Here is a 67,542-nt window from a genome sequence, read left to right as displayed (position 1 = left end):
TTTACTTTCAGAAATTATTAAAAAATGTGTGTGCAAAAAATCTCTAATGTAATCTTATTTGGGTTTCCTGTAGTTTCCAACAAGAAATATTTTGTTTTAGTCTTCATATAAAATATGTATGTAAGGTATTCATTAAATTAACCAAATGAGACTGTAAAATTACAAAAGAACGTCCAATTACCATGTTGAATACTTCTTAATTTTTTAATTATTAATTTGCTTTCTACCTATTTTTAGTTTCTAAAATAATACAAACTTTTTATGTAATAATAAACTTAAATAATTAATTTTTTATATAAGAAGTTAACTATTATGTGCTATTTATCTAAGTTGGCCTAAATATATATAAAAAATCAGAAAACAAATAATCAAGTTTGTAAAGAACCAAGGCTTGAGTGGTAAAAGAACTGTAGTCCATGTTGCAAAACTGTTGCGTGCATTTCTTACTCAATTCTTCAGGTGGTGAGTCCACAGTAACTCCAGTAACCAATAAATAAAGGTTTAGTATCAAAAAAATGTTGGCAAAGCTGAATTGGTTCAGTTTATAGACCCTTGTTAACGATGTATTTTCTCAAAAGTCTCCATTTGTTCCTCTTGTGCCTTGAATAGAATAGAATAGAATAATTTATTGGCCACAAGATTATTTCACAACAAATACATAGGCAGGTCAGTATAATTTATAATTGTACTTCACTAGTTAAAGAAGTCATTGTCAGTCCATTGACTCAATAAAAACTCACTTATTGAATAAAATGCATTATTTAACAAGAAATTATATAATTTTGATTTAAAAGAACAGTCTTTTAATTTTTTCATTTCCATAGGCAATTTTATTCATGAATTTAGATGCAATGTGCAGAGGGTTTTTTTCACTTTTGCTAAGTCTATGTGGAGGTAAATTTATTAAATGGCTATTTCTTGTATTGTAACGAGTGGATTTCATTTCTGAGCATAATTCTGTCTTCATTTTTTCTAAGATACAACAAGCATTGCATTATATACAGACAAGGTAGAGTGGAGAATCCTGAGCCGTACAAAAATTATCCCCTACAGTGATCAAGCCTACCAGCTCCAGCAAATGATACGGATAGCCTTTTTTCTGTAGTATAAAATACTTCTTCGGCATGGGAGGCTCCACCCCATACAACAAGACCATAGGTAATATGTGATTGGAAAATACCAAAATAGGCAGTGCGGATCCCGTTCTGGTCCAATTCACTACATAAGCGTTTTAAGGCATAAATGCTTCTGCTAAGTTTAATTTTGAGACCAATTATGTGTTGATGCCAAACATAATGTTGGAATCAAGGGTTAAGCCCAAAAAAGTTGGATTTTCTGTGTGTTGTTCTGGTTTTTTCTTTAAGGCCAAAAAAGGTTGTCACTGTTTTATTTGTATTTAATACCAATTCATTAGCAGTCAACCAATTTTGAATGAGATTTTGATTTGATTTAGCATGTGCCAATGCTAGACTGCTACTAGGTTGTTTATTTATGATTGTAGTGTCATCAGCATAGAGGACGACATCCGCAGGTACACATTCACTTAAATCATTGATCATAATAATGAAAAGTATGGGGCCAAGCACTGACCCTTGCGGGACACCACAATTTACATCTAGGCTGCTTGATTCCTTGCTGTTGCTTACTACATATGTTTGCGATTTTTCAGGTAACTTTGGAAAATTTTTAAGGCAGAGCCTTCAATTTTATAGTGCTGAAGTTTATTTACTAAAAGCTCGTGAGACACAACAGTCAAAGGCCTTGCTGAGGTTCACAAAAGGTGACCGCAGCAAGTTCCTTTTCTTCAAAGCAGCCTAGAATTTGTTCCACCAATTTTATTAAGGCATTGGCTGTAGAAAGACCTTTTCTAAAACCAAATTGCGAACTACAGATTAAACTCCATGTAATGCATAAGCTGTTTGCTGATTATAATTTCTATTACCTTAGATAAGACAGGAACAATTGCAATAGGTCTAAAGTTGTTAAGTTGATCTTTTTTACCCTTTTTAAAAACAGGAATCACCTTAGTAACCTTTAAAATGTTAGGAAATTCACCTTGAGACAGACACTTATTGATTAGAGCAGTAAGAGGAGTGATGTAACAGCAGATGGTATCTTTTACCAGTCTGTTTAAGAAACCAAAATGATCTTTGCTTGACTTATTGGACAACTGTTTAACTACATTTAATACATCATTTTCAGAGACATCATTAAAACTAAAACAAGTTACAGTCTCAGGAACATCTCTACGAACTAAAAAATCTAAAGCACAATGAGTTGTATTTTGACTAGTCAGGGTCTGTTTGATTTCTTTTGAAACATTTACAAAATAATTATTAAATTCATCTGGAGTAAAAACATTATTATCAAACCTATGAGTTCCACTTGAACCCTTCTTAGACTTATTTACAATATTCCACAATGATTTAGTTTGGTTTTCTGAACACTTTATTTTTAACATATTTGCCTCCTTTTTGGCTTCTCTTATTTTGTTCCTATAACATGCTTTAAGCCTATTATAACTGGTTCTAAAGAGATTGCAATTTTGCTGTTCACTCCCATTTTTAGCTAGTGAGTAGAGAAAGTCTAGCCTATTCTTTATTTCTCCAAGCTCAGGAGTGTACCAATGTGTACCTCCTGTAGGCCTATTGGGTTTCTTAGTGTTTCCAGGGTTTATTCTAATATGTTTAGTAAAGCTTATGTCATAATAATATTTAAAACTATTTACAAAGTTGTTAAAATTCTCATTAATACTTTCGTCAATAAAAAACATCAGACCAGCTTTCCTTACTTAACAGATACTTAAACAGATTGATGGTTTTATCATTAATATTTGGCACATTTTTATAGACTAGACAAGGGTTGCTATTAAAATTTGAAACTAACTCTACATTTTTTAACACAAAAAGTTGACCTAAGTGATCACTAACATGGAAGTTTCTTAAGCTAACATTTAACTGATCCCCAAAGGAAGTGAAAACATTGTCCAAACAAGTGTTATGTCGAGTGGGGTCAGTTATTGTGATTTTAAGTCCATACATGGAGCAAAGGTTAACAAAGTTTCCGGCATTCTTGTCCTGGCCTTGAGGCGAAAAGTGAAGGTTGAAGTCTCCGCACACAATTTGCGTTTCCCACTTTTTTGATTAATATGGCTTAACACTTTTTCCATTATATCCATAAAATTGTCATAGTGTCCATTTGGACTTCTGTATACATTAATTAAAACTAAGTTTAGATCTACAAGTTCAATACAGGCTAGTTCGCAATCCAGTTCAGTGGATAGGCTATTTATTTTTTCAATTACCTTATATTGAGTGGGTGAGAACCTAGAATATATGGCTACTCCACCGTGTATCCTTGAGGAGCGGCAGTAACCATAGGCTAATGAAAGGTTACCAATGTTAGAATATTCATTGAGTTCCTCAGAGGAAAGCCAATGTTCCGATAAACATAGTATATCTAGGTTCAAGTTAATGGCCACTTTTTCAATCAGCGAATGTTTGTTAGAAAGACACTGCACATTTTGATGATAGAAATTAAATAATGAGAGACACTCTGTACTTACCGAGTTCATCATTGGTTTTTCCAGGGGCGTGGCACTTACTAAGTTTAAATTTTGCCCATGGTTGGAAGTAGGCAAAGTTACTGTGTCGGCAGATGGTTTTCTGTTTATGAATTTTGATACATACAGGTTGTATGGCCAAAACTCAGGAGAATAAATTTCGTTGAAATATTGGGATGGGATACCTACTTTAAACGAAGAGTACAAGTCTGGTCGCTTTGAGTTGAGCTTATCAACAACATATTTTCCATCTTTCTTATTTGTTAAGTACTGTTCAATGTCCTCACTTTTTGTTTCTGGACTAAAACGAGAAGTAAAAAGGAAAATTGTCTTCTCAATTGTGTTGAGGTTATGTTGGGCAGTGGAATTGCCTGTTATGAACCTCGTTCTTTTTTTGCTTGAGCTTCCATTATTTGTAAGGTTATTTTGGAGTCTTCTTTTCCTATTAGTTGCAATTTCTCTCTTCGAGTTTTCACTACTTTGAAACGGAGGTTCCATTTCCAAGGCTGACGGTGATGCTGAGCGAGAACGAGAACGGGAACGGGAACGAGAACTCCGATCCGCTGATCGAGATCCAGATCTATTATTTGAAAAGCTGACGCAATTCATTGTTTGTCCCAGTTCACTTTGAATCGTAGTGGAGTAGTTCTTCTTTATTAAGTGCTGGTTAGCTTTCGGATGACGTAACCTAGGATGGGTACCATTTGTCCTTTGAGGAGGATTTTGGTATTCAGAATGTTCCTGAGCTGGTAAAAAATGTCCATTATTATTTCCTGCTGAGCACGTAACTCCCCCAAGTTTCATCACACCTGAACCTCCCACCCCTTTAAAGATTGAAAGTGTTTACCAAATCACTTGTAATTTCGTTATTTTTTGTTGTATTGGGTCAACCGTTTTTCAATATACTCTGTATGAAATGGTGTAACTTATAATGTACTCATAATGCCATTACAACTTTTTCTACGTTTAAAGCAGATAAAAATCACCAATCCTAAAATTTATAAATGTTTTTTTATTTCCAAAATAATGCACCTGTTTTGCAGAATGAACTGTAATTCTGCGTGCTATAGTACGTGAATATTATATGCGTTCTATAGTATGTGGATTATGTGGTGGGGTTCTTCACTTCCAAATGTGCCCAGTAACAGTACACTCCAAGCAGTAGGAATGGTAGGGTATGTCTTTGGACAAAGTCTGTTTGTTGATTGTGTCACTATGTGTTGGAGCGCTTGCTGGAACAGATACGCTATCAATTTTTGTGTGCGGGAAGAATGCAACAGAAAATTATAAAATGCTTCAAGAGGACGAATTGATTTCGAGATCACAATACGGAGAGTGGTACAAGGTCTTCAAATAGCTAGGAGGAGGTCACCGATAAGCCTTGTTCTGGACACCCAACAGTCCGAACCAAAGAAAACGTCCAGTGCTCGAAGTTTTGAGTTCAGACTGTCTCTTAATTATCGCTGACACAACCTTGAATTTGTCAACATTTGTGGTACATGGGATAGTGACAGAAGATATGCAAATGCTATAGGTCTCTATGAAGCTTGTGGCGAAGGTATTAACGGAGGCAAAGAAAGAAGTTTGAGTTTCACGCAGTGAAGAAATGTTGGAATTGATTAGAAATTATTTAGGTTTTTAAACTCTATTCTAGCCAGGGACGAATCTTGGATGTTCAAGTACAATCCAGAATCTATAAAGCAGAGCTCCAAGTGGCACACACAATCTTCTCCGAAACCCCAAAAAAATGTGTTTGAGCAAATCTTGCATCAAAGCAATGCTGAATGGCTTTCTTTGACATCCGAGGAATAGTCTATTTTGACTTTGTACCGCAAGGACAAACTGTCAATGCAGTCTTTTACCTGGATGTGCTCAAGAGACTAAAATGCTGGGTTGTGCGCATCAGGCCTGAAATCAAAGACGTCTTCAAGCTCCGCCACGACAATACCCCCAGCCACACGACCTTTATCAGTACCAACTATCTGACCCATAACAACCCTGACTTAGATCTGTGTTACTTTTTTTTTGTTCCTTCGACTGAAGAGAGAGCTGAGCGAAAAGCACTGGGAGTTGGTGGACGACATCCAAGCTCACGTTACAAGGTTCCTAAAAGATATAATCAAATCGAGGAATTGTAGAGTGTTTGTATCTGTGGCAGAATCGTCTCCGCAGGTGTATTGTGGCAGGAGGAGACGATTTTGAAGAATTTTAACCATTGAATATCCACACATTGAATGAATAAATCTATTTTTTCTTAGAAGATGTGCATTACTTTGATAATACGTCCTGTGTTTAAGAGAATGGTTAAAGCCATAACAAAAAAACAAAATGCAATCCTACTAAATCACATACAGGGAATATATTTAAGAAGTTTCTTTGTTATAGCTCTAACCGTTCTCTTAATATACATTTAGAACACCTTAGCTAAATCAACCTGTATATTCTGTAAATATTTTATTGGCTCCTGTGGTCATAAATGGTTGTTGTAATATCCAGGTAAATGTTCAGTGTTATGAGCAAAATTATAGGGACAAAACACCTCCACAATGGTAATGAACAATATGAGATCCGTCCAGAAAGTAACAGACATTTTTATATAAAAAATGTGCAAAATGAAAGAAAAATTTTTCATTATATATAGCTATATTCTTTAGTTATTTTGTAACTTAATCCTTGTTTAAACTAAGACATTTGTCTAAGCATGACACAAGAACTCCAAATTTGAAGAAATCCACTGCCTGACATCTTAACCACTGGTTAACGCTGGCGTCACTATTAAAGCATTGTATTGTGAGCCAGGTCTTCCATCACAGGTAAGAGCCTGTCTCTGACGCTAGATCTGATCTGTATGGAGGATGATTGAACATTTCTCATCCAAAATCATCTAAAAAACTGTCTGGTGCAATTGGCTGTGTGTAAATGTGTACTGTTGTGAATAAACAACATTTTTTACCTCAGTTTTCTCCAACACCTCTTTTATATTGCCTGCTGTAGTTTCTGCAGTGTTTCACAATACCTTCAACATTGTTGTTGAGCTTCATATGATAAAATAAATTAGAATCACACCCTTATTGTCATATAATTAAACAGTTCTCATATTCTTTCTGGCTGATAGAGTTTGGAAACAATATTTTTCGTTTTTTTAGAATTTGTGTGTCCCCGTTCCATGGATTACCTTTTTGTCTCACAATTAACCCTTTACACGCTGTAGCATGAACTCGATATATTCGATTGATAGACTTTGACCAAAACGCCAAACACAATTATATCCGAAATTATACATTGTGTCTCTTGAAAGGTTTTTTTATTCACATAAAACTCCAGAATGGCAGGCGCACACTTCGTGCTTATCGAGGTTGACTAGGAAGTATTTTAGATGACCTACATTCCCTTTGTCTAGCACCGTCCACCTGCTCCTCCTACAGAGCCATAACCAAATATATCCTTTGTTTGCTCTAATAATAAGATAAGATTACAGGACTTATTTTATTAAAACCCTAATATAAATAAGTTTAATATATTTTATTGTATATATATTTAATTTGAACTAAAATTGCCTGTTTTGTATTTTTTGTGTTTACCTTTTATAGCATATTTAAAATAAAACATAGATTTTAATTTAAAGAAAAATATATTTCATAGTTGTCAGCGTTAAAGGTAAATTATGGAATTCATTAGTGGCTTGGGAAGGGGTAACATGCTTCACTCATGTTTCATCATCAATAATTATGATATAATTGGAAAGTTCGTTACTATTTTGCCATAGTAATCAAGGAAATTCAGCAATGCAGCATGCTATTCTTTTTCTATCTTCTGTGCGGAATTTCAGAATCCTGGCACAAAATTTGTGATGCCAAGCCTCTCCGCAACAATTACATGAACTTGGTCAAATTTAGAGAAAGTGTTCTAAAAGTTCAGTGATTGTGAAATGAAGATTTTCATTAAAGTGTTCTTTGAATTTTTATGAGCTTCAATAACCAAGCTTGGCTAACCACTGTGATCCTTGTATTTATTGGTGCAGCCATTTTAAAAATAAATATATTCCTGCTTCACCCTGCTGCACTTATTAATTTATCCCCATCAAATCTAATAAAGTTGGTAAGGGATTTCAATTGGTTTGTATTTTTTTACAACAAAAACATTACTGAATGACTTCACAAGAAGTGGGATTTTCAATTGCAGCGCACATCTTAACTAGTCTCAGTGAGAAAAGTAGAAGAGATACAGACTGTCCTTTACCTTAGCTCGAGGCTTATTAAGCATAGGAATCATTTTACCTCAAGATGCCCTCCCCACTGCCGAGCTAGTCCCAAATGTCTGTTACTTTCTGGACAATCACACAAAGCCGTAGGACAATTGAGGACCCAATATCAGAGAAAATAAAGACCCTAAGTTTAAACCTTTTAGTGTGTCTTTTCATAGCCATAGTTTGTAATAGTCATAAACAACATTCCTCTGATTTATTTAGGACCATTAGAGGAAATTACAAACGTGAGTAAACTGAATAGACTTCACTAATATCCAGTAGCAGTATGTCCACAGTCTTAAGAATCAAATTTAATATTTTCATTCCTGACATGTACTAACCCCAGCATTGTTGTTGCCCTTGCTGTTATCTTAACTATGAATGAGTCTCATTGTTTCCAGATGATTTCGTTGTTCAAAGAGCTGACAGTAAATACTGTGCTAAATGCATTATTATTATAGTGATGTTGGGTGAGGTAAGGGGGCACTCACTATTTAATACATACAAAGGTGAACATTTTAACTTATTGTTTTGTACAGTTGGTGGATAGTAACCCTGCATGACTTATGTTATGAATGTACTACTTTTTTCAGACAACAACTGGCCAAGCTACTGTGGCGTTTTTCAAAGCCATGGTGAACCGTTTGTGTGGAAACACTTCTCGCCTCCAGTACCTACCTGTCCAACCTGTCAGTTCCAGCACTGAGTGAGTGTGATTTGTCATCAGTATTTTTAGAGTATATTATAGTATTAATTTTAATATAAAGTACTCTATTTTTTGTGGCAAGAAGGTGATAGAACAATTATACATAACATAATACTCATGTATTTTAGGACCTTCAATATGTCAAGAACCTTTCACACTGTCCATTGAAATTTTTTTACTAAAAATCTGTCTTTCGTTTGTATAATACATAAAAATTTTAAAATACAACTAAGAGGTTCTTTGCATTTCAATGTCTATATTCTTAAATGTGTTTTATTCTTTGGAATATGACTGGTATATACTAGGCTGATATAATTTTACATTCACAAATTTTATACTTGCTAGTTTTAAATTTTGTTAATGTTATTAAGTGCCTTTTTTAAATGTCTTGTGACAATCAAGTGATGTGATAAAAACATTAGTTGTGTTTCTTTTTGACCAGTTTAGACAATGATGGCCCCAACAGTGTTCCTTGATGTTCAGTACCAGTTTTACTAGAATTTAGTTAATAATTCTCATTTACTTTATGATACATTATGGTTCATGCATTCATTTAAAATTATTACAATCTTTCCTTACTGTTATATTATACTTTAAAATCATCCACAAAGGGTGGTTATAGTTAAATTTGAAAATTTGAACTAAGTCCTTTCTTATATAAATTGTAACATAATGCAAAATGAAAGAATTTAAGATTTAGTTGTGAAATTATAGGTAATTGTTCTAAAAGGAGATGCCAGTCCAATTTTTAGCCTTATTTTGCTTGTCCTCGTGATACTCTAGGAGAGTCGGTACAGTGGTATAGTACAAGATCAACAGTACTGATAACAATTAATATGGTTACAGGCAGGATTTCATCTTCCACAGGATTTAAACTGGTTTTTTCTCAAATCCAGATCTAAATTTTGATATAATAGACCTATGTTTTTGTCTTCGTCTAATATTTTTTATCCGCTGTGACAATTGGTATTGGCTAGTGCCCTCTGGTCAGTCGTAGGTGGTTGGTAGACGAATGCAGACGTATTGTGACCTGTATTCTGTAGTTCGGTTTTAATGATTAGTGTTGTGTATAGTTTTTTGTTAAGTGCATGTTTTAGAGTAAGTGAAGTTGACAAACAAGATGGTGGTTGTGATTCCTGACTTAGGCATGCCACAACGCTTTGGTATGATTTGTTTATTTTAACCTAGTTTGTAATTATGTATTAGGTTAGTTATTTACCTGAAGAAGAGATCAGATTGCAGATCTCGAAACATAGTGTTACTGATTTCTTGTTTCACTAAACAATGGCAAATGTCCGGAAAAATCCGGACAAGAAAAAGAAAATCTCCAAACTTCAAAAAATAAGGCCCAAACAATGTGATTTGCCTAAAGATGGCAAGGTGAATACGGATGCAAATAATAAAAATGTAATCAACCTGTCTTCAAAAATCCTCAATGAAGCGGAAATATCAATTTTATCCAAGGGCTTAAACTTTTCTGTGGCATGAAAATTGGTAAAGGCACTGGATTTCGTAACTGGAATTGAATCGGCTGTTTCACAGTTATCTGAGGAACAGGGTGACCGGTTTTGTTGTGAGACCAGTCTTTTACTCAGGAAAATTCCTCCCACAAAACCCAATTTGACAATAGAGGAGAAAAAGGCCATGTCGATCCTTGGGAAAGACAACACGTCAAAATCTTACTGGCCGATAAAGGCAACGCTACTGTTGTACCAGTAGCGTATAAAGAAAAAATTGTGGAAACTTTAAATACTGGCAAATATACAGTTTTAAATAAAGACCCGACTGATTCATTTGAACGAAAAAGCAGCAAACACCTTAAGAAAACACAAAAAAATTTTTTCAGATAAATTTAGATCTAAATTAACTCCTCACCATTCCAAAATCTCCCATATGTATGGCCTTCCCAAAATCCACAAACCTACCATCCCTCTCCGTCCCATCATTAGTTCTCGTGATTCATCTTGCAGGGAATTGTCTAAAGTCCTCTTGGACATCTTAACGCCATTGGTAGGAAAAACTTACTCTTTTATCAAAAAAATCCCTGAAGTTGACTGAAACTGACAAACTAGTAAGTTTTGACGTTGAAAGTCTATTTACAAATGTACCAGTTCCAGAAACTCTTGGAATTATTAAATCACATCTCAAAGAAGACCAAACATTAAAGGATAGAACTAAACTTCCCGTACCAGTAATTATTGAACTGTTAGAACTATGCACTCAATGCAATTATTTTGAGTTAGAGGGTAAAATTTACTGTCAAGATGAGGGGATGGCAATGGGTTCTCCACTGTCTCCTATTTTCGCCAATATCTTTATGGAGGAATTTGAGCAAAAAGCTTTGGCTTCAGCTCAGTTCAAACCGAAGATTTGACGGAGGTATGTGGATGATACCTTTGTTATTTTTTCTCATGGAGACATTTAATTAAATAAGTTTTTGAATCACATTAATAGTATTTCTCCTTCCATCTACCTCACAATGGAAGTGGAAGTCCAAAACAAGCTTCCTTTTTTGGATGTGTGTGTATTAAGAGATAGGGATGTCCTTAAGACAACTGTTTTTTTTTTTTAAATAAAACACACAGTAAAATATTTAAATTATCAATCCAACCATAAAAAATCTGTCAAAGAAGGAGTAGCCTACTCGTTGTTTTCACCCATAAGAGCTTGTGCTCTTATGGGTGAAAAATTACTGTCTGAGTTTTTCCAGTGTTGAGTAAAAGACTATTTACTTTGAACCAATTATTGATTTCTAATAAATTCTGAGAAATAAGCCTGTTCAGTGAGATTTTTGTCATGATTACAAATGAGAGCAGTAGTATCATCAGCATACATAGTTATATTATAGTTTTTTATATTCGCTGGCAAATCATTGGTGTAAATCAGAAACAACATTGGTCCCAAGATAGAGCCCTGGGGCACCCCTAAACTAATTTTCATATTTCTTAGTGAGATATGAGTCTAGCCATCCCAATGCATCATCTTTGACACCGTAAAAATTCAATTTTTTTTACAATATTCTATGTTGGACACAATCAAACGCCTTCGAAAGATCACAGCAGCAGTAAACTGTGAACAATCAAAAGCACTCGCCACTCTTGAGGCAATTTAATTAATAGCATTAAGGTTCCTCTTCTCTTTTGAAACCCAAATTGCGAAGGATAAAAACATTCATTCTCTTCAAGATGACTAGAGAGTTGGTTGAGAACTACAGCTTCCAATACTTTAGATACTGGAGGAAGGAGAGCAATTGGGTGATAGTTATCAAGTTAATAGTTATCAGGTTGGGTTGTGTCATATTTTTTAAAAATTGGTTTTTACATTACTGTATAAGAGCATCAGGAAAACACCAGTTTTAAGAGAGGAATTAATCAAATAAGCCAAAGGCTTCTTTAGGAAGCTGGCACATTCTCTGAGAAGAAACACAGGTATTTCATCCCAGCCCGAAGATTTTATATGTTTTAGCTGCATTAGTGTCTCAAAAAAATTTAGGTCAGTCACAGATCCAAAAGATGTTAGAAGATTACTAGTTTATTCTGTTTATGAAGAAAAAAAGAAGATTATTTATAATTAGGAGACAGCCTAAGTTTACTGTATACATTCAAGAAACGTTAGTTAAATGCGTGAGCAATTTCAGTTTGATTAATGTGTAGTTTATTATTTATTTGTATTTCAGTAATAGGAGTGTGTTTTTTTTTAAAGACTCTGTTTCTTGTTTTACAATATTCCAAGCCGTTCTACTTTGAAAATAAGACCGCTAGTCTTTACATTGCATGTGGAGTTCCCTCTTCCCGGCCGCTGACATTCACAAACCAGCTTTGACCCATCCTTTGTCAACTGATGGCTCAAATTTCTTTTTGGCGGAAAAGTTGAAAGCATGATCAAAATGATGTTTAAAAATTTGCAAGATTATCTAACATTTCTTGTTGGGAGTCATCATTTTGAATATCATAGACGGTGTGACAGTCATCATTTGAAAGATGTGATTTAAATGATATAATATTTTCTTTGGAATAATTCCTTTTCTTGGACATAAAGTTATATGTTGTGTTGCATGTTAGGATTGTCTTATAATTTATAAGAACAAGAAGCAGGGCAGAGTGATCAGAAAAACTTATATCAAGTGTGAATGCATTACATGGATCGAAGCTGGTTAGAATATTGTCAATACAGGTACTAGAATCTTTTGTTATTGTAGTTGGTTAATTAAAATGTAAAAATACATGACATGAATTTAGTGTGTTAAACCATCAGCTTTACAGTTACTTTGTTCGAGCGTGTTAAAATTAAAGTAACCTGCAACAAGAAATTTGGCTTTAGGATCCTTTTTTCTACAAAATTCTATTAAAATACAAAACTGATTAAAAAAAAACTTAATGCCATTCTTGTTATTGAAATGTCTATTTAACAGCCTATAAATACATAAAACAATTGTTTTCACTTTAGAAATTAGTTCCACACCACATAATTAACAAATATAACTCTCTACTGAACTTGGCTGTATCAGATCTTGACAAGGGGAACACGCCGCGGTGAGGCCTCCAATGCTATTTAAATGGGAAAAACATGTTACTATTTAGGTACAAGTTTCTCATAACCTATAAAAACTAGGGTGATGACATTTTTTTTGCTTATTGTGTTCATGTTGGTTAATGAAGTACTCCATTATGAAGTATTTAGCTACAACAATTATTAAGGAAAAAGATTTTTCTTTTTTTATACTATAAAAATACCTTTAATTTTAAAGTTTTTTTTTTAGACTACTTAAAACTTAATATAATTTCATAATAATAGAGTAAATTACTCACTAAGTAGTGTAAATTATGTGTATAAATTTTGAAGTCTGTAGGCCTAATAGTTCGGGAAGTGGTACCTAAACACTGAAAAAAGTAACTTTTGGGAAAATCCATTTAAAGTCTAAACTAGCAAACACACACTAAAAACCTCCTGGAACATAATTCTGACAGTCAGTATCTTCTTTTTTTCTCTTGAGCAACCTTCTCCTAACCCTTTTTTTCTTATTTTCCTCTTGAACCTCTTTATTTGCTTTTTTATTCTATTTTCATCAATTTTCTTCAGTTCTTCAATCATAAACTTCCCAGGTGTTATTCCCAATCTTTGAAACACATTAGCTTTACCAATGGCACCCTTATTGAAGCTTATAACGGAGTCATTTACTCCAATTTGAAGAGTTTTAAGCCCTACAAATGTAGTTTTTGGAACCCTACTCCGAATCACACTATTAAAGCTCTCATTCGGATTTTGAGTCTTTCCATGCAAACAACGTTTTAACAATTTTGGATCTGACAAATCTTTGTAAACTGGCTTTATTACATTCATTACTTCTTCTGGTAGAGAGTTTTTTGTGTTTATATTCTATATTAAGTTCTTGTGCCTTTTTATACTTACACCAAGACTCATTTCCAGAAGGACAAAGCTCGTGTTGTGGTTTTTCATCACTTGAAAGTTTGTGGTAAATTGTTGCCCATATTGCTTTTCGCATATCGACACTGTCAAGTTATTCCTTATTGCTTGGCCATAGTATCGCTGCAGCTGATCTATTTCTTCATCACTCAAGCGGCCTTTTCCTCCTAATCCTTTCCCATCGATTAATTTCTTTCCTTTCATATCTTTCTTCAGTCGTCTCAATCTAGAACCAACGCGTTTTTTGTATATGGCCAATGCATTCTAGTTTGGATATTTGCACATTGTCACCATAGGGTTTACTCTCTAGAACAGAAGTGAAGCCTTTGGAGTCTCCATCTCCAAGGTATTTTACATATCTTAGGCCTAACTTATTTATAGACCTGTTGCAAAGAGCTCTGGCGCCTACAACCTCCATGCCACCACTGGTACCTGTGTAATTACCTGAACATTTGTTTGTTTGCTTATGTTGCTCCAATTTTACAGGATCTGATATGTATGGTTCCCTCACACAAACATTACAGTACTTTGATAGGCATTCAAAATCCATCACTTTTCCAGTATCAAATGATGTTACTGTTACTGTAATCACACCATTTAGAGAGGTGTAACCGCGCTTCTGCCATGTTCCGTTGAAAGCAGCTGCAACATCGGCACAACCATCATTTTCAATTATAGCTTCATTAGCAGCTTGCAAAAGAGAAGCTTCACAAACTTCTTTTGTAGCATTCAAAAATTTATTGTGATATACATCCATGCGGCATCTTGGCTGTGTAATATTCATTACCGCTGAGAACATTTTCCCTGATTCTAAGCCCTTGCTAATTGACCATAAGGCATAGACATACCTAATGTTGATATTGTAAGGCCTACTGTACTATTGAATCTTCAACTCATTGCTGATTAAGATTTCCCACAAACAATACATACAATTATCATGCGATGGACCAATCCTTTTTTGAAATCATCTTCTAATCTAATCTCAACACATTCAGAACTATTACATTCTTTGCAGGAAGAAAATGACTTTACTAAATTGGATATAAGCTCCAAGTCAACAATAAAGTTCAAACCTTGTGGTAACACCTGGTGCTGATATCTGTCGAGTGTACAATCAAGCTGCAAAATCTCATGAACACCCTCTTATATTGTTAGCAGGTACAAATGATATGATTAAAAGATCTCCTAGATTTATATATGAAGAAATGGAAAATAAACTCCGAACTTTAAGTATGTCAAGATCCATATTTATTACCACTATTCCTCCTCGCTTTGATGTACCTCAGAACAACTCAATACATGATGACATAGCAATGGTTAATAACTACATACGAGAGATCGTGGTAAGGATGGATCGAGTTCATCTCATTGATTTGGATGCTTTTAGAAGAATTCATTTTACACGTCAAGGATTACATCTTAATTACAAAGGCAAAAAGAAACTTAGTTATATGATAATTGATTCTTTAGGTGAAATGTATCACACGAAGAACACCAATATATACAACAAGAATACAATGACAGGTCTTCCTGTAACTTTAACACTGTCGGATGTGTCTTTGGCGGGTGAGCTGGATTTACCAATTAAGATCGTTGAAGAGAATATTAACAAAGTGTTTCAGGAGTATCAATGTGATGAAAGTGTGGGTTTCTCTCATTGTATCTCAGCAGATTTAAATGATAAGAGAAATATGAGTGCTGGAATTGCAAGAATGTTTAAAGAGAAATTTTGGAATGCCCTCAGTCAATGATTGTATTAATAGCCATCTGACCTGTCAAAAAACTGCAAAGGGTACAACAATTTTTGGTTTGATTACCAAATCAAAATATTTCTACAAACCCAAACTAGATGACTACAATTTAGCTTTCAATGAGTTGATACAAGAATTTAAGAAGAGGGGTTTAAAAAAAACTCATTTGTTCACCCATGGGTTGTGTGAGGGATGAAATTCCACCTGAACACTTTGTCATCAAGATTATTGAGTTTCATAAAATAACAGGAGCCTCAGTTGACATCATAACGTATGATGAACATGCCTCTCGGAGGTTAAGAGGTGGCCTGTCTTATTCTAACTTTGTGAAGAAACTGAGAGACTCTCTTTCTAACACCTACCAGCGGGGAGAGAGAACTGATACAGACCCACTGTCTGATGCTCTGGATATGGCTACAACAACTGGAGTCCAGGCTGATGTTGAAATAATCTCTGCTGATGACCTTCTTCTGACAACTCCTATGCCATCACCCTTGCAGCTGTACAGAAACCCGGATGAAGTGCAGTGTGTGAAATCAAAGGCATTTAATGAAGTGCCACTTCTTTCTCCAGTGTCTCATATATGTGCTGACAAAGAGGAATGTAATATAATTATGGATAGTCTAAGTTCTGTAAATAAGCAATTAGATCAGACACCAGCCAAAAGTGAGTCACCTTTAAGTAGTCCTTTTTTGGGATGGGGTTCACCAGAAATAGCTTTAGATAAATCTTTTTTAATGAAAGAAATACAGGCAAATCTTTAAAGATGATTGCATTCAACAATTATAAGAGATCATTATCAATTAATACAAATAAAAATATTAACCTGGTTACCAAAGTGTCTTGTAATAAAAAAAACAGTAACAATGAGTTTCGATTACAAAATTCTAAACTAACAATATTGCATCAGAATATTCAGCACCTTCCATCACGTCTAGATATACTTCAGTGCAATTTAGATGAAATTAACCCTGATATCATAGCACTTACGGAACATAATATGTCAGATGCTGAATTAATACTTTTAAATATACCAAACTACTTTAAATCCTCTCATTTTGCAAGATGCTTAAGCACTGGAGGTGGTGTTGTCATTCTAGTACACAGAAATTTGACTTCAAAAAGTGTCAATTTACCGGCAATCCAGTCATTACTAATTGAAAAAGAATTTGAATGTTGTGTTTCGGAGATTAAAATAGATAATTATTCATTCACACTTGCTTGTGTTTACAGGAGCCCTAAACATTGTTATGAGGACTCCTTTTTGGCTAAGTTTGAGTTATTATTGGAGATATTAAATAACAAGTATGAAAATGTAATTATAATTGGTGATCTAAATATAAATGTTCTAAATGTGGATAGTTCCATATATAAACAGTTTGTTAATATTCTTAGGGTTTATAATATGATTTACACTGTAGATTTTCCAACAAGAACTTCAAATAAGTCACAAACAGCAATAGATAACTTCATAACTAATATAAAAAAAGAGTATTTAAATACATATGGAATTATAACTCAATTGTCTGATCATGATGCACAGTTGCTGGAAATTTTTGGAATAACAAATCAAAAGAATCTGGTTTTAAGAAAATTAACTAGAAAATTCACAGCTAATAATTATAATGTGTTTTTAAGACAATTGTCTCAGTTAAACTGGTGTGAAGTTTTCCAGGCATCTGTAATTCACAAGTATGATGTTTTTAGCAATTTGTTTTGTTACTACTTTGATGTAAACTTTCCTAAAGTATTTACCTCTAAGAAATTAATGGAAAGTAATAAATGGGCATCTGAAGAGCTGAAATGTAGGAGAAAAGAAATGGTTAAATTAGAGCATGAATTTAGAATTACTAAAAATAATAATATTAAATCAACCATTAAAAATATGAAAAAAAGAGTTGAACCAGTCTATTGCCTTGCAAAAGAAGAGTTATTATGATCGTAAAATTTCTAAAGCGCCTAATAAAGTTAAAACTACTTGGAATTTAATTAATTATGAAGTCGGTAAACAGAAGCTTTCAATATCAAACATATCACTTGCAGTGGACGGTAAAATATTGACAGACCCAATCTTGGTTGCTAATATTTTTAATAATTTTTTTTGTTGAAGCAGTTGATAGCTTAATACTTCCGAGCATTTCCTCCACCAACCATGAAAGCAATATTGAATTTCAGCACTCAAACCAAATTTCAACTACCTTTAAATTTAAACCAGTAAATGAAGTTGACTTAAAAAGCATAATTTCATCATTTGAAAACAAATATTCGTCAGGATTTGATGAAATTTCAATTATTGTTCTAAAGCAGTCCTGTCCACTAATATTAAAACCCTTAATACATTTGGTTAATTCTTCTTTGATATCAGGAATTTTTCCAGATAAGCTAAAAATAGCTAAAGTAATTCCTATTTTTAAAAAGGGAGATCCAAATGATCCTGCCTGTTATAGGCCAGTGTCTCTCCTCCCAGTTTTATCAAAAATATATGAAAAAGTTGTTTATAACCAATTTTTAAATTATCTGGAATCTAACAATTTCTTAAACAGTCAACAACACGGTTTTCGATCTGGACGATCTACAATTACCGCCGGTATCGAGTTTTATTGATTCAATAATCAATTCAGTGGATAAGGGAGAACACGTGATTGGAGTATTTCTGGACTTGACCAGAGCATTTGACAGTGTGTCACATTGTAAATTAATAAGTACTCTTAAAATGTTGGGTGTTATGGGAAAGGAACTTGCATGGTTTAGTTCTTACCTTCAAAATAGGATGCAATACGTTGAAATAGAGCATGTTTCAAACAGTACTCGATATTGTTTTAAAAACAAATTCAATTCAAAACTAAGAACAGTAAAGCATGGAGTCCCACAAGGATCAATATTAGGTCCACTTCTTTTTCTTTGTTATATAAATCAGTTGCCTTTATTGGTTGGAGAAAGCTCTGCTGTCTGTTTATATGCTGATGACACAAATGTGGTTATCTCAGGAAAAAGTGTTGAAAGTGTTGAGATGTCCGCTTTTATAGGTCTATCAATGATAAAAGACTTCTTGATAAGTAAAACCCTTTTATTAAACTCAAACAAATCAAATTTTATCTCTTTTTCCACAAAACAAGCTCTAAACAGGGTTCAACCCAACATTTTCATTGAGGAAGAACAATTGCTAAATGCCTACAGCACAAAATTTTTAGGATTGATTATAGATAAAAACTTAAGTTGGAATGAACATGTGGACTATGTTTTAAATAAAATTTCCAGTGGTCTATATGCACTGAGACGATTGGCTAAGGTTTGCAGTGTAGAATCTCTAAAATCAATTTATTATGCTCTCATTAATTCCCACATTGCTTACGGTATAGCTATCTATGGAGCTACCACATCACATAATTTATACAAAATTCTAGTTAAACAAAAGCACGCTATTAGAATTATAAAGAGATTAAAGAGGAGAGATTCAGTTAAGCATATTTTTAGGGAACTCCAAATATTTACTGTCTACAATCTATACATATTTGAAACTATAAATTACGTTGTTCATTTCTGCAATCTTGCTTTAACAGAAAGAAAACATCAATATAATACACGGTTCAATATATCTAATGATTCTCATCACTTGGAATTTTATAAAAAGAAAACCTCGTACATGGGGAAAAAGTTTCTAAATCATTTACCAATTGAGTTGAAAACTAACTACAACACGAATCATTTCAAAACTAAACTTAAAGAATATCTACTAAATAGACCTATATATTCATTCCAAGAATTTTTTGAAAGGGCTAATTGACTGGTTTAGCTCAACATGTCTATATGTATTTACGTGTATATGTGTCTGTGTATATGTATTTATGTATGTATGTGTCTGTTTATATGTATAAGATAATTATTTATTACCATAACTTATAATGAATGAATGTTTATTCTAGCAACTGTGCATGAAATACACTTGAAAATTATAATAGTAATCCTAGTACTAAATGCTTATGTTAGTTAATATTTTATAAGTTGATGTTAGATAATTTTTTTATTAACTATGATTGACGCTATTCATTGTACAATCTGTGCATTTGTTTTATGAATAAAGAATTTCTGAATCTGAATCTGAACCTGTATTTCACTCCTCGCTCAATAGATCAGGAAGCTTAGAATGTTTCAGTTTCTTAGAACTGGAAGACTTTAGGACTAGGCCTAGATGAACTGTGTTTAGCATCACTAACGTTTCTAGTAAATTGATTACCTCTAAAATGTTTCTTATTGAATCGTTTTATTCTAGGCATTATAGTGATAGTAAAAAAGCACTGAACAATAATTATTAGACAAAATCAACAATCTAATCACTTGTTATTCAACGTAAACAAACACAAAACACTGAAACTGAAATGTAAACAAACCACAAACTAACAGCTGTCAAGTTATTATTACAGTATCTAGTACTGTCTAACAATGTTACCAACCTAAACTATTGACAACACAAAATAATAACTTGTATTATATATCACATGAGTATTTTATTATAATATATAAATGAGTATAAGTGAATCCAGACATAGGCTAGACCAAACATAAAAAAGTAAGACGTTGAGGCAAGCTGAATGCATCAATGCCATTCTTGTTTTTATTTTTTTACCATAAAAAGCAAGGAAAGTACCTAGTGTTATATATTTTCTTAAACGGGATGAAATGGAAATTTTTTTAAGATAATAATAAAAAATTGAATTTTTTAACCCCCGCCACGCATACTCCCCTTACTGACAACTCATGACACATCTAACAAATCCTGTGATAAAGGTAAAATTTTTTTGAATTTTTTTAAAGTATAAATTATTGTGTTCTGAGTTCCAGTGTTCAGAGAGGCAGATAATATCTGGAGTTTAAATTAAATTGTCAAGAAATCATTAAAATCATCTACTTTTATATCATTTATAAGTCCTTGAATATTGCAATGAAAAATATTTAAATTGTTAACAGGGTGTGTGGATTTAGTCTGAGTGCTTACATTGACATTACATAATTACTAGCTATGACTAAAAAAGTTTCACAAGAGATGTGGTAATTAGGATGTGTGAGGAAGACCATTGTTGAGCGATTGTGTGTTTGAATCATGCTGTATTCAGATACACAGGGAGGCACAGAATTGTCTATCAAAGGATGAAGATTTACTGTCAGGTGTTCTCTTGAAGCTGTAGGCAACCCTTCCATATCCTCATAGTACTCTGTACTGAGGTATTGGACACCGAAGTGAGAATCCCATCTGAAGGTAGAAATGTTTTCATCGTTAACCATTAACATTCTCTCCTTATCTCAAGTAGACTGAGCAAGATCTATATTAGTTGGCAGAAGTCCAGAATGAGCTTGCCGTATATCGGATACACTTAGATTATGCAAATAGTTCACTTGTTTCACTATTTCATCTGCAAGTTTTAGTTTTCCATACTTGTTTAGGTGTTGGCCATTTCTGGTGAAATGCAGTCTCTCAAAGTTGAGAACTTTGTTTTGATAAAACTGTCCAAATTTATTAAGCAGTTTTCACACCAACTATCACATAGATAACATTTATCTTGTTACTTACCTATCTAAACATTTCTTAAACAACTATACATTACCACTGATATTTGAACAATTCTGGGAGCACAAAAAGCACATGTTCTGATTCATGTCTTATCTATTCATCTCTCCTCATCTAAATCTTCAAAATAAGAACTCAAAATACCCCTTGATAAAAACGAGAGGAATGTGAAAGTACAGTTCTCCTTTCAAATATATAGCAATATTGAGTAAAATGTTCAATTTTAACTGTTTAAATTAATCCTTACATTTTGATGTCTAGATTTATTGGCTGTGATTAATCAGATAAGATTTCTTTCATTTGGTAAATAAATTTCAGCTGTATTGCTTTTTGTGTTCAAAATTTTTACAAAAAGACCGTAACTTTAATGTAATATAACTTTAAACTAAAGTAATATATGGAAACAGAAGAGTTACGTTATATTTCATTTGTAAAAAAAAGTTAAAGTTAAACTGATACCGTAGCTGAAGTTTATTCACTATTCCAATTTCAATAGGCCATTGGAAAGTAGGGTTCCAATTATAATCCAGTTCCTGAACAAAGCAACTTATCTTATGACAAAAGTTGTAATTCTTGATATCAGATACTTATTTCTATTACTTTTATAACTTTGGCATTTCTGCTCCATTTTTCACAATAACTGATGATAACTTAAAAATAATTTTCAGTAAAAAAAAATAAATAAAAAAGCAATACTTGAAGAAATCAAAAGACAGAAAAAGCTTGCCTGCCTGTTGTATTTTAATAATTTAAGTGTAATAGAAGGTAATTTTTTTAGAAATAAATCATTACTATTAAGTGTGAAATGTGTCCATTTGTCCATTTGTACAAATCAAATAAGTATTGTAAGTTTATAGTAGCTAAGTTTGACTTTTGTGTATTGTGACTTGTGAACAGGTGTTTGGCCGGGGACAGCAGTGAGGAGAGCACTCTGGTGTCGTGTACCGACAGCTCCAGCCTCAGTTCCTCTCTATCGCCTCGTCTCAACCCTCAGCAGGAACTCCACAGCATAATTGGCCAGTTGGAGAGGTATGCCTGTGACAGACTTCTTTTACCTTTAAATTTTGGAAAATATTAATCTTCCTGGATTCAAGTAGATCTGGAATTTTGCTTGTCAACTGTGATGGTACCAACAGAGTCTGACACCTTAATTGTTTATGCAAGAACAATAACCAAGAGTAATCAAGGGAGTTTTTCAGTTTCACTGAAGTAACATGACATCACTGTGCCACCCATTGGTGACCTGATAATGTGTGATGAGTCATCTCATCTAAGATGTGATAGTTAAGCTATACTGGAAATCTGATTATAAAACATGCCACTAGTCCTAGTGTAAAAGCAATGGTTAGAATGAGGCAAATCTTAAAGCAATCTAAATGAATGTGGCACAGAATTAAAAAGTTCCTCTATTGACTTATATTTTTACTTTATTACATTCTCTGGAAAAACTTAAATATAAGTAGTAATTTAAAATCTTGTTTCTAAATTTACAATGTTTTATACTGTAAATGTTTTGTAACTATTTACTGAAAAAAACGTCATTAAATGTTTTGTTTTTATGAAGAACGTTTATTTAATAAACAGATATTGCATCTTCTGTCTTATTTTTTGTACGTGTTGATTTAATGAAACTTTAAACTTTGCGTTTGTTTATTATTTGCCTATTTTACATTATTCTCTTCAAAATTAAATTCTCTTATATTTTTGGTTAAAAAGTTTGCGTGTTTTTCTTGAGACCAAATTTTTCATATTCTGTCTGGTACTTCAGAAATGGTTGGTCCAACAGGTCTGGGACGTATTTTATTCAATTTTTCAGTTAATTTTACATAAAATCCAATAAATGTATACGTTTATATGAACTTTTTCATTATTTTGATAAGAGGAAACCACCTGAGAAGTTTGGTGGATTACTCGTGGGTTTTTGGTGGATTACTGGTGTATTTGGTGGATTACTGTGTTGTCTAATTCAAATTCAAATTCAAATGGTTTATTGTCAGAATACAAAATATGTATATAACAGTAGATATGAATATGCCGATTCTAGACCACTTTTGGGACAGACAGAAAATCAAGGGAAAATACTGTTTAAAGGACAATAAACGAATCTGTAAAATCAAACAGTATGGCGGTTCTAGCTCACTTTTGGGACAGACAGAAAATCAAGGGAAAATACTGTTTAAAGGACAATAAACGAATCTGTAAAATCAAACAGTAAGGGGTTCCTAGACCACTTTTGGGACAGTCAGAAAATCAATGTAAAATACTGTCCATTGAACAATAAACAAATCTAAGAAATCTAACAGGAAAGCACGAATGTTAAATAACCGAATCTTTAGCTGTTTTACTGTTCAATGTATGCTTCTACATTTATAAGCCGTTTTAATGAAAAAATCCAGAAATCTTAATAAAAAATCTTTATTCTACAAAGTTAATTGTTATAATTTCTTTATCTTTTATAGTCTTCTTTCCAGTAACAATCAAGTGTAATTTTTCATTTTTGTTTAATTCTTTAATCTTTTTTTCATCCAAAACAGTCAAAAATCTGTTCGGTAAGTGTACTTTACAATCTTCCAACTCGGCAATTATTGTAAACCCGAATTTATCTTTCATTTTCTCCAAATTCAAAATTTTGTATTTCTTATTTTCTTCCAATTCATTTAACTTCTTATACTCTTTAAACTTACATTCTCCAATATCATTTAACTCTTTCAAGAACTCCATTTAAATAGAAAAAATTCAAAGTCAAAAAGTGCAAAACCATTTCTCTCGGTCGACCTTTTCTCCTCCCTCTGTCTCTTTCTCTCTCCCTCTCTTTTTATGCCTATGACACGATCACTTCTGCCGTTTATAGGCTAGGATCTATATTCAGGCTAGAGAGAGAGAGAAGAGCGAGATACGGATAGAGAAATGGTTCCGGAATACGATCTGAATACTTCTGAACTTGGTGTTTCTCCGCTATGGCCACTCGCATTGAAACAGTTCAGAAGTAAACTTCCTAACCGACCAAAACCGAATTCGCGGACATATATACTCAGCAACACAATACAACAGCCCATCGAGAAGTAAAAATTTAAGAAATTAATTTAAAATATAATTTGAAAATTACAAGTAACAAAATGTACGCATATTTAAAATAGGTAAAATTATCTAACATTTTGAAAAAGAAAATGTTATAATAGTAAACGGGAACACAATTTTTATTCTTAAAAGCAAATCTGCATTACCGACATTTTAGTTCCGAAAGATTGCGCTGTGTGTATCAATGACAGTCGAGGTGTGCTACTACAGACCGACCATCACGATAATCGCTTCGCCTGCGTCATATCCGTAGTGATATCACGCCGTGAGAGGCGCAATCGTTGGTTTACAAGCACCATTTAGTTAAATAAATTTTTCTATCTAAATGGAGCGCGAAAAAATATCATGTCCGTTCTGCAAAAAAGAAATTTTAAGAAAAAACTATGATCGCCATTATAATTCTAAAAGTCACGAAAAAAACAAGCAAATTTACGATAATGAACTAAATTATTTAAGACAATGGGCTAGAGAAAATAAAATTGCCGATCACGAAAACATGTTTAATATTGAGAAATTACGTGAATTAAAGAGAAATTTCAAAGTTGAAAAGAAAAATCTCGACCTATTTAATGATGAAAAACTTCATTCAATAGCTGAAAAGTTGGCTATCGGTACTAACGATAAAACCAAGTCTGAAATGATCGAAGAAATTGATAAAACTCTTAAAGTAAAATCCGAAAATATCATTGATGTAGTTTTATCCTCAATACACGGTCTTTTCAAGCAATACATTTTAACAAACTTGAACGACAATTCCATGTCAATTTACAAATATCTTTCAATTATGCGGATATTAAATTAAAAGTTTAATCGAGAAATTTCAAGAAAATGTTAAAAATATGAAGGGCTATCTCTCTTTGGAATGTGAATACGAACGAACTTTAGTGAATGGTGAACCGCAAACATGTCTAATGTATTTTACTATCAAAGCAGACGAAATCTTTGACGTAAACGACTTTATTACTAAGCAATTTAATAAATTAACACATCGAGAACAAACGAATAATCCAAATAAAGGTTCCGGATGGACATTTAAAAGTTGTAAACAACTAGTTTTGAGCCTTAACAAACACGAAATGATGAATGCAGGATCATACATCGATTTACCAAAGAATATCAAAGATAAAAAAGCTTGTATAAATATAAAAAATAGAGATGATTTTTGCTTTATTTACTCAATAAGATGTGCTATTGAAAAACCAGAAAGAGACTGTGAACGTGTAAAGCAATACGAAAAATTTGTGAATGACGAAATATTTTCAGGTTTTGAGTATCCAATGTCTCTGAAAGATATACAAATATTTGAAAAACGAAGCTACAATTCCAAGTATAAGTATCCAACAATGTCTATCAATGTCTACAGTTTTGATGAAAATATTAACATTGTTCCGTTACAAATTTCTGAAAAATATGACGCTGAAACAAACATTGATTTATTGTATGTTAAACAAGATGATAAATCTCATTATGTTTTGATAACCGATTTAAATAAGCTTGTTTCTTCGCAGTTGTCTAAACATAAAGAAAGAAAATTTTTGTGTAGAAGATGTTTAAGCCATTTTTACAAATCTGGAGATTTAACAGATCATTTAGAAATTTGTAAAAATCATGAAGTTTGTAAGCCAATTATGCCATTTCCAGGTCAAACAACTAAATTTACTAATTATCAAAAGAAATTTAACCATCCGTACGTAATTTATATGGACTTTGAGAGCATATTAGAAAAAATTCCGACATGCAAGAACAATCCACAAAGATCGACTACAACCAAGATTCAGAGGCACATTCCTTATGGTTTTACTCTATATTTAGTGTCGAATGTGACCAATCGCATGTACAAACCGATATGTTATCGTGCCAAAAATGAAGAAGATTTGAAAAACGTCCCGACAAAATTGTTTGAAGAACTCAATAAATTATCGAAATACATAGCAAAAAAATATAATTCTAAGAACATGAAACCTATGAAATTGACAGAAGAAGAAGAAATTTCGTATCAAAATTCAAACGTTTGTCATATCTGTGAATGGTCTGCTTATGATGTTGGGTCAATTCAGTATGGTTTTACTCCTGATAGTTGGAAAGATAAGAGTTATAATAAAGTGAGAGATCATTGTCATTTAACCGGCAAGTTTCGAGGCGCAGCTCATGCATGTTGCAATCTAAATTTGAAATTTCCTCAGAATATTCCCGTTTTCTGCCACAATATGTCAAATTACGATACTCATTTGTACATAAAAGAATTGGCTAAACAATATGGAAATGTTGATTTGATTGCAAACACCGATGAAAAATATATAAATTATTCTGTAAATTCTGGATATGGCTATGAATTCGAAGGTGATAAGCCAAGAAAATTCATCAAGTTTTCGTTTGTAGACACGTTCAGATTCATGGCCTCGTCTATAGAAAAGTTAGCTAAAAATCTAAAGAGAGAAGACTTCAAACATACAAATCATTTTATACAAGATGGACTGAATGAGATAATAGAAAGACAGCCAAATGACGACGACGAGATTTTTAAAATTCTATCTGGAAAAGGAATATTTCCCTATGAATTTATCGACAGTATTGAAAAACTTGATTACACAGAAGAATTGAGAATTCAAGATTTCTATTCACTTTTGACAGACGAGAGCATATCTGAGAAAGATTTTCAACACTACTTAAATGTTTGGAACAAATTAAAAGAGAAAAATCTAGGAAATTACTCTGATCTCTATAACATTCAAGATGTTCTATTGCTCGCTGATATCTTTGAAAATTTTAGGAATATTTGTTTGAATTGCTATAAGCTTGATCCAGCACACTATCTAACAGCTCCCAGTCTTGCATGGGATGCTATGTTAAAATTAACGAAGATAGAATTACAATTAATTAGTGATTATAATATGTATTTGATGATCGAAAAAGGTATTCGCGGAGGCATTTCTCAGTGTATTAAACGATATGTGAAAGCAAATAACAAATATTTAAAAGATTTTGATAAGACAAAGCCCGAAAACTATTTACTCTATCTCGATGCAAACAACCTTTATGGGTATGGTCTTATGCAAAAACTGCCGTTTAGTGATATCAAGTGGATGGATCCTAAAACGTATACAAAAGAAGAGTGGCAAGAAACAATTTTAGAACTCACTGGCGACGAAGATTATGGCTATATTCTCGAAGTCGATCTTGGATATCCAACAAATTTACACGAACATCACAAGGATTTACCTCTTGCTCCAGAACATTTTAAAAACAAACTTTGCACAACTCTACTGGATAAAACTGAATACGTTGTTCATTCGAGAAATTTGAAGTTCTATTTGGAACAAGGTATGATTTTGAAACATGTGAATAGAGTTATTGCATTCGATCAGAAGCCTTTTATGAAAAAGTACATTGATTTTAACACAAACATGAGGACCAAAGCTACAAGTGACTTTGAGAAAGATTTTTACAAGCTTATGAACAACTCAGTTTTTGGAAAAAGTATGGAAAATGTGCGAAATAGATGTGATATAAAACTAGGAAATGAAGAATTTTCAATGAAACAGGCCAGGAAAACAAACTTCAAATGCTTTAATATCTTTGACGACAACTGTATAGCGAGTCACATGTACAAACAAAAGGTTAAATTTAACAAACCGATTTACATAGGATTTTCAGTTCTCGACCTCTCAAAATTGCTAATGTATGAGTTTTATTACACCAAATTAAAGAAGTTTGATCCAGATTTGAATCTGTGTTACATGGATACAGACAGTTATTTCCTAGAATTGAAACGAGATCCTTTTAAAATTATTAAAGAAAATATAGATGACTTTGATACAAGTGATTATCCAAAAGATCATGAATGTTTCACTACTAAAAAATAAGAAGGTAATAGGGAAATTCAAAGATGAGTTAAATAGCGAAGTTTTAGAAGAATTTTGTGGTTTAAGGTCTAAGATGTACTCGTACAAATATCTAGATAAAAACCCAGTTAGGTGTAAAGGAATTAAGAGAAGCGTTGTAAATAAAACAATAAATATCGAAAACTTGAAGAGATGTTTGTTCGAAGATAAAGAAGAATTTAGGGAGATGACAGTCATCAAAAGTTATAAACATGAGTTGTACACTGTTACCATAAACAAGCTGGCACTGAACGCTAAAGATGATAAGAGAATTGTCCTAGAAAATAAGATCGATACAGTACCGTATGGCTATAAAACAGATATATTAGACGAATTAAATAAACTTGGAAACTTTGATATGTAAATGGAAGATGATTTAATTCACTATCACAAGTGTAAAAAAGAAAACGAAAAATATAGATTCTAAAATTGTTCAAACTCAAAACGGATTGTATAGAATTGCTGCAAAATGTTCAAAATGTAAGACAAACAAGAGTAAGTTTATAAAGAATCCAAATCCAAAACCTGTTAAGCAAGAATTGAAGACTAAAGATGAGATAGAGATTGAAGCTCGAGAAATTCATGCACCAGTACGAAAAAAGTTTAAAAAGAGAAAAATTATAACATTAGGAATTGACGATTTATGGGCAGCAGATTTAGTTATAATGTCTAACTATTCAGATCAAAATGATGGATTTAAGTATATGTTAAATGTTATTGATACTTTCTCAAAATATGCTTGGTCAAGAGCTATCAAAAGAAAAAACGGCAAGGATGTTTCAAAAGCTGTCGAAGATATAGTAAAAGATGCCATAAGGATCAATCACAAACCTCCTAACCTACTTCATACAGATAAGGGTTTAGAGTTTAAAAATAAAGAATTTAACGATGTTTTGAGGAAATACAACATTAAGATTTATCATACTGAAAACGAAGAGAAATCAAGTATTGTAGAGAGATATAACAGAACTCAAAATGAGAGAATGAAAGTAATTTTTGAGATTAATAAAAAACTTTAAATGGATCGATATTCTTCAAAAAATCGTAAACAATTATAACGATACAGTTCACAGCACAATCAAAATGAAACCGAAAGACGTAGATAAGGATGCAGAAAAGGAGTTATTAGAGACCGTTTTCAAGTATGTTCCACCTGAAATTCACACGAAAACTAAATTTAAAGTCAATGATCATGTAAGAATTGTTAGTAAAAAACAAACATTTTCGAACAAATATAAGAACAATTGGTCAAGAGAAATCTTTGTGATTTATCAAATTAATAACACAGATCCTGTAACTTATAGTATAAAAGATTTAAATAATGAAGAAATAACCGGAAAGTTTTATGAATATGAATTGAAGAAGTCAAAACTGTAATATAAATTTTCTATATATAAATGGCGCATCAAAAGAAATGTACAAAGTGCAAAGAATTTAAAGATTTAAATGAATTTTATAAAGATAAAAATAGGAAAGATGGAATGCATTATAATTGCAAAGATTGTGAAAGGGAATATCATAAAGAATTATATGATAAAATAGAAAAATTAACTTTGGAAGATAAAGAATGTCTTAAATGTAAAGAAACTAAAAAAATTTCAGAGTTTAATAGTGATCACTATAGTAGAGATAAGAAAGACTCATATTGTAAAGATTGTGTAAAGAAGAATCACCATAGATTATATTATGAAGATACTCAATGTGAATGTGGAAGAACTATAAAATGGTTAAATAATTATCAAAAACATTTACAAACAAAATATCATAATTCAAGAGTTTAACATTTTCATCGTGTAATAATTTTTTCTATATAAATGGAGTCTCAAAAGAAATGTACAAAGTGTCAAGAAGAGAATAGAAAAGACTGTTATTGTAAGGAATTATACGTTAAAATGGACAAATTAACTTTAGAAGAAAAAAATTGTTACTTTTGTAAAGAAATTAAAAATATTTCTGAATTTAATAACTGGCAGTATAGTAAAGATAGAAAAGATGCTTTTTGCAAAGATTGTGCTAAAAAAATTTTCAGCGAAAGTTATAAAAACGAAATGCCTTGTGAATATGAAAAAAAAATTCTACGATGGTTACCTAGTTATGCTAAACATTTACAAACAAAATATAATAAATCGAGAGTTTTTAGTAAAATTTAGAAACATTTTCATCGTGTAATTTAGATATTCTATAAATCAGTCGAGATTCTGCCATATTTGTAGTAAAATGATTTCCGTCGTATAAAATATTCAAAGATTCTTTCATTTGGTTATACAGATTGATAGAATTTGGTTCGTCATCAATGAACAAAATCTCTAATTCAGGATAATTTATTTTTAGATGTTTTAATCGGTTTGGTATTTCTCGTTTCTGAGCTCTGATAACGTAATAAGGATATTCCCACATGTGATTCTTCTTAATTAATACAAAAACATGGTGTTTTTTCTTATCAAAATCTTTACATACCATATCTCTCTTCATTAATTCCATTCGCAATTCTTGATTCTCTATTTTCAAGGATTTCATTTGACCTGAAATTTGTAACTGTTTTATTTCATCTTTTAACTGCTTATTTTCGTTTTCAAGTTTGTACACACCAAATTTACGAATACTTGGTAAAACTTCTTCTAAAACCCAATCTTGAAACATTTCTGCTATTTTCATTTTAGATTTCAAGATTAAAGAATATATGCCTGCTTCATTTATGAAAACAGTGTTTTTTTGAAAGTTTGAAGGCGGGGGCGAATCACCCCTACCTTCAGAATGTATGTTTTTGAAGCTTTTTTTATATTTTTCTTTGACATGTTCTTTAATTGCTTTCTTCGTATCTTTATATTCTAACACCTCTGCAACATCTTTCGCCTTAAACCAAAATTCATTATTTTCGTCAACAAATGTTAAAATTTCTTTATTATTGAATTTGAGTAGATTCACAACTGACTCCATTTAGATAGAAAAAAAAATTTAACTAGTAATTTTTATTTTGAGAATAAAGCCCAGATTCATTGATAAAAACAGTGTCAGGATGAAGATTTTGAAAGGGTCTATGGCATAGACTCTTGTAATTTATACATTCAAAAGTTGTTTTCTTGAAAATTTTGAAGGTAAGCTATTCAATAGCTCCCTTGATTCATCATTCTTTCGACAATCTTAAATATATTGTTGTTTTACTCTCATTATTTAATAAATTTCCCTCAGAGTCTTGTATAGTTAGAACGATTTTTTGAATTCTTTTCATATTTTTTCTAATTGGAATATGGTCTATTTCATTCGGTTTTTCACTGATTTTTGATCCATAAGCAACATTTGGGAAAAAAGTGTACAAAATTTTCAGATTCTTTGTGTAAATGTTCGGTATGATTTTCAAAACTAGGTTCAACGAGATTGCAGTGCACTTCAATTACATCGAACGGTCTAAATTTTGGCGTTTTATTTCCTAAATATACCTGATTTGGCTCAATAGTTTCTTGAACAAACCCTAATAAATCTACAATAATTGCTGAAAACATTATTCTTACTGGTGATTTTATTTGAATTTTATTAGAGAGATAATTTTTTTGCATTTCAAACTTGTTTTCGTCAAAGTTTAAAGATTTATCTGATTGTTTGAATGTTTTCAGATAATTTTTAAGGGAATTTTTTATTTGATCGAAAGTATAATATCCTTTGTTTAAACCATAGTATTTTGTTATGTTCTTCTCACTAAATCCTATGCAATAAGGAGAACTTTCACTAATATTTATTACAAAATTGTCAGAATAAAAACCGCTTAAACCGATAAAATAATTTGATTCTTCCTCTAAGTGTATAGGATGTTCCAAGTTTAAAACTAATTTAGAGCTTTCTGAAGTCAACTTGAACAGCTTCATTTTCGCAAGCGTTGCTTCAAGATGAAAATCTTCTATTTAAATGGAGAAATTTTTAAAGCAAAAAGATCAGATAAAACTTCAAACGTTTGAAGAAAATAAGAAAGATCAACCAATCAGATTGTTAATTGTTGGTTCAAGTGGATGTGGAAAAACAACTTTATTATTGAATTTTATCTACAATAGGTTGATTCCTTATTCCAATTTGTATGTTTTTAGTAAATCTTTAGAACAGGACGCCTATAAAAAATTACAAGAAAGATTTGAAAACATTGAGAAGAACTTAAGTAAGAAAATATCACATTTTTATAATGCTTCTGAGGACATAGTTCCGTTAAGCGAATGTAAACCCAATTCGTTAATCGTTTTTTGATGATTGTATTTTAGAAAATCAAGACGTTATTAAGGAATATTTCGTAATGTCCCGTCACAAAAACATATCTTGTATCTATCTTTCCCAATGCTTTTCAAAGGTTGATAAACAAGTTATTAGAAATAATTTGAATATGTTGTGTGTTTTTTAAGCAAGACGATCACTATTCGAGAAAGATTTACAACAATTATGTGGGATCTGATATGAGTTTTAACCACTTTAATGAATTGTGTGATAAAATTTGGAAAGAAGACTATGGATTTTTAACTATTAATCTAACTTTGAAGCCTAAAAATGGAAAATATTTGAATAAATTTTCTAACATAAATGCTGCTCAGTGGTCTGACAAATCTACTTGATAAAATATTTGTTACAATTATTTTTATATTATCTTTAATTTTTATTTACATTATGAAAATAACAGAAAAACGGTAAATCTGTTCACGTTCCACGTTCACGTTCATGTTTCACGTTCGTGTTTACGTTTCACGGTCATGTTTCACGTTCGTGTTTCACGTTCGTGTTTTACGTTCGTGTTTACGTTTCACGTTCTTGTTCACGTTTTACGTTCCACGTTCACGTTTTACGTTCCACGTTCACGTTTTTTTTTTACGTTCCACGTTCACGTTTTTACGTTCCACGTTCACGTTTTTACGTTCCACGTTCACGTTTTTACGTTCCACGTTCACGTTTCGTGTTCTCGTTTTTACGTTCCACGTTCACGTTTCGTGTTCACGTTTCCACGTTCCACGTTTAAAATTTTCCTAAATAAATGGCGAACGTAACTTCAGAAGAAGCGAAAAAACTTGATCAAATTGAAAAGAAATTAATCAAAGAATTTAAAGAACAGATTCGAATGGATGAAGAAGAACAAGAACTTATTCAAAAAATTAATCAACCTGTAACTTCTGCAATAAAAAATGTTGAGGGCAAAATTGAAAATGTTTTAAGCGATAATCAAAATTTGATGAATTTGGTTCCAGTTGTACGACAATTTGCTGATATTTCGATACCAGAATCTGAGTTTGAATTGCCAAAATTACCATCTTCAACACCATTTAGACCTCGAATCATTGAAGACTCTACCATAGTTGAACCAATAAGTCCTGGAACAACGGATATAATAATTGGTGAAATTGGTAAAAAATTTCTTCCTAGAGCAAAGGATGATAAATTTGGTTTGTATTGGGACAGAAAAAAGAAAAGTTTTATGATTGGAAATTTGCCCGTGAATTTTGAGCATAATGATATCATTATTAATGAAAAAACATATGAAGGAACTCAGGGTTTATGGAGATTATTAACAGGCACTGATGTTCCAAAAGACGGTTTATATTCTGAAGAAGACTTGAAAAAGTATACTGAAATTTTATGGAAATCTGATTCAATTTACAAAAATAATGATCCATCAACTAAGAAACCAAAGTCAAGTAAAGGTAAAAAATATCTCAATTTGATTAAACCAATTTGGGAAAAAAGAATCGAAGGATCAGGTGTGAGAAAATACAGTGATAATAAGATTGAATACAGATATATCGACGATTTGACAAAACTCGATGGAATTATTAATTATATTTATGCTCAAGAAAAGGCTGGAAACAACAATTTTTTGAACGAAAAAGAAAGCGATTAAGGATTTTATTTCGAACAAACTTGATGAAATGATTGAAAAAACCTGATGGAATTAAATATTTAAAACGAGTTTTGCCGGCAATAAGTTCATCTATGATTGAGGGTAGTGGACTTTTGAATGATTTTATCAACAATTTACCTTTTGAATTACACGTACCAACTTATCAGTATCTGGGGCCTGGCACAAAACTCGAAAAAAGACTAAAAAGAGGAGATCCTGGTATAAATAAATTAGATCAAGCTGCTATGGAACACGATATTTTTTATGCAAAACATAGAGACACAAATTCCAGACATATCGCAGATAAAGTTTTGCAAGATAAGGCAATGGATAGATTTTTATCAAAAGATGCTAGTTTAGGTGAAAGATTTGTTGCGCTTCCAACAGCTGGAGCAATGTTTTTGAAGAGAAAACTAGGAATGGGAATCGAAGAGAACTTGAAATTTTAACTATATAAATGGAGGTGAATGTAAATTTCAGCAAAAATCAGAAAGAAAAAATAAAATCCGCTTTTAAGAAGAAAATACCCGTTAGTATTCAATTTAAAATAGATCAACTAAAAAATGGCGAAGATAAGATATTTTTAACAAATAGACAATACAATAAACTCGAAAAACATAAGAAAAACAATAAAGGAACCAGAATAGAATTTTCTTATAATCAGTTGAAAGAACTTAAAAATGGTGGACTTTTGAAAGATTTATTAGATTTTGGAGAAAATATTCCAGTTGTTAAAAATGTTTGTTCCTTATGTTCGTAAAGCTGCTCCAATCGTTAAAAAAGATGTGATTCCTATTGTTCGAAACATTTTAAATTGGTTAGATAAAGAGTTGGAAGATGTTACAGGATCTGGATTAGATGAAAAAACTTTGAATTACGTGAAATCAAACATTGAAAAAAAAATTTAAACCTTTAACATTCGGGGAATTGGAAGAAATCTGCAAAAATATTAAACATTTTAGAGGAATCTTCATGAGAGATACATTACCTGAAAAAGTTAAGAAATTTGAATGTGGAATTGTGAATTTAGACTCGATTATGGGAAGTGGAACGCATTGGATTTGTTATTATAAAAATGATAAGAATGCATGTTATTTTGATTCGTATGGAAGAATTGAGGACAAACCACCTATAGAATTGATTAAATATTTGAAAAAAATCAAGCGTCTACTACAATGATTCTCAGATTCAAGACTATAAAGATCCCCCAATTTGTGGTCATTTATGTGTTTTTGTTTTGAATGAACTGAGTACTGGTAAAGATTTTAAAGAAGTTGTTAACAAATTATTACTTAATAAATATGGATTCACAAAATATTTTTGACGTATTTGGAACACAAATTATTCAAAATGTAGATAATAGTTTGAATTTTGATAGTTTGAGAAATGAGTTTGATAACAAGTTAGAAAATTTATTACAAAACCTTCCAGATTCAGATATGTTTGCTGTCGAGATTGAAGATTTTAAAGCAGAATATGATAACAAACTTGCAAATTTCATGAGTTCAAATGAAGTTGCTGATAAAATAAAAACATTGGAAAAAGAAGTTGATGATGGTGTAAAAAAATTATTTACCAATTTAATGTCTCATATCGAAAAAGCTGATAAAATTACTGAAGCGATCAAAGTTGAAAAGAATTATGTTAGTTTAGCTAATAAAAAAAGAATTGTCGGTGTTCGACCTGGTATTGACAAACATGATGTTGTTGTTAAAGAACAAATTTTAAAACCTCTAAAATTATCAGAAAACATCGATATTGTTGATTTACATGATCCGAATGTTAAAAATGCCTTAGATTTTAAAGGAAAAAGAATTAGCGGTGTTAGTAAAGGAATTAATCCATTTGATGTTGTTGTAATGATTCAATTAGAAGATCCTATTAAAATGTTTAATGAACTAAAACAAAATTATGAGAATCATAAACAGCATGTTAAAGATTTTACAACAGAAGTCTATGAAAAACTTGATGAAAGAAGTAAAAGATCAGTAGACGATGTTGGTGAATTACTTGATAAAGTAAATAAACTAGAAGAAAACTTTAATACATATAAAAATGATGTTGATGTATTAGTTGGTGAAGTAATTAACAAAATTCTGGAAGATTTTGATACACATTTCAATGAGAAAGTAAACATTTTTGAAAATTTTGGTACACGTTTCAATGAGAAAGCAACACATAATAATGAATTACTTAAAAGAATAGAAGATCGATACTCTTTATATCTCGATAAAGTAAATAAACTAGAAGAAAACTTTAATAAATTTAAAGAAGATGTTAATAAAACTTTTGAAAATATTGATAACAGATTTAATGGATTAGGCGGCTATGATGACTAATTTTCCTTATATAAATGGCGCTCATATATTGTGTGAGATGTAAAGAAAAAACTGCAACAAATGATATAAAATACTATGCAAACATCAATGGAGTTAAGAGAATTTCTGGAAAATGTGCTGAATGTAACTCAAAAAAGAGTCAATTTATAAAAACTTGATTTTGAAATTTTTTCTTAATAAATAGAGATGGCGGGACATTACAGTGCTTTCGATCTTTTTATAATGCAACACGAAAGAGATTTGAAAAAAGAACATTGGGATGACATTTCTCAAAAATATGAATTATCCGAAGATATGATGAGATTATACGTAAACAAATTGAATTGGTATAACATTGCTAAATATCAAACTTTATCATCAGAGTTCATTCAAGAAAATATACATTATCAATTAAAAGATCATATGTCTGTTCTTTGTCTCTATCAACACTTGAGTATAAAGTTTTTGGATGAAAATAAAGATACAGTTGATTGGAACAATATTATAGATAGCGGTTACTATCCTGTGCAAATTTTATTGAAATATGTGACCGAGATCGCAAAATTTAAGGAAGAGAATCCTGAATATGACGAAGTAGATCATTAAAAATGACTCTAATCTTTTTAATTATTTTACTAAAATTTATATCTTTTCTTATAAAAACGTACATTAGATCGATGAAAAAATGATACACGATGTTTAAAATTTCTAAATTTTCTCTTATTAAATGGCGGACTACAGAAAATATGCTAGTGATATTGAAAGGGCGGAGTTTAAAAATTTCTATCCAATTAGTAAACAACATTTGAATGAACCGAATAAAAGAACTGAGTTTAATATTGATTTTGGAGATAACTTTTGCTCGTCTAACTTCCAGTTTTATATTTCTGGAACTTTAACAAAACAAGATGGTCAAGCATATCTTGGAACTGATAATGTTAGATTAATCGATAATTTTATACCGTTTTTATTTTCTAAGATTGAAGTAAGAAAACACAATAAATTGATAGAAGAAGTCGAAAACTGTGGCCAATTAAGCACAATTAAAGGAACTATTTCGTATTCAAAAAGTGATGTTATTTCTCAAACTTCTAATGGCTTTGAATCAGATTTTAAATTTGGTGTTTTTGAAGCAGCTGGAAATTTATCTCATTTTGGATTAGGATTTTTTGAAAATGTTACTATTCCGATCTATAAAGGAGGATTTTATCTAAGTTTTATAAGAGCAGAAGACGATGATGTGATTCTGAAGACTGCAACTGGAAATGTTATGCCTGTTGATGGAAAAATAACAATTACAGATTTTTTTATTAGAGTTCCAATGATTGATTATAAAACCACGAGTAAAATTAGGTTGATTGATGAAATTACAAAAAGTCAAAACATTATGTTTAATTTTCTAGATTGGCAATGTATTGAACAAAAAGGTATTTCCGGAACAACTTATTCGTTCGATATCACAAATATTTATAGAAATGTCTTCAATCCCAAGTTCGTTATCATCGGTTTTCAAACAGATAGACAGAATAATCAAGAAAAAAATCCTTCAAAGTTTGATAGTTTGGATGTAAAAAATATCAGAGTAAAATTGAACGGTTCTTATTATCCAGATGAATTACAAAATTTAAACATTTCCGGAGGTCTTTTCAGAATCATGTATCAGATGTATCAAGATTTTAAGAAAGTTTACTGTAATAATAAGGAAATGTATTACAATCCTAAAGAATTTTTAGCGAATAGACCTATTTATGTCATTGATACAACAAAGAGTTTGACAAATATTTCTGGTTCAAAGAACGATATAATTATCAATATGGATTTTCAAAAAGCTGTTACAAACGCGATTTGTTATGTTGTTGTTGTCTCTGAGAAATTTTTAGCCTATGATGTGATTAAGAACGATATTAGAGAAATTCAGTAGTTAATGATGTTCATATTATTCTCTTTCATTCCTTCTAATATTTCAAAAATATACTCTTTCGCCACTGAAAAATCCCGATTTCTCCCGTAATAATCTTTATAATCGTACACATAATATCCTAAATAGTTGTACAATAGAATGAAATTATTTCTATTTATCTCTGTTGTAGAAATGTAAACACAAACATTTGCGCTGAAAAATTTATATCTCGGCAGACTTAGTTCCATAATCTCCATTTATAAAAAAATCTTTTTGTTTAAATGGAAGAGTATAATGCCAACTGTTACAAGTGTTATAATAGAGGAGAAATTATTGATAAAAAATATTTATTTTGTAGAGATTGTAATTTAATTTTGTACGAAAGACCTAAACCTAAGAAATTTCGAAATAAACTAACACATTTGAATAATCTGCTTACAAAATTGCAATACGGAGACAAGAAGCAAACAAAATTTGTTACAGAATTTAGAAAACAGAATAAAAATTTTTACTTATCTCTTGGAGCCATTGACAAAATTATTTTCCTTTTCAAAGAATACATTAGGTTTGTAGGTATCGATACACACGTTTATTATGAAAAGATATTACCTGTATTTTTTCATTATCTGGATGTTGAATTTGTTTATGATTTTGAACCAGAAATCCTCGATGATTTTATAGTACATTTGGAGAAAGTAAATGAAGAACCTCTTCAAACAATGAAGATGTTGGCAATTCCCTCGACTTCTCGAGTGATTGTTAGCAAATTTCATTTTTTCCGTCTTTGAATATTTTCTATTTAAATGGAGTTCTTGAAAGAGTTAAATGATATTGGAGAATGTAAGTTTAAAGAGTATAAGAAGTTGAATGAATTAGAAGAAAAAAAGAAGTACAAAATTTTGAATTTGGAGAAAATGAAAGATAAATTCGGGTTTACAATAATTGCCGAGTTGGAAGATTGTAAAGTACACTTGTCGAACAGATTTTTGACTGTTTTGGATGAAAAAAAGATTAAAGAATTAAACAAAAATGAAAAATTACACTTGATTGTTACTGGAAAAAAGACTATTAAAGATAAAGACTGTGTTACAATTAACTTCGTGGAGTAAAGATTTCGAAGATTTCTGGATTTTTTCATTAAAACAGCTTAAGAAATTAGAAGCCTACAATGAACAGTAAAACAGCTATAGATTCGGTTATTCAACATTCGAGTATTATAAATTCCACAATTTATGTTGTCATACTGTCATGAAAAATTGCTTGAATACAGTTTACCATAGTTTATTTAAGTAAATTGTATTGTGAATTGTTTTTACATATTTATGGTGTATTGAACAGTATTTGTATTGATTTTTGGGCTGTCCCAAAAGTGTCCTAGAACCCTCATATTCATATCTACTTATAACAACGTCATATTATAAATAATCTATAGCTTACTTTAAATAGCCTTACTTCTTATCACAGTTAAAAATTCATCAACAGTGTACAAACATGAATCTACTAACATTTTCTTTACAACATTTTTAAAGTTTGATCTGTTTAATACCTTGATATGATTGGGCAAAGCATTGTAATATTTGATTCCCTGATATCTAAAACTGACTTGAGTGCTAGCAAAGTTACATTTTGGTACAACTACATTATTTCTATTACGAGTACTATAACTATGAACATCACATTGATTAATAAATAATGATAAATTATCTCTGACATATAACAAAACATTTAATACATAAATAGACGGCAATGTTAATACACCTAATTTTACAAACAGTGGTTTACAGTGCTCACGACTCTGGACATTACATATAAGCCTGACTGCTCTTTTTTGTAACACAAACAGTTTATTCGCAATCTGAGATTGGCCCCACAAAGTTACTCCATATGTTAAGAAACTATGAATATAGGCATAGTACATAAAAAGCAAGTGTTTAGCAGATATAGTTCCATTAAGGGATCTTATAAGAAAAATACCTCGGGAAATTCGAGAAGCTACATAATCAATATGAGTTTGCCATTTAAGATTGGGTTGTATAAAAATGCCAAGAAACTTAAGACTTAAGTCCTCATTATCACTAGGCCTATTAGATAAGGTAATATGTAAATCTTGAATTTTTTTATCATTTACACAGAGCTTATTTGCTGCACACCAATCATCTACAATTGCGGTCTTAACACTAAGTAGCTCATTACATTCGTTCCTCGTTTTTGCGCAGACCTTGAGACCCAAGTCATCAGCAAACAAATACGTACTAACATAATTATTGTCATTGAGATTAAAAGGCAAGTCATTTATATACAAAATAAATAGAGTAGGTCCCAAAATGGATCCCTGAGGAACAACCTAGCTTAACAGGCCTAGTTTCTGACATAGAGCCATTTAAATGTACATATTGACACCTATTTGAGAGATATGAGTTAAAGAAACTGACAGCAAGTTGACTAAAACCATAAGACCTAAGTTTATTTAATAGAATATGATGATTTACAGTATCAAAGGCTCTGGATAAGTCATAAGATCTGAACTTGACAGATTTTTTTAGTTCCAAACCATCAAAGCAATCATTTATGAAGGACTGGACTGCGCCAACGGTACACCGCTCAGCTCGAAACCCAAATTGACAAGTGCTGAGTAAATTATTGGTTTCGAGATAGCAAACCAACTGCTTATGAACTAGCCGCTCCAACACCTTTGACACTGCTGTAACAATAGTTATAGGCCTATAATTACAAGTTTGGTCCTTTGGACCCCTCTTATGTACTGGAATCACTTTGTTTATCTTTAGTACATCAGGAAAAATACCTGTCCTAACACTTTCATTATATAAATAAGTTAGAATTTCACAGATTGAGTTGGCAGCCATTTTCAGAATAGGAGCACTTATACCATAACAATCGAGACATGTGCTATTACTTAAACTAAGTATAGCTGCATGAACATCTTCCACTTTAAATTCATTCAGGCAAAAGCTTACTGTAGAGTTCCACTGAGCACAGTGCTTACCAAGGTAGAAAGAATAGTCATTATTGCTAGGTGGAATACTTTTGCAAGTCTCCAAAACTGAGCCAACAAAATATGAATTAAAACTATCAGGTTCCAGTACATGAGATGAGTTAGATGACATACTATTAGCCCTGACAGATTTATTAATAATGCTCCAAGCAGCTTTACTTTTGTTTGTTGCTTTATCAAGTAAAGTGTTATTAAAGTCAAGCTTTGCTTTTTTTATTTCATTTCTGTAAACATTTTTAAGATTTCTATATTTATTTCTAATATTAATATTTTTCTCATTGCTTGTGTTTTTTATAATATAATAAAGTCTATCAAGCTCCTGCTTTGTCTTATTTAGACCTTCATGATACCAGGCAACATTTACTTGTTTAGATTTAGATTTCTTATTTTTTAAAGGCATAGCACAGTTCAGAGCCAATAAGAACTTTTCTAGAAATAACTTAAACTTAAGGTTAACATTTGACTTAACAACATAAATATCATTCCAATTAGTGAGTCCTAGGTAAGACGCAAAAAGTGAGGAGCCCAAAGTAGAAATGGGTCTAACAATAAACATTTGTGGTATAATCCTAGACATTACATTGTCTAAAGTAGCTTTGAAGAGGATGGCCATATGGTCTGAAGCACCAGTGTCAGGGTCCCCACCCGACCGTGAAAACCGTGAAACCGGGAATAAGCCGTGAATTTCGTTCACCGTGAAAAAACCTTAAATAAGCCGTGAATTTTGTTTACATACCGTGAAAATCTCTACAACTTTTGAATAAATAAAATCAACACGGGTCGTCGTCAGACGATCATATGGGAAAGTTGACCTTCGCTATTGCAAAGTAAAAAGTAGCACGCAATGTAGGGGATAGACCACGAAGTTTGACAGGTGCTGCTATCTGAGCGATTTTACTGATAATATGGTTTATAAACAAATGAGGAAAAGGAAGGGCCTGTGGGAGATGACGCTTCCGGCTCAAATCACGTAAGGCCTGTCTTTGTCTGTCGGCAGGTTCCGGGCCTTGGCTACGCTACGCGGCTGTAAACAAGGCATTCTCTGATTGAACGCGAGATTAATAACACAATTTAATTACTTGATAGATTGTCGTTTAATGTAAACACTTTTCGTATTGGAGTTTTATTGTATCAGATATAGTCTATTATTGTTTTCATAAAATAAAAAAGTATACAAATCCTTAATCTAATGTAAGGAATTTAAATTACATTTTAACTTAATTTCATTCTATTAAATCCCTTATTTTATTTAAATATTAATGAGAAAAATGCTATTCAGTACGATATCTATATCGTTGTGTGTAATGACTGTTAACACAATGTAATAATTATAAAAAATTTTAATTTATGGTGGACAATAAATTGAATTAATTTAGGGTCTTGCGTAAATAAATAGTATAATAATGTGACGGAGCAGAACCTACACGACACATATCAATTAACGCAGCGAGACCATAACTTTATAGGCCTATATAACTGTTTTAATTACCAGTAAGGTCGTTTGAGAAAACAATTTTATTTTTCATCTCTTTAGATATTAAACGGTAGTGATATGCGTTTTCCTTATCAATAATATTTTTTATGATTCCTAAGCTGCATGGATATTACGAGTGTACACGGTTTAAATCTTTTATGGTGAATGTGTGTTTAAATTGTATAATGTATTAGTAAAATATTACAAATGAAACGTCATGTTATAAAAACGTTAGAAAAAAAACCATTGCATTTTTTCTAACCAGGAAACAACAAACGTCAAGTAACTTTGTAGTGTTAAGCTTTATTACTACAAAACTACAAATCAAGGAAGTCGTCCAAGTATAATTTTGTCGGGTTCCATACGACTACGTTAACGCTATTAATCATTTCATGCAGATGAAAAATATATCGTACAAGGTTCATTTATTGTAATGTGGTGCAGCGATGTTATGGTAAAAATAATTTTGTTGTCTACTGTCAATGAGAGTGGAAGGGGAGGGGTATATCGTGTACTCCACTCCCCCATCCTCGGACAACAGCTGGTTTCATGTCTCAACATGAAAGATTTGTTTCCCCAGCTCGGCACTCCAATCTTATTCTTATTGTGAGAATTGATATAAAGATTTAAAGCTTTTCATTCAACTCATTCTGACACTTTCTCACGGAAATTCTTCTGTTGAAGGAGGCTTCTCTGTCAACAAACAGTGTATAGTTGAAAACTTGAAGGAGGAGAGTTTAGTCGCGTTGAGAAAAGTTTGTGACGGCGTATCAGCAGCAGGAGGATTGGAGGCAATGGAAATCACTAATGAATTAGTTCATGCTGCCAAAAATTCCCACGCCCACTACTCGGAGCACTTGGCAAAACAACGAGAAGAAATGAAAGACAAAATTAATTCTGAGAAAGAGAGGAAGCAAGCTGCAATAGAAAAAAAAGAATTGGAAGCACAAAAATTCCAGGTTTTGTCCGACGCCAGGAAAAGGGCAGCTGAGTTAGACGATAAGATACAGGAACTTAGCAAAAAGTGCAAATCATAATTCACTTTTATTATAGACATTTTTATCAATTTCTTTATTTATGTGTACAAATATAATTTTTTTTGTATAAACTGGTACCAAATAACTTTTCTTATAACAAGTTGTACATAATTTTTATACATTTAACGTTTATATGTTATTTTAATTTCAATAAAATTGCCTTTTCTTATGTACTAATTAAAATGTGAACCTGTGATTATGTGAAAATTTTCCTGTGGAAGAAATCGATCGAAATAATAATAATAATAATAATAATGTGTTAAACAAGAAAATAATTTAATAATCACGCAAGTGTACTTCATGGACTCAAACGAGTTAGCCTTAGCCAACGTACGAATCCTGTCACCCTGCATCTTGTCTAACCTGTGTCAACAAAGTTCTCTTCAGATTTCAACAAACTTGTAAGTTAAAGAAAATTATGAGCTATGTGCATGCTAATTATATTGAAATTTGTCTTTGTCATTGCTTTGATGACTGTTATGATGATGTTTTGTAAAAATAATATGCCTTGTTATATTCATTATGTAGCAAATCGCACATAAAATCGGGCGCTCGCCGCTCATTGCTTGCGTCGTAACCGAAGCCTATTGTTATTTCGTTCTTTTAGACGTTTCCGTCAATTCCTGCACGACCAATGACATCGTTAGTCAAATGGGAAGAAGTTTTATATTGTACTTTACCGCTCTGCCGCGTCTGTAATGTTTACGTCTCAACTTCGCCCCTCTCCAACACGATTTTGTTTTGTACCGGTAACGTTGTTTATGAAAACTTTCCGACCTTGAATTTTAATTTTTTTAACCGTGAAAAACCGTGAATTAGCCGTGAATTTGAGTATTTAGATTGAGTGGGAACCCTGAGTGTGAATGACTGAAGATTTTCCCTTATCTTGATGAATAGTCGTCAGCAGATTATCAATACAACTACCCTTTGTTGCATCTCCTCCAAGGGTAGGTCTTGTAACTTCAGCAACAGTAATATTTAGTCCAAAACTGTCAATGAGGTTGAATAGTACTTTGGCCTCTGAGTCATTTTTGTTAAGAAAATTGACATTGAAGTCACCCACAAAGACTATATTACATTTATTATAATGCAGGAAGGACAGAATGTCATATAACTTATCATAGAATAGTGATAAGTTACCTGCTGGAGATCTATAGAAAGTTACCACTAGAGTTTTCCAAGTTGGCAGCATTATTGCTGCTAATTCACAAACAAGTTTCCTCCGAGAAACAAGACAATTTATCATAAAAAACAAATTCAGTTCCTTCCTTAACACAGATAAGCACACCCCCATGAATATGTTTTTTCTCTTGCGAAAAAGTCAGCGATAACATAGCCAGGTATCACTAAATTGTTAATATCAGTTGAGGACAACCAGTGTTCTGCAATACACAGTACATCTGTCTTATATTGACTATTTAAAATATCGATGAGAGGGAGTTTGTTTAGTATACTACACACATTCCAGAACTTCAAATTAAAGTTAGGCTGTTCTTCTAAATAACCTGTACATGTTATGGATGGTGGTTTGAGGCGGTTACTGTTAAGTTTTCCGAAGGTGCTAATAAAGGTTGTATTAATTCCAGTTCCTCTGTAGAGTCATCACACCCAGGCGGTAGTGGTTGCTTGGTACTCTCCGCGGCCTTGCAGATTTCCTGCGCCAGCCAAATCTTTCCTATTTGATTTAGGTGCATACCATGCCTTGTATGTAATCCTCTACTTGCCTGACTAGCCCTTACCAGAGTCACATTGCTGACATTATTACTAATACTTAGCAGCTCATTGTTAGTTCTTTTAATTTCTAAATTTACGCACGACCAGTCAGGTAGATCGTACCTAAGAGGCAGGTCAACCAAGATAATTGGTTTTCCACTCATACTGTTTATAGTATTTGTGATGATGTCAATTGCTGTGTTGGCCTCATTTCTAGATACATCATTTGAGCCGCAAGCAATAACCATGGTGCTATTTTCCTCTAACTTTCCTTCATTTAAATTGATTTCATTCAAAATCTGTTGAGCACGGCCACCAGGTTTTATAAAACTGTACGATTCCAGATCTGATGATTTTTTTATTAATGTACCATGCTAGGTCTCTACCATGGCTGTCAGTGCACAAAAATATTGTACGTTTCTTCTTATTCTTTTTTCTAACAACTTCCTTGTCCATAGCTTTACTAGTAGACTCACTGTCATCTTCAGCCGCTAGAGGGCCAAATGGGTTGGGAGTTACAAAGTTTGGTGTAGGAACCTGTATTTGAGAATTGCTACAATTTCTAGAATTCTTTTGTTTTGTTTTATTAATAGTAAATATCTGTTCCCCAGTGTAGCAAGCCTGGTTAGTTGAGAGGTAATTATTTTTAGTATTAACTGCACATGTTGAGCTGCTATTATTAGGTGGGAAGCAGTGAAAGCAGGGCGGGTTTATGGTATCTTTACTTTTAATATGATTTGTTAAAGTTTCATTTTCCTTTTGCAAGATTTCAGATGCAGCTTCCAACGATTTTATTGAGTTTAACATTTTTGATAATTCATCTTTGTAGATACTGCAGGAAGTGCATTCATAATTTTTAAGTTTGTTTTTCTCTAAATCATAGAACTCTTTGTCTTTCTCAGCTTGTAAGATTACTTCAGCAGTCAGTTTCTTCATTATCTCAAGAGATAACATTTTATCAACTGATTTTAATTTCTCTTGAACCTCAGTTTCCTTTACAGAGTAAATTTTAGTTAGATTTTTCACCTCTTCCTCCAAATACTTTACTTTATCTTTTAGCTCAAACACATATGCAGATTTCCTATTTTTTAAGTCATGTAACTCTTGCTTCAGACTTTCATTTTTCTGATGAAAAGTATTTTCTAATTCCGAGGCAATGGAAATTGAAAATTCAGGAATGCTATCATCCGGTGAGTCAGGAGTGCTATTTTGTACACAGTCTGCTGTGTGGGTACTGGTTGCTGGTTGCTGGGTGGCTGTTGAAGTGGAAGCGGTATGCACAGGCACTGTAGTTTGAAAGATTTCATTACTGTCACTGTCACTTCCCTCAATCTCACTCGAGTTTATATATTTATATTATATAAATCATCACGGTCAGTATAAATTTCATTGTTAAACACAGTTGAAAAAGATGTATTCATTGCTCCGGCCCCAAAATTTGCGTCATGGAAGTTTTTAACTTGTTCAAAAAATATCAACTTAAAACTTACAGAATAAAATAACTATGGCAAAAAAATCAAGTATTATAAATGTATAAAATATGTATACCAATAAAACAAAGCTCTCTCAAAGTAATAAATAAAACAGACAGAATTCAATAGACTGGTGTAGAACAGTCACAGGGGCAGCTGTGCAGAGCTAGTAAAGGACCTCCCCCATTGAGACAACAATAAAGTTTTGCTAGTGATACATGTAGAACATGCCCCTGCACTCTTACCAGGCATTTTTTACACTCCATGGAGTTTTATGTATTATATCGCATATATTAGTAGATGGCATTTGGAGTAAGTTCTACCAATTGGATTTAATCATCCACAACATTCAAAGGGTTAAGGTTATTAGTCCACTTGCTAATATAAACAATAAAATTATAGAAATTAAGTTTTCGCGTTTTCTTTTAATCACAGAAACAAAATTATTTTTATATTAAAAAGATTTGGTCTTTATAAGTCTTTGTTAATTATTTCGTCTCAAATAAAAACAAAACAAACAAAAACCCAGTTAAGTTTGGATGATTTTGTTGGTTAAGAAAATCGAGTGAAACTACTATACACTGAGTCTCAGGTAACACTAAAAGCACTGGATATTATCTTTTTTTCAATAGCTCGTTATTAGCATTAAAAATGGATTTTAATTTCTATTTTAATTTTATATAAACTAACACTTGTAAACCTGTAATAAGAAAAAATCAAAACTAAAAATAATAACTAAATATGAAAAAAAATTTTACTGATTTAAAACAATTTTTTAATGAAAAAATGTTGTTATTAATTTGAACAAACACAAATAATGAAGTTCCAATACAAAAATCATACCACAATTTTTGTTTTTATAGAGGTGCGAAAAAAAACTTCAAAAGACACCGCCATCGTTAATACTCTGCCGCCCATCTTACGACAGATAACAATGGACGGTAGTGTGGAGATTTTTACCCACTAAAAAAAAACACTCCTCTCCCCTCTCCCTGTAGATGGTACGGGGAGGACTGGATTGGAACCGCGTTAGCATTACATCAATCCAGTCCGGCTGCATCTAAAAATTACACTAACGTAACAAACATTAAACTAACGTTTTCATTGGATGGTATTTAAAATTTAGCCTAGTTCATCACACAGTGCCAGGCATAACCTAAAACCCAGCTTTTTACTATTTCATAACTAAGAGTTTTAAGGGTAAAGCTTTTAAATTTGTATAACAGTGACTAAAAAATAGGAAATCCCTATTTTGTAATAAATATTAAACATACATACATACTGAAATGAACTGAACCATCATAGGTAACCTGTAAAGGCCTAGGCTTACCAGCATGATCATGTTTGGACATCTGTAATTTAGGTACATTGCACTGCATATTATTTATTAATTGATTCAACACAAGTTAATCAAAACACACCACTACAATCATAGTTTTTAACTAAAAGGACAATCACAGGAACTAAAAGAGGCGTTTATTAACTGGCAGCCTTCTTGAGCTTGAACTGACAGGTGTAAGACAAGGTCCCACTGTCTGACATATCATCTTATCAGGTAGTGGTAGCTCAACTGGCAGAGAGTGACTATCAATGAGCAATACAACCCAGAGTTCATGAGTTCAAATCCTGCTGGTGGCAAAACTTTTTGCATCACTTTTTATGATTCATAATTGTTTGTATTTGTTTTTGTGATGTTTTAAAATTTTACTGTCTTATAAATAAAGTTAACATCTCTAGATAAACATTTTTATTCCGTTTGATGACCAGTATTATGCTACTATAATAGAAAGTGTTATAATGAATAGAACGAAAGCCCTCTGTAACAAAACACTCTCAAAACATCCCTGTGGTACATGCAATATAGGGGTAAAGTACTCGGGCATAAAATGTACAGGTTTGTGTGAACAATGGTATCATGCCAGCTGCCAAAACATTATAGACAGAAATTTTAAAAAATGGAACTCTCATGAAGTTGAAAATTGGCAATGTTTAGAGTGTAAGGTTGGCCAAAAAATATTTTTATCAGATCAAGAGGGCCTGGCTCAAACTGGGACAGAAACAGACAAAATTTTTGAATTAGACACCACTCATGACATAAAATTTCTGGAACCTACAAATGCCACTTCATCCTTACTGAAAAATCAAACACACGTGGAAAATGAAACAGATCTACCAACTAACTCCATTCAGGAACTTGAACAAAGTCTACTTGCAAATGATCCAAAAAACAATGAAGATAGCCTGATCATGGCAGCAAAGATTGGTTCGGTGCTTTTAGAGGAAAATAAAAGCCTCAAAGAAGAAAAAAACAAGTTAATGGCCCAGGTAATCAACATGGAAGCCAAAATTGAAGACCTACTGAGCTGTGAAGAAACATATATCCGAAGAACCGAACAACTCCAACAACAACTGGCTGAAATGGAATTACAACGAATTAAGGACAGGGAGCATATTCTAGAAATTCAGCAAATTTTTGAAGATAACGACAAAAAACAAGTTGTTCAGTTAAATGAGTACGAATTTAAAATTAAAGAGCAAGAAAACAAAATATTTTCACTTAAAAAAAGTTTATCTAGGCAACAAGAAGCCACCCATATAGGAGACAAAACATTTAAAAGTGTAGAAGTCCAAACCGAAAAATACTCTAATTCTCCTGTAACACAAACTTCACTAATAATCGAGATGGGTATGTTGAAGAAGAACTACTCAGCAATGGAACAGAAAATCACAGTCTTGGAGATGGAGGTACAAAGCCTTCAGAAAATAAAAACATCAAAATCCACTGGAGGAAAATCAGGTGAACTCAATAAATCCAGCGACTCAAACAAAACTTTCGGAAGGAGACCTGATCTTGGTCATTCAAAAAATGTGTTTAGTGTTTCAATGCAAGTCAAAAAAATGAAAGAAAACTCCTTGTACCCTGTGAAGTTACCTGATATCACTTCTCAATCACAAGAAGTCCATCTGTCAGGAAAAGAAGGAGAAACTGACCGACTTAGTCTAAATGAAAGTGGAATGTGGGTAGGTCGACAAACTCAGATCACACAGCTTCCTGAAAGCAAATATTTTCACTCTACAGTCGACCATCACAAGGGGAACATAAATAAATTGCAAGTTGTAGCACAAGTGCACAGGCCAGACATTCACTCTGAAGGAACAATATTGACTATAAAAGAAGACAGAAACATAAAAAATACTATTAGCAACAAAAAGCCTCCTTGTACAGCCAAACTACTGGAGCAAGGGGACACTTATGAGAAATTTTTAGAGAGAAACTCAGAAATACAGTGCAAAACTAATTGGCTCCATTCAAAGAACTTTTTTAGTAAAGCAGATTCTGAAGATGAAGAAAGACCACTTTCTACTGTAACTTCCTTGTACCATTTGCCTCATAATACCCTAACAGGGCCTGCATCTATCCACCAGAGACAGCCAAGTGAAGAACTGAATTGTTGCAATGTTGAGGAAAACATCAAATCAGGTCAACTAGATAATTTTTTAGTGCTTCGAGAGAGGTCAGAAAGCAGACAAAAAACATACAAGTCCATGACATTCATCAATTCCAAATTGAAGAAATACCAAACCTTGAGGTCTTGCAACAGTCACTTTTATCAAACATCTCATGTCCCAAACCAAAACTGAGTGTGATACATCAGAATATAAGAGGGCTTGCAAAGAAAGTTGACAGATTAAATCACTTTCTAACTTTTATCTCACCATCCATATTGATTCTTACTGAACACGGATTAAACCACGAAAATCTTAGCAACACACGAATCCCTGGATATACTCTGCTGACTGACTACAGTAGAGACAGCCACAAACTTGGAGGAGTTGCCATATACACCAAAGATTCAGAGAGTATCAAGGCAAGCGCTATCGACATCTCTCAATTGTGCACACAATTTACATGTGAAGCAGCCATGGCGAAAATAAAAACAAAAAACAAAGTCCTCTACATTCTAGGAATGTACCGTTCCCCTAGAGGACAAGTTGAGGCAGCTATACAAACTATTGGCAATATTCTAGAAGCAACACACACTAAAGAGAGGCCAATACTTTTAATGGGTGATGTAAACATAGACAGACTCAAGGACTCAGCAGGAAATAAAATACTCGAAAATGAACTCTCCTCACATAATATTAGAAGGTTACCTCTACCAGCAACCCGCATTACTACAGCTACGGCTACTTCAATTGATATGATATGCACCAATATTCAAGAGAATCATATTGAATTTAAAGTTTTTGAAGCTGGCATGTCAGACCACACTGGACAAGTTTGTAAAATTGACACTGACACAAAAAGAAAACAAAAGCAAATTCAAACATACAGAAGAAACTTTTGTAACAAAAACCTGGACTCCTTAAAAGACCTCTTAAACGAAGAAAACTGGCAAGACGTTCACCTGGCATTAAACGCAGATCAAGCATACCACAATTTCTATCAAACAGTAAGAAGAGCTCTTGATGGCACATGCCCTTTGAAAAAATCAAGATCAAAAGGGAGAACTAACCCTAGATTATTTTGTGATCAACTTGCTGATCGGTACAGATCTGAATACCTTTCGGCTATGCACCAGTACCAAACCAGTGGTGATCAAAAAGTTAAAGAATTGATGGTCCAGAAAAAGAAGGTATATGATTTGAGGCTTAGGGCAATAAAACGCAGTGCCACCTCTCAACATATAACCCAAGCACAAAATAAACCAAGAGCTATATGGCAAGTAATTAATGCAGAGAGACACAGCAAACAGCATCGAGATCACAAACTTGAAATCCTGCTAGACGGTAAACTAGAAAAGGATCCTGAAACCATAGCCAATGAGTTTAACAAATATTTCTCTCAAATAGCTGGAGAAACTTTAAAACAGAGACCTCAACATAATATACCTGACAGTACTCAACGACCCTCAATCAACCACTCCACCCCTTTTAGATTTAGGCATGTTTCTTCCAAAGATGTCAAAGATGCAATAGCTTCCTTGAAGCCCAAGCTCTCTTTTGGGATTGACGAGGTACCAGCAAAAATGGTTAAGCACTGCGCTCAACAACTTGCCGTTCCTATTGCAAGCATAATCAATAAATCTTTTGCTTACAGCCTATTTCCAACTGCTCTTAAAGTCTCAAAAATCTACCCTTTACATAAAAAAGGGTTACTCACTGAAATAAAAAACTTTCGGCCTATATCACTGATCTCACCTTTTTCTAAAATCATTGAGAAGATTGTCTTAACCCAACTACTATCCTATCTTAAACATGAACAACTCTTGAGCGAAGATCAACATGGGTTTCCTGAAAGGAAAATCCACTGCTAGTGCTCTCACAAGTATTATTGAATTCGTCATTGATCAGTTGGACGCCCGCAAACATGTCTCAGCGATCCTTCTTGACTACAGCAAGGCTTTTGATTGTCTGGGTCATGAACAAATATTAAAAAAACTTGAAGTTTTAGGAGTAAAAGACAAAGAAAATGCATGGTTTGCCAGTTACCTCAAAGGGCGCACACAGATAGTTGAAGTCCAAAAAATGTTAAAAGGAACAAAGTATATATGTAAGTCTAACCCCCAGCCAGTTACAAGAGGAGTCCCGCAAGGATCCGTCCTGGGCCCAGTTTTATTTATCTTGTTTGTGAATGATTTGCCAGATATCATAAAAACTAACAGTAACTCAAAATGTGTAATGTATGCTGACGACACTACAGTCCTTCTGAAAAATGACAGTGCACAAGGGCTTTTCCATGACTCTCTATCCACACTTGAAAAAGTAATTAACTACACCAACCATAATGATCTGGTGTTAAATGCTTCAAAGACAGTTCACATAAACTTCAGTCGACTTGCAGAGCCAGCATTGAACTTACCAGGTGTTACTTCAGAGGAAGAAACAAAATTATTAGGTGTGACACTTGATGACGGCCTCACATGGACTAGCCACATAGATAGCCTCTGCAGAAAACTTAGTTCCGGAGTCTATGTAATCAAGAGAATACACTGGGTAGGTGGATTGATAGCTGCAAAATCAGCCTACTATTCGATGATGGAATCACATATCCGCTATGGCATAACGGTCTGGGGGGGGACTTCAGAAGGCAACCTAAATCGGATTCTGTTACTACAGAAGAAAGCCATTCGTGCCTTGGCCAACTTGCAACCACTGGACAGCTGTAGGGAGGCATTTGAATCTCTAGGAATTCTCACTGTTGTAGCCCTTTACATAAAAACTGTCATACTAGAGACACTTAAATGCGACTTACCAAGAGGGGAAAATATCCACACCCACAACACCCGGAATGCCACCAACTACGTTCTGCCATCCCATCGTACTGCCCAGTTCCAGAGAAAACCATCATACATCGGATGTAAGCTGTACAACGCTCTACCCACATCTTTAAAAGCTCTCGGAAGGAAATCACTGGCAGCAGGACTTCTCAACTGGCTCAAGTCAAGACCTCTCTATTCTATGAAAGAATTTTTTGAGGCTGCACAACAATGAAGGGACGAAATGCAAAATTCATGAATTAAAATAATTACAACTGTGTTCACTATCAAAATTAATGTTATTGACACCATTACGTATCTTGATGATACTGTAAATAAAGAATTATTGTATTGTATCTTGTGACGCCTACTCCTGGTTACTGGTCCCTTTCGGCGATTTTATCTCTCAGAAGGTGCTGTGCATAAGCTGCGACAGCTGACCAGTTTTCTTCTTGTGTGATCATATAGGTCACCAGGCTTGAAGGGGAGAGCCTGGCGCCTATGATCTCATGTAGACAGTTATATAACATGCAACCCAACACAAAAACACGGTATGAAAGTCTCAAGAATAACTGTCATCCTTTCCACCTGAGAAATTTTTTTAAAAACCCTAGCGTACTCGGCATAAAAGTGCCCAATTATTATAATAACAAGTTTCAAAGCAATAACAATTGGACAAAACTAATGGAGTGCAGCTGTTACGAGACATTTAATAAACATTCTCCACTAGTTTTATAAACTACAATTTGTTGCAGAGGAGTCATTTTAACTTCCATAATATAGGTAACTAGGTTTGAGAAAGTTGGATTGATTCACTGCTAAGTTTCAGTAAAATAAAAAATAAAAACATTTAGTAAAATATTCCAACTTATAACTGTATCTATGACATGTGTTTTAACAGGCAACTGCGAGATCTCCCTGACTCCTCCCAGGGAGATGACATGTCGGCCAAACTTCACCAACACAAGCTCTTCTTGGAGACCCAGATACACAGGCTGAAGCAGCTCAAGGTGAGCAGCTCCATTTTTCTAAACTTAGAGGCTGTAGTGAAACGACCTTCAGTTTTCCCCCAAAAGAACATTGTTAAAACTCATTCACTTTTACACCCTCATTTCTCATTATGGAATGTCTTGTTTTGAAGATGTAATTAATATACATCCAAATCCATTTTAGTTTTTTATAGTGTATACTTTTTTGAGTATTATTTCACCAGTGAAGTACAAAAAAATTTAAGCTTTTTTTCTGAAAAATATTGAAAAATATAAAGGATGTAAATTATACAAGGGATGTTTATTTCCACAACTGACCTCAAGCCATGATGGCAGGTCTGCAGTGTAAGCAGTAGTTGATAGTGCATATTCTCCACTACAACATTTATTACTGTTGAGTTCAAGTGGCCAGTTTGCGCTGAGCTGCAGTCGCATAAACATGGCTGCCTTTATTGATTCTCCTGCCGAATTTAAATTAAGGAGTTTTGTTCGTTTCCTGCAAGCAGAAGGGAATAGTGCAGCAAAAGTTCATCGGAGAATGTGCTGTGTTTACGGAGAAAACATTGTGAGTGATGCTGATGTACATGAGTGGTGTAGATAGCCAAAAGTGTTGACTGACATGTTTGGTGAGAGGTTGCAATGTTTATGTGACTGCACCTCAGCAAACTAGCTACTTGAACTCGACAGTGACAAATGTTGTAGTGGGGAAGATGCGCGATCAACCGCGTACCTGCCACATGTCAGGCCGTCATGGCATGAGATCAGAGGTTGAAAAAAAATATGACCCTTGTATCTTTAAAATAATATGTTTCCCATATATTCCAAGACTAAAAATAAGGTCGTAATAGACATGAGGTATAACATTGTTTTGTGGTGCTTCAATCAAGGCAGCCACCAATACAGCCAGCTCTTTAGTCAGTGATTGATTTATTTTAAAATTGTGTGTTCGTTTTTGTGTTTGATGCAGATATCTTGAATAAATGTCATTTACTTGAGCAACTAGTCAAGCTTTTCACCAACTGGTCATAAATATATGTAGATTCCGGCATTTCATACTTTCATTAGGGAGTCTACAGGTCATAGAAGTCCAGGAAAAGTCATAGATTTTAATGAGGAGTCACAGAAGACAAGGAATATGGCTTTAAGTCGTCTGAAATATAAGTTTTTACGGCTTAATGATAATAAATATTAATGTGTCAAAGCCGAAATTTAAATCTAATGAATCTTTGTCAGCGTAAACTTTCCACGTCATTAATAATAAACTAATTGGCGTACACAAATTACCAATCGCTAAAATGTTTTTTGTCGTACTTCTTGTTTGAAAAAATGTTATTAGATAATTTTACTAATTAATTATCCGTTTTTTCAAATAATCTTTTGCTTGCAGTTAGTATGTTCTATATTTACGTTCATGCATCACCGAGTCTGCTGGACATATATACCTGGATGATAGCCGATCGGCATTACACAAATTACCGGGGAGAGTAGCTCTGTAGTAGAATCTGCAGTCAAAGTGGGCAGGGGGTGGCGTGTCCTTATGTCTTGGCTAATAACTACCTGCCTTTAACTAACTTAGGGAGCCTCACCACTGCAACAGATATCCCTCACAGTAGACTTGACCTATCAAACATCCGCTTGCCCAAATTTAAGTGACACATCGGTTTTTGCTGTAGCCAGTGTAGGAGCAATTGGAAAGTATAAACCAGCTGGAGATTTATCAGTTAAGTTTTTCATTTATTTTCATGTATAAGACAGTATTAGATTAATCCTTTCTATTCCAATGTCCATAAAGTTAAATCCCATTGTTCTCTTTTAGGAATGTCTGCGGTATCTGCATAAAATCTCAGCAAAGAAAATTAATTGTTTTAAAATATATAATATAACAAAACTTATTAAAGAACCTGTATTTTATTTAGTTATACATTATTACAATAACTGATGAAATTTTAAGTGATTGTTTATTTTTATCTCTACCTCTGTGTATAATGCAAACTATTATTTTATGTACCTGTCATAAAAACAAAATCAAATGTTTGGAGAATGTTTTTTGAGTAAGGTTTTTTTTAATATATACAATTTACAGTATAGATAATTACTGTTTCCATTCATAATAGTGTAGTACATTTCATCCTTAAAAATCCTCAAAATTAGTTGAAAAAAGTAACTAAACCTATATATTTTGAAAATTGCAAAACAGGCAATCTAGTGATAGGATTCTTAGTAGATTCTTTATAATAATTGCTGGGACCTTTATTAAATACTTTTAAAAATTGCTGGAATCAATATGCTTAATATCTCAAAGGACATATGACACGATCCCTGGTCTTCAAAGACTTAATTAACAAATATTTCATTTGTAATTAGTGTGTTAGCATGATATTTGTGAAAACAGGAGGTTATTTATTTACAATATTGTGTATAATTAGTTGTTTTACAATCAAGTTAAATAATATTTTTGTAAGTATAAATAAAATTCTGTGATAGCACCATATAGAGCCACCGCCTCGTACGTTGGACCGTTTGCAGAGCACTCCACTTACAACTAGACCACAGGTGCGGCACGAGTTGACAGGGCTGAGTCCTATCTACACGGAGTCTTGGGGGGCCTCGGCTCTAGGTGGGGGTTCTACCCCTGTCACCCCTGCTGAGGGCAGCAGGTTCTCTCATTGGCTGGACGGCACCCGACGAGGGGCGCCTACCAATCAACATCAACCGATAACTGAGCTTCACACTGATCTCGACAACATTCTCGACAGGCTGCAACAGATGCTTGCATCTAACTTTTCCCTAGCAGGTAACTTGACTTATCTCATTAATTTAGGTTAGTTTTAAGAGATTTATAATACCAAACCAGCTAATTTTCTTCCTGGGACCAATAGGAATCTATGTACCAAGTTTCAAGCCTCTTAAGACCTTTCTAAAAAAAGTTGAGTCACACAGATGGACACAAGGATGACATGATTTTAAGAAAGCCCTGTGTGGTCCTTAACAATACTGTTTCTCTAAAACCCAGTATAGTATGATTGTATATATACATGTATAGTATTGAACCAATAGGGCTGAAATGCGAGGGTTATTAAGTCTACTTTTTGGTAAAGTCATACTGTGTTTAAGCAGCGAACACAGTAACAATGATCAGTGCTAACAACCTATTTTTTTCTCTAATTGTTAGCTCTAGGCTAATAGGCTTCGGGAAATGCCGCCTCATGCTAACAACTTAATAATTAAATTATAAGATAATAAAATAAAATTGAAACTGATCAGCTGTTATGCTGCAGTAACAGCTGTTGTTATTGCATTCAGACTGTTCAAAGTTCATTTGCTTTAGTGTTTGTTTGTTTTCTTACAATTAAATTAGAATTGATTAATTTAGATTTTGTTTGCTAGATTTTGTCGTTAGACTTTATTTACATCAGTGTTCTCAAAATTAAATTCACTACAACTTTTGTTCATGGATTTTCTGCATGTGTTAGCCATTTTATGGAATTACAGCGCCTCATATGTAAAAAACGTTTTATTGACAGTACATTTTTGTTTTTTAAGCCAACTATTTTACAAAGTAAGGAACTTACAATTTTGAGATGTAATTTATTCAATTTTTCAGGTCAAAACTCATATGAAACAATAAGGGTAATAAACACAATTACACCCAACACAATCGCCTGTCTGATGAGGAACAGCTGGAGTAACGTGATGTGACAGCTATACACAATTAAAAATATGTATATGACTTATACTACAACGTGACCACATAACCATTTGTAGAAAGAACATAAAATATATGTTAGTATAGAAAATGATTTTGCAATGTTTCGTGACTCATAAATATTAAAATAATATACAGGCTATGTAATGCTTGCTCATATTTTTTACGTGACTAGTGCAGGCTATAAATAGGGTCTCGTCCTAAAATGGTTAATGAACTGTATGTAATTTAATTTTTTTTTATTTCTACAATTAATTACATTTTATTAAATAATTTTTTATCAGAAATGCTTGTATCGTGTGACTAAAATGTTTTATAATTTCATTTACTGATTTCAGACAGCAAAAGCAGAGAAGGGCTTCAGAATGGAGTGGCACATTGAGCTCAAGAAAACCTCATGAATAATTCAAAATAAATACTCAAATCCTCCATACCAATCACGTACATATTTCACACAAAATAACCAAAGATTGGAATCTCTGAAGACAGCTCAGTAACCTTTTTACATATCATAGGTTTTAAAGTGAGATTTTGTACTTATGTGTTAAGGTAGAAATGTAATACTTTTTAATTTTAGTTGTAATATTTAAGTGTTAAAATAGATAGGAACATATTTATGAACGCTTATTCGTTAGGGGAGTACGATTTAACAGTTTTAGATTTTTTAAATCAACAGTTCATACATTTTATTAGCATGTTTACCTTTTGGAAATGAACTTGTAAGGTTAATCCAACTTTCGAGTTTGGGCAGAATATTTATGTATGAAAGTGTGCAATAGTACAATGACTTGTGTAAACACTGTTTTATGTCATTCAAATATCATATTACTGTATATTATTAACCAATTTTGAAGTTCAAGTAGGAAATTTGTATGTTTAAATAGCAGCCATTAGTAATTTTGATAATTTCTTGGCATTATTTTCAAGCCATAACTCCTGTCAAAGTTGCCTAGTACAGTGTTAAGAAATTTCATACACAGACTTTTCATTAGGTTAGTAATCTATGGTAAAAAATGGTCAGTCAGTATATGAAAGTTAAGGATACTGAGCAATTTTTCAAGGGCATGAATGTTTTTCTCTCATTAATTCTGTAAAAATTGTCAAATTATTATAAAATTTCGTACATGGACTGTTCAATGTATCAGTAGTAAAAATTAGAGTTGAACAAGAAATATGCTATGCATATAACTTATTTCATGTTTTTATTTATATATTTTATTAATATATTATTGTAATAGGCAGCTAAAATTGTATTTATTGCAGATGTTGAAGTGAAAATATGCTATTTAACTTATTGACTGTTAGAAAGAAACCATTAACAGAATCACAAGTACATCACCTAAGAGTGCTTTGTTCTTAATGTACTTAAAGTTTAGAAAGTTCTATTACTTAAGAAAATATAACAGAAATAGTAACGAAGAAAACTTCACACTCTGAGACATATAGATCTCACACCAAGTGGTAATTACAAGATCGAACTAAGCGACTGTTGATGGGGATAATATTACTGGTCTCTGTATCATTCTTCTGAGTCAGTCTTAATTCTGGACTTGGGGCTAAAGAAACTTCTGCACTAAAGAACTTATTAGATCTTTTAAAGCTTCTAAAAATATTGAACTCAGAAATTAACGTTATGAATTTTACAGGCTCAGATCTCCCTTTTGTATTTTATATTTCTATATCCTCCTCTCCATCCAAAGGGTAGTTTAGCATGACTCTAAAGAGGACGGTTTACACGTAAACAATAGCAACAATTATGGGCGTAATCTCAACATATTTTTGTAAGTATCGGTACCATCCGAGATAGTTTTGTGTATTGTCATGTTTCATTGTGCAGATGATTCAAGCTATGTATAATAATGTATGAGTTTTTCATTTTGAGTTGAAAATAAAGTTATTTACTACAAATTGTTACAAGTAATGTACTAAGCAAGGAAATGCATAATTTTTCAGCAAGCTGTGCTGAAAAATTTTTCCTGTTTGTAATAAATGGTAATTTAAAACAACTGCTATTTCAAAAACAATGTACTAACAAAAAAAGATACCTTTTTCTCTAAAATACGATCCTAAAATGTTTGCCAGGAACATTAGGGAAGTACAAAATAACTCATAATCTACTGTGGTTTCAAGATTTAAATTAAGCTGCTCTGAAAATAGTGGCCTCAACATATGGAGGTCATGCAAGTGTTTGATCTGTGAAAACCCTTGACTAGTCTATCAGTAGAATATCCAGAGATAGGGATACACAATGGAAAACACCAGTACAATAAAAAAAATTGCATCACACATATTTGTCTATCTGTCTATTAAAAACCATAATTATATATTTTATATTCCGTAACATTCACATAATTGACTTTTGTCCAGCTAAAATTGCCAAATACCTCCACTGTGTGGCGGTTGAATTCCTCTTAGTAGGAGAGTTTTTTTGTAACTCAGAGATAGCCCTATATTTGTTTTATTACATGTATAACATAAAATAAATATATTATGAAGGGAACAGGATTTCTCTGGACATTTGCCGTTGTTCAGTGAAACAAAAAATCGGTTTCGAGATCTACAATCTGATCTCTTCTTCAGGTAAATAACTAACCTAACACATAATTACAAACTAGGCTAAATAAACAAATCATACCAGAGCGTTGTGACACGCCTAGGTCAGGAATCACAACCACCATGTTCTGTGTCAACTTCACTAACTCTAAAACATGCACTTAATAAAAAACTTAACACAACACTAATTATTAAAACTGAAATAGTTTTAATAGTATATTTTAATAATAACTGAATAATTGAGTGATATCTTGATACTCTATATAATTAATAATAAATTTTGACATTTGATTAAGGCAAGAAATATGAAATTACTGAACGCAGGAAGTAATATATTTCGTGTTTGTCTGGTGCAGGATTGCTGTATATACTTACCTGGATGGCTGTGGTAATTGCTTTCCTTACCTCACTTGTATTGTAATAATCAAACTTAAAAAAAATTATTTAAAACTAGTGGTTGGGTTTCATTAAGATGCTTTATATTTGCAAATGCCAATTTAAAGGCGGTAAGTAGAAGTTAATAGTACAGTAGAATCTTTCTAATTAAAACCACTCAAATACTAAAAAAAATAGTCCAAACAGTAGCCTTAAGAAATTTATGAGGTTCCAATAAAGACTGATTACTATTTCACTAACCTTTTCTCACAAAAACATTGATATTCAAGATGAGAACAACTGTGGCAATTAAACCATAGACAGCAAACGGTGTATAATCATATGCAAATAAACAATTAATTGTATTTATGAAGTAAAGGAAGTGACAGCATATGAGCAGTACTGAAGATATGATGTGTGTAATCTGAGATAGAAATGTGTCAGGTCTATAAGGGATTCAGAATTTATTTATGTATGCTAGTTGGTTGTTTAGTTTTTTCAATGCACTTACAAATGTCACATCCTTTTTTTGCTCCAACTGATTTAATTTCCAGGTATCATTCTTTTGTTGTTATTATTAGTGGATTAAAAGTAGACAAAATCTTAAAAATGCAATGTAACCTATTATTACAACTATCCATAATTTATAGTGTAGTAACCAAAACATAAAAAGCTTAGTTATCAATTAATTAAAACAGAAATTTGAGTATTGGGCTATATTCTGACAATTATAATATTTAAAGTAAACTTTAAATTGCACACTCACCACAGTGATTGTGAGTGTTGTGTGTGTTACAATTGTTGCAATTTTCCCTTGCTTGTGGTTCATATTAGCTTGATTCTACTGTATTTTATAGTATTATTAAATCTTACGTGAATTAAAATGTTTTATAGTGGAAATAAAATACATTTTTGTGATAATGACTATTTATTTGTACAATGAATTGTGCAAGTGTACACTATATTGTACAATAGTTTTCTCGTATGTATAGTGCCTTAATTTAGTGTATTTAAAAGTGAATTGACCAATAAAAGTAGTTAGCTTAGTGTTAAGAAATCAAATCCGTCCTTTTATACCTGTTCAATAACTTAGTATTATAGATGTAGATATTATTTTATACTGACACAATTTATATTTATTGACTATTATACTGACGTTTACTTAACTCTGAAAAATATCACCTAATAAAATATAATATTATGGTATGGTTTCATTAGGCCCATTAGTGTTTTATATTTGTATAAAACAAACATAGACATAAATTAAATACATCTTAATTTTTACATCACTATATTTTTTATACAATTTGTTTTATGTATTGCAACAATGTGGATTACTGATTTTAATAAAATGTCATTAAACAGATTAATAGTTTTAGTTGGAAATTCGTTGTAATATAAAAAGTCTAATAATGAATCGTTATATTAGCGCAGGTTTTCCTACTGCATCTTATATTTGGTACTGTACAACGATGTGTAGAAACACACAAGCAGATTTTTGCCTATTTAACTTCCTCCAAGTAATGTTTATCATAAAAATATTGCTTCTAACCTATGTATCAATAACGTCCTTTTTTGTAATCAATTTAATATTTACTGATAAAATTTAATAAATAAATATTAAACTACTGTCAAATATATATTCAATAGAAACAAGCAATTTTGTTGCAGTTTTGCTTATTACACAGTTTTTATTGTTCAAAAATTCATTTCCAAACAAAATCATGCAATACCTGTTTGAATGTTTCTACATTAAGAACATTACAATTGTTTTATATATATTATTTATGATAACTTTTTACTATATACATGATTAGTTACACTATTGACAATTATTATAAATTATTCTAAATGCCTTGTATGCTTAACTTTAGAGTTCTCCATGCAGCTAAATATTTTTGTATATTTGTACAAGATTTTTATGAACTTTTATAAAGATTTTTTCATAATTATAATTGTGTTTTCATTTATTTAATCACACAGTTTTATGTAAAATAAATGTATATGCAAAATATTTAAATAGATATACCTTTGCAATTTAGGTTCTTGGTTCATGAAATAGAAGTCCATACTTCTGTATATTATGTAACAAATATTTGAATAAGTTTTGTTAAAGTTCTTAACTGTGAAATGTTTTAAGAATTTCACTACCTTAAGATAAATTTGACCTAAAAGAAACAAATATGGAATACAACTTCTAGTGCTCTATCTTACAACTACACAAATATTTGTACCAGAAAATTATTAATCTGAAGTGTTGGGAAGCTTTGGTATGCACTTGTTATGTAAACAATATCTATTCTTTTCATCTTTTGATAAGAATAATTAATAGTTATCATTTATATACCCTCTCTGGATACAGTTCAAATTTTAACCATTAACATTTTATTTAACAATGCCATCATTGGGTTTTAAAATTTTCAAGTGGAACTCCATTGATGAATCTTGCATGGATCATAGTCGTGATTAGTGTTGATTAGATGATTGATTAGGTTGTCAAATGTTTTCATAGTTCCATTGGTAGAATAGTCAGAATCAATTTCTCTTTGAGCTGTTGATGAGGTATTTGCAGCAGTGTGTGAGCAAGTGTTTCTCTCCTGTGCTTTCTGCACTGGCACCCCCCAGCTCCCTCGTGTAGATGTCCAACCCGTACTGGCCCTCCTCGGGGAAACTGATGAGGAATGTTACGACGTCGTCATCAGAGACCACATGTGACACAAACTTGGACAGACGTTTCTCTTCCACTCCATTCTTGTGGAGAGTGGCCATGAAGTCTGTCAAGGGCCGGGACATGCGAAACTGTAGCTCCAGCTCCCGTCCCGCAAACACCAGGGCATCCTGTAATGTCATTATATCACTAAAAACACATAATACAGTCAACACTCTGTTGGGACAGATGTTTCTCTTCCACTCCATTCTTGTGAAGAGTGGCCATTAAGTCTGTAAAGGATCGGGAAATCTGAAACTGTAGTTCCAGCTTCTGTCCCGGAAACACCAGGGCAGTGACTTAAACTCGATTCCTGTAATGTCATTATATCACTACATAACACAGTCAGCACTCTGGAAGGTTAGATTAACCGTGTTGTGTTCTTTATTCCTCTTATCAAAGGTCTTGAGTCAAAACTAATAATACAACCTACCAAGAAATCCGTTTCTGATCACTCCATCCAAAACTGTTTGAATAAAGGAAATGTTTATATTCAACTGGATTCTATTTGGGATGGAGTCATGTAATTTCACCATTATTCTCCTTTTATCAGGATTTAAAAAATAAGATCTTATCTGATGGGGTTGCTGTTAAAATTGATACTTCCACCAAAAATGAATTTATGTAAAGGGGTAAGTTTAAGCATGGGTCATCATGATTTTTTTTAATTACCCTCTGCCACTCCATTGGGGAACAAAGAGGTTATTTTAAAATCCATCAAAACATTCGTAGATAATTTTAATTACATATCCCTTAAGAATATTTTTAAGTTCTCAATCGTTCAAAAGTTAAGGTTCAGGGTTGACTTTTGAGATACTCAAAATTGTAAATGTAATTAGATTTGAATAGTAATTTTAAAATTTGATCTGAACAACAGTTGTTACTATAGGTACATAGCTATAATTTTGTCTAACATGTTTTGCAACTATCATGTTTTATTTAGGTTGCCTAAATCATCTAGTTTCTGCATTAGGACAGACAGGTTTACAACAAAATGTGAATAAGGAGACATAGGTATTTGAATAGCGCCCACATAGAGCGGAGCTGGAACTGAAAACATTCCAGAGGATATTGAGATAAAATTTACAGTCCTAGATCGTGGACATCAGTAGTCCTATGATATCACATTAACTCTGTTTATTTGTACTGTCAAGAAATTGAGAATTTTGATTAACAGTATTTCTTTTTCATATTGATATGTCCAGATAATAGGCCTAATTGCTGAAATTTAAAGCTTAGTTTAAATTAATTTGAAAAACTTAATTCAATGAACTGCTTTGACTGCTCTACATAATAACTATTTGTCACATCCTTATATCGGTTTCGGTAGCATTGCCCTCTCCCACAGTTCTATACATTATCTTGAATTTTCTGTAACCTTGGGTCATGAAATAAAGTTATTGTGTGTTTTGTGATGGAGTATAGCAATTAATGTATTCATTGTAAATCCATCACTAATTATATGTACAGTATATGTCAGGCTACCTTCCTAGTTAAAAACGTTGCATCACTACAATGTCTCAAGAGTTTTTGGGTGAAATGGCATAAATGATACCTCAAAGATTTATAATCATTACCTGTTAAGTAAAATGTTTAGCATCCCACAAGGGTTACATCTGGTGCCATTTTTATTTTTTACCTTGAACACAACATGTAACTTAGCACACAAGCACTAAAATCTACACTTTCAATCCATTTAATTACCTGATGTGTAATTGGTATAAGGCCGAAGAGACGAGTGGCCTTGGTGGGACCCCATTCTCCACTGGCACAGTCAGGCAGGGGTACCATGACAGTCTGTAGTTCCTCACAAGCTATCTTGAACTTGCAAACACTCTTGAACTTCATTGGCTCTCCGGTGAGATATTCCTTCGGTGTCACTGCATTGGCGAATATGTCCAGCAGGAAGGCTCCACTGCTCGGGGCGTGGACACGAAATGCTACCATATTACCTACCACTGACTAGAAACAGAATAAGAAGTTGTAGATTGAAATTTCTGGTCTGATAGCAATATTGGTATAGATAAATGAGGAGTACAAGAAATACTATCAAACTTACAGAAAAATGTGACGAGATATTTAAGCTATCTAGTATTTTTTCATAAACCTAAGTTTCATTACTTAAATAAAACCATAAATTTTTCGGAGTAATAATTCTGAGAGTATTATTTGTACTATTAAACCAACTACTGCCCTGAATTCACTCATTGATTACTCGTAAAAAGGATATGTGATTGAAGCCAATCAGTTAAAATGACTAAAATTCCTTACTTAACAGGTATGGAAATGAACTTACTTGCATTACAAATCTCTTCAGACTGACTCCGTCATACGTATCTCCATCGCTGTCATAGAACTTGAGATTGTAGTGGAAGATCAGACTTGACTGCATGTTGGTGGGCATAGCAATACGCACTGTTGCTGCTCCTGTTATCACAGGACAAATTTTATATGTTATCTATCAAGTGGCAATCATTTAAAAGAGCCTTTATTTGTGCAAATATTTAGTACCATTAAGCCTTGAAAAAGTTACTCTTTCAGTGCAACTGAAATAATAAATGAACATGTTTTATTGTTTAGATTAATTAAGACTTGATCTGTCACAAATTATAAATTGCATGGTAAATTAAAGATTATTAAAATATTTAAATACCTGTTTTGAATATATAAACTTACCCGTGGCATCGGTGTACATGACAGCTTTGGTGTGAGAGTCTGGGAAATAGAGGCCATAGCGGAAAAATAGTGACCTGACGAACGGAAGTTCCTCGAACTCTTGAAGTGTTATTGGTGTTTTGAGGAGTTGCCAATCAGCTTGGAGAGGGAAGAACTCATAGATAAACTCTCTTGGATCCGTTAGGAAGTAATGATCATCGTACTCATATCTGAAAGTACATTTAAATCAGTGATACTGTTTTGGCAAAGGCAGATTGTATAACATCTCAAAATCCTAATAACTTTAACAGTTTGTGATACATCTCTTTTCAGTTGTATCAGCTCTTGATCAGTTAGAATCTAGGTCCTCTCTAAGATTAAACTTTGTATAAACATTACAAAACAAAATTTAAACCAACATTATGTCATCAGAATTGACAATTAAATGTCTGTGATAATTACTACTATTAGTATAAACACAAGCCTGTAGCGTTTAGTGTACAATTGAATATTTCCAAAACATTGTCCTGATGTGTCTTGTGTGACATTTTGCTTTGAAACTGCACAAGGCTCAGCAGACACTTTGTGCAGGTGACAAAGAACATGTTGAATTGTTTGGATTCATGTTCGTAAAGGAGGAAAGATGACAATTTTCTAGTATAATTAGTCTTTAGTAATAGAAGTACCTTCATTTGAAGTGGTGAGATAAATCGTAACAATGTAAGGATGTTGGGTATGAGCAGTCACAATATATATGTATAGTATCGGAATCAAATTTCTTTATTCAGTTTGTACATACATACAAGAAAAGTGTCATATAAACATGTCAACACATTTAAAAGTACTGTACATAAATGTATTTAACCTAAATTACAGATTACTTAGCCTAATTTATAAAAAAAAATGACATCTCTGAGTTATTATTTAAGTTTATATTTTGTCTACTAAGCACATCTCAATTATAAATATTTTATAAAGATTTAGGAAAACACTCTTCCAGTGAGTAGCAGGAATGCTGCAGGAAATATTTCTTTAGAAAATACCGGAAGCCCTTTTCACAGACTTGGCTCTTAAAATTTGATGGCAAGTGATTTAAAAATGTAGCACCAAGTGGCTTTTTTGTATGAGAGACACTCCCCAAAACAAGCGTTAAAAAAGACTAAATGTGTAAATGTAACTGAAAAACAACTGAAAATGTTTATTTCTGATAATGTTGAATTGATAATTCCTCAGCATGTGGTAATCTTTCAGCTATTTATATAGGTTTATTTGATCCCTCTCCTTGAGAAATGTAAT

General features: G+C 32.6%; 2 protein-coding genes across 2 annotated transcripts in view; one reads left to right on the top strand and one right to left on the bottom strand.

Moving 5' to 3' along the window:
• The first annotated feature begins 8,395 nt into the window (after positions 1 to 8,395).
• On the top strand, positions 8,396 to 58,753 carry LOC124372758. The gene is made up of 5 exons (XM_046831170.1): positions 8,396 to 8,514; positions 22,150 to 22,281; positions 54,163 to 54,271; positions 56,735 to 57,044; positions 58,295 to 58,753. The coding sequence occupies exons 1-5, from the start codon at positions 8,441 to 8,443 to the stop codon at positions 58,336 to 58,338; spliced, it is 669 nt and encodes a 222-aa protein (XP_046687126.1). The 5' UTR covers positions 8,396 to 8,440; the 3' UTR covers positions 58,339 to 58,753.
• A 3,367-nt stretch (positions 58,754 to 62,120) lies between these two features.
• Positions 62,121 to 67,542, bottom strand: part of LOC124372759 (hillarin-like) — a 19,130-nt gene continuing 13,708 nt past the window's right edge. The window contains exons 7-10 of the mRNA XM_046831171.1: positions 66,268 to 66,476; positions 65,888 to 66,018; positions 65,296 to 65,553; positions 62,121 to 63,722 (exon numbers count right to left, since the gene is read on the bottom strand). Of these exons, the coding sequence (XP_046687127.1) occupies positions 63,420 to 63,722; positions 65,296 to 65,553; positions 65,888 to 66,018; positions 66,268 to 66,476 (901 nt within the window). The 3' untranslated portion in view covers positions 62,121 to 63,419. The remainder of the gene's footprint in view (positions 63,723 to 65,295; positions 65,554 to 65,887; positions 66,019 to 66,267; positions 66,477 to 67,542) is intronic.

The sequence above is a fragment of the Homalodisca vitripennis genome, unplaced genomic scaffold, assembly GCF_021130785.1.
Source record: "Homalodisca vitripennis isolate AUS2020 unplaced genomic scaffold, UT_GWSS_2.1 ScUCBcl_3950;HRSCAF=9793, whole genome shotgun sequence".
Taxonomy (NCBI): Eukaryota; Metazoa; Arthropoda; class Insecta; order Hemiptera; family Cicadellidae; genus Homalodisca; species Homalodisca vitripennis.
Note: the sequence above shows the minus strand (reverse complement) of the source record. Positions and strands in the feature narration are given on the sequence as shown.

Coding starts and splice junctions, on each gene's coding strand:
- LOC124372758 (XM_046831170.1), top strand. CDS start 8,441: ATGGTGAACCGTTTGTGTGGAAACACTTCTCGCCTCCAGTACCTACCT. Junction 8,515..22,149: donor CCTGTCAGTTCCAGCACTGA/GTGAGTGTGATT, acceptor ACTTGTGAACAG/GTGTTTGGCCGGGGACAGCA. Junction 57,045..58,294: donor ATCTAACTTTTCCCTAGCAG/GTAACTTGACTT, acceptor TACTGATTTCAG/ACAGCAAAAGCAGAGAAGGG.